The following is a 72,089-nucleotide window of genomic DNA, read 5'->3' on the forward strand; positions in this document are numbered from 1 at the left end:
CATAAAACGTAAGTTTGCTGATTCTTCTTCATCGCTTGATGAGCTTTCACTGGATGAATCACTTTCCCATGCTATGTAGGCTCTTTTAGATTTGTTATGACCTTTGCTTTGGTTCTTCTCTTTTTCCTTCTTAAGGTATGGACAATCCGGTTTGTAGTGACCGGCTTTCCCACAATTAAAGCAAGGGCCTTTGATTTTTCCTTTGTTGTTGTCATCTTGTTTGAACTTGTTTGATTGCTTCCTATAGTTGATCAAGCCATTTTCAGAATGTTTTGTTCCATTTTTCTTTAGATATTTGTTGTATCTTCGCACAAACAGTCCCATTTCCTCATCATCGGAGTCTTCGTCATCACTTGTATCATTATCCTCTAGCTCTTGTCTTGAGGTCTTGGAGCTTGAAGCCTTTAGAGCTATTGACTTCTTCTCTACCTCTTTCTCCATGTTCTTTTCTTTCTTTGCCCTTTTCTCATGCATGTCAAGGCATTTAAGGTGTTGTTCATGTTCCTCTAGTTTACCAAAGAGAGTGGTAATGTCTAAGGTGTTTAGATCATTTGCTTCCTTTATTGCTGTAACCTTGGGTTGCCATTCCCTGTTCAAACATCTTAAGATTTTGTTAGTAGCAACTGCATTGGAAACAGGTCTATCAAGAGAATTTAACCGATTTTTCAGGTGAACGAATCTCTTCTGCATGTTTTCGATGGATTCACCATCTTCCATGTGGAACAGTTCGAACTCTTGAGTTAACGTATTGATCCTAGCTAGTTTGACATCATCCGTTCCCTCGTGGGCAACTTGCAATGTGTCCCACATAGCTTTAGCGGATCTACAATGGGAAACGCGATAGTATTCATCAACTCCTAGAGCTGAGATTAGAATGTTTCTCGCTTTCCAATCGTATGCATATCTCTTTTCATCTTCAGCATCCCAAGTATTTTCTGGTTTTGGGACAACTGCACCAGCTGCATTTGTTATGGTGATCTGAAAGGGACCATTAACAATAGCTGTCCAGATGTTCCTATCAATTGCATTGATATGGACACACATACAATCCTTCCAATAGCCGTAGTTTTCACCGTTGAAAACTGGAGCTCTATTATGAGCCCCTTTAGGTCCGGAAGCCATCTTTCCAATAAGTGTTTCACGTAGCACGGAATTAACCAAGCTCTTGATGCCACTTGTTAGACGCTGGCCTGAGGATCTAGAGGGGGGGTGAATATATCTCACATAGTTTTTCGGAATTATTTCGAACTAACGCGAAAGCGGTTCTGAATCGACTTGCGTCTATTCCGGACCGTTATTGCAAGGGTCGTATATGTGACAAAACCACAATATAATTGAGATTAACGATGAAGTGATATCTTATCGAATCATTACGTTTCACAGCTGAAAATCAATTAACTTCTAAATTGACAAACTTTGGTTTGCAATGCAGTAATAATGGAATAAGCAAAAAGACAAACACTTGGTGATAATGTTCAAATTGATGATGATTCAAGATGTGGTGAATTGTGATGTTTATGCAGAACCTTAATTCACAATCTTAACACTTGAATCGTTAATCAATTTTGCAATTATGACCAAATATGAACAGAACGTAAATGAAAAGATAAAAGCGACAAGAACACGATATTTGTTCAGGCAGTTCGTCGATCGTCCTCGCTACGACTACGTCTGCCCCCAATTCCAAATTGAAATTGGGAAATCTTCCATTAATGTTGAAAGCAGTTTATACAAAGAAGAAAGAAAAGCGATAAACAATAAACCGAATTTGTCGATCCTTTGAATCTTCTTCCCCCTTAATCTTAAGTCAGATCAAGGTGATCCAAGAGCTTCACTTGATCCCTTTTCTGCAGTGTCTTGAATTGCCTTGAACCCTTGTTCTTCAATCTTCACACTCAGATGGATCCTCGATGAAACCTCTTGATAAAAACCCCCAAGAAACACCTATCTTGGAGGACAAAACCCTCGGATTTTATTCACCAAAAACCCCACAAATCTTCACCCACTAGGAATCTTCAACTCCGTTCCATGGACGTTATCGAACTCGATCACTAACCCTCAACGCAAGAATGATTATGTGTAATTGTGTTGGAGATGATGAAGAACGAAGATGAGAAGACTTTGTGTATCTTTTAGTCGTTGGTGTTTTTTGCAATAATTGAACCTTGGACAATATATATGAGAGCTTATCAGTTGGAGCAAAGAAAACCAGAAATTTTGGCATTTTTGATCAATTAGGTCGACCTCTTGTAGTGCTTAGGTCGACCTAGCAGAGGTGCATTAGTTTTGAATGATATTTGCTCCCAGTTAGGTCGACCTGTTAGGGAAGTAGGTCGACCAGAATTCTCTTCAAGTGCGTTTTGGGACATTTCTTCAATTTAGGTCGACCTAGTTGATGTGTGGGTCGACCTAGCAGAAGTGTATGGAATTTTCTCCATTTTAGGTCGACCTGGGTTGAAAGTAGGTCGACCTAGCTGCTGCTTTTCTGCATTCTTCTTGTTTTGCTTGTGTTGAGTCGACCTATACGCATAATAGGTCGACCTGCTCTGTCACAAGTGACCAATGCTTGCTTTTCTTTGAGTTCTTCTGCTTGTGCCTTGTTGCTTGTATGCTTATTGAGTTTGCCATGAATCAAAAACATCTTTGTGAGTGTGATCTTGTATTCACATAGGTAATATCTTTAATTTCGATGAGTGTTTCTCCGCTATCGTTCTAAGTTCCTGGAAATAGTTTAGAGTAGTTAATGGTTCTTCTATAGCTTGTAATTTTCATATTTGGAACACTTTTCCCATATTTTGAAGATGTTTGAAGCCCCTGAGAAATATTTTATTTTATTAGAAATTAATATTAGTAAAATTATTAGGAGTTATACTTTGTTGGTTTTTAAAATTTTGAAAATTGTTTAATTATTTTTTAATTTTTAAATTTTTAATAATATTTTCATGGATGTTTAGGATATTGTAAATTATTTATCAAATTTTAAAATTTTTCAAAGGAGAAGAATAAATATAAATTTTTTAAATTTTAAAAAATAATAATAAAATTAATAAAAATCTCGACTAAGAAATCAAATATTGAATTCTCTTTTTCAAAGAACTTTTTAAAACATTTTAAACATGTCTGTAAAATAATCATTAAAAAATACACATTAATTTAACAGTGGAACCTAAAATTAAATGTATAATAATTTTGTAGATAGCAAAACATATAATTTTATTTTATAAAGACTAAAAATTAAATTTAATATTTTATAGAGACAAAAACATATTTAACCAAAAATAAAATTAAGTTAAAGAAGCAAACACAACACATCACACCAATAATAAGGCTAGCTTCTACACCTCTCATTTTCTTTCACATATTTTCACCACCATCAATTTCTCTTCGAATAGCAACCTAACTTGCAGCAATTATTCTTCTATATGTCTATTACTACGATTACTTTTTTTTAAATATAATTAATAATTAATTTAGTTTTGTGTATATTATAATTATAAACATATAATTAAAAAGTTTGAAATTTTTATTTTTATAAGGACATCTATGTTAAAGAGTTTTTTTAATAACCAAACTTTTTATAAAAAATACAAAAAAAAAACTCATATTTCAAAATAATTATCCGCGAATTTACGTGCAAACCAAATATTAAATATTTTTACAGGTAAATTCGTAGATAATATTAAATTCACAAAATTTTAATAAAAAATATGAGTCGCCTTGTGGGATGACTCTTTCGTGTAAAATACTCTCATACATGGTCCATGGGATGTTTTTTTTTTTAAAAAAATATAATTTTTTATTTTATCTTTAAACTTTGGTTATTAATAGCGAATCTTTATGTGTTGAGTGTAGTGGGACCGGTTGTATAAACTCTTGTTAGGTGGAACATTTTCAAAACCATAATCTAGCATGGTTCTCTACACCAGAGTTGTGTAGAACGATGCATATAAATTACTCCATTCAAATCAACAATTGTAACGCCATTCAAGGTATCTTCACTATAATTGGGTGTACTTTAAAGTAGAAGAAATGGAAAAGAATTCTTTGGAATGAAAAGACAAAATGCGTTCATTGTTAAATAGAAAGACACGTGGACACATGTCATAATTTGAAACTTAAGATTTATCATAGGAAATAGATCATAAGATATGAATCCGGTTCTAGCTAGCCTCAAGGTTTTAATAATTAGTTTTTTTTAACAAAAGCCAAAATCAAATTAAACTATTGCACAAGGTGTGCTACACCATCCATATCAGTACATCAAACAAAAAAGAAAAAGTATCCTAAAACTTATGCAAAATCTTAGTACCAGAGCCATGTGTCAAAATCACGTAACCATAGTTAGGTTTTGCCTACCATACTTTTCTTTTGATAGAGGTTGTTTCATTATTGTTAAGTGATATTTCTTCTATAAATATACAAAGAGACCCTAGTTTTATTTTGCAAAATCAACCATTCAAGATTTAACAACAAGGTCCTTCCACTCTATTAAACTCTTCTTCATATTTGTGAGTTTCTTTTATATATGTCTTTTTTTAATTTTTTCTCTTGTTTATTGCTTCTTATACATTGTTTGTGGATTTGTTTTTTCTAGGGTTAAGAAGGATTTAATTTTTGTAATGTAGATTTGTTCATTTTATTTTGTCTTAATGGAGACAAATAATTTGTTTAAAATGAGACAAAATATGTTGTTGATTTGGCTTATAAAAACGAGAATTTTATTGGTTACCAGTGAATGTGATTTTGGGATTTTGAATATTTATTGTTTATCTGTTCTTCATCATGTAGTTGGATAGGTTCTATTGAAAATTAAACTGGGTTGAAGCTTTTCATTTCATGTCTAGTTTTATTAATGAGTTTGTTAATTTATATAAAAATATGATGAAAACCTATTGTTTCAATTTCCTTTTTTTTTTTTCTCTCCTTTGTTCTCTTGTACTCTAAATCCAAAACAAAAATTATAAATAAAAAAGTTGCATCATTTAAAAAAATGAATAAAGAGATTTTATATTTTTAAAAATTAAAGTAATAGTTTTATACCTAATAAGTTATAATTTAATAAGTGGATATTATGAGAAGCATTCTATGAAACATGAGTTTGGCACTAGTAATTGTTAAGAAAAGGATATTATTATAATATTATTAATATAATTATAATAATAACAATAATAATAATAATAATAATAATAATAATAATAATAATAACTTATTAGGACAAATTATTATTACAATATTATTATGGTTCTCCTAAAAAAAACTTTAAAAAACAATATTGCTATTATTATTATTATAATAATAATTACTAGTACTATTACAATCTTATTATAATAATAGTACTAGTAATAATAATATTGTACTAGTAATTTTATTAGATTGTTTTTATGGTTCTCCTAAAAAAAAACTTTAAAAAAGACTTCATTTTTAATGAAATATTTCGGTTGTTTTTTTATTAGATACTATTATAATAATAATAATAATAATAATAATAATAATAATAATAATAATAATAATAATTATAATAATAATAATAATAATAATAATAATAATAATAATAAGATTGTTAAGAAAAGGACATTATTATTATTATTATTTTTATTATTATTATTATTATTATTATTATAATAATAATAGTCTCTAATAAAAAAAATAACCGAAATATTTCATTAAAAATGAAGTCTTTTTTAAAGTTTTTTTAGGAGAACCATAAAAACAATCTAAGGTCCAAATAAAACTTTATCTAAAATTTCTCTGCGGATTCAATTTAGTGTTAAAAAAATGTGTTGAAAAAGAAATATATACACTAACTTTTTATTGTGTTAAAATTGTAGGTCAACTACTACATGGACAAGTATCTGATAACCTTTTTAATTATTTGTTTTGCTTCGGTGTTAGTTGCAGGTATTAATCTAGATCAGTAGTGGGGAGTATTTATAAGATCATAGCAAAAATTCTAGCGGCTAGGATGAGAAGTGTAGTGGATAAATTGGTCTCTTCCAACCAAACCGCTTTCGTTCCGGGAAGAAGTATGATGGATGGGGTCCTTTTGGTTAATGAAATTCTTGATTGGGCAAAGAGGAAGAAGAGGGGGTGTCTATTACTTAAAGTGGATTTCGAAAAGGCTTACGACTCAATTTCTTGGAATTATTTAAGGTGGATTTTGGTGAAAATGGGGTTTGGTAAAAGATGGATGAAATGGATGGAAGCTAGTATCTTTACCAATTACATGTCCGTGTTGGTAAATGGTAGTGCAACTAGAGAATTCAAGGTTCAAAGAGGTTTGCGACAAGGAGACCCCATGTCCCCTTTCTTGTTTGTTCTTGCAATGGAAGGATTGACCGCATTAACCAAAAACTCCGTGGAGGTAGGTGACTTCAAACCTTTCAAATACGGGGCTAACGACCATGTGGACATTCTACAATTTGCGGACGACACCATCATTCTAGGAGAGCCCACTTTCGACAATCTTTGGAGTCTAAAAGTGTTGTTGAGAGGCTTTGAATTGGTTTCCGGTTTGAAAATCAACTTCCATAAAAGCAATTTGTATGGAACGCACATTGGAGATTGGTTTTTAAACTCGGCGACTACTTTCCTAGCGTGTAAAAAAGGTTGCTTCCCGTTTAAATTTCTTGGCATTTGGGTGGGTGAAGGCGCAAATAAGAAAAAGGTGTGGCAAGAGGTGATTGAGAACTTAAAATCAAGACTCTCTAAATGGAAAGGTAGGAACATCTCCATAGGTGGGAGGGTGACTCTAATTGGTTCCGTTCTTAATGCCATTCCCATTTTTACTCTTTCGTTCCACAAAGCTCCAAGCAAAATCATTCAAGAAATAAGAAGTCTTCTTAGCAACTTTTTGTGGAGTGGGAACACTAAGTCGAGATGTATACATTGGGTGAAGTGGGAGAATGTGTGTAAGCCTAAAGAGAAAGGAGGGTTATGTATTAGAGATGTGGGAGAAATGAACAAAGCTTTACTTCTTAAATGGAAGTGGAGAATTCTAAAGGAAGATAAGGCTATTTGGAGTAGATTTTTACTCTTGAGATATCAAGATCCCAAAACTAAAGTGTTGGCTTCTAGTAAGGACCTTTTATCCGGAGACGATTCCCGTTGGTGGAGAGACATAGTCCTTAATGATATCAAAGAGGACGAATGGGGACAAGGATTTAATGAATGGGTTAAATGTGATTTCAAGCAAGGAAGCAACATTCTCTTTTGGCATAATTGTTGGGTGGATGATCAACCGCTTCGCGTCACCTTCCCGCTTTTGTTTGCTAGAACAACCAACAATCTTTGTAAGGAGATGATCTTAGGGAATTGAGGTTGATTCTCCAACGGATGGAGCCGGACATTTTGGCTTTGGATGACTATCATTGGAAGCTAACTTCAAACGGATTCTTCACGGTGTCTAGTGTCTCGCGATTGGTCTCAAACGCAAAGGAGTTAGCTTGGCCAACTTCAACTACCAAGTTGTTAGATGTCATTTGGAAGACTAAAATACCGGAAAAGATAAAGATTTTTGCGTGGAGATTCTTCATCAATAGGTTACCTCTAAAAGATCAATTAACCATTAGAGGTGTGCCTAATCTCTCTTCCATTGATTGCCTTTTTTGTTCAAACAATCCAGAAACTTTGGAACATCTTTTTTTCCATTGCCATGCTACAAAAGAGGTGTGGAGTAGAATTCATAGGTGGTTGGGGAACGATTTGAAGCTTACCTTAGAGGAGTTCAAGAATTTTGTGAGCATCCAAGAAAAGGTGAAAAACACCAACATTAAAGTTATTCTAAATTTGATTTGGATAGCCTTAATTTGGTGCATGTGGAATATGAGAAATACAATGATCTTTGACGGAGGTGCCTTTAGCTTCGACGAGGTGATATCAAATATCATGTTTTTCTCATGGAGGTGGGCTAGCAACAAGGAACTTCCTAGTAGGATAAATTTTTATGATTGGTATAAATTGCCATTACTTTGTAACGTAACTCTCTAGTTTTTTTCGTTGTAAGGGTTGCACCCCTAGTGCGATATCTTATAATCAATTGCTTATTAAAAAAAAAAATCTAGATCAGTGTCTCAATTTTGTTATTATATTATATTATTTCATATTATACAACATGTTGTAAATATTAGAAGTTATCTCCATTACATATATTATTTCTTATAACTTTTCATGTGTTTTTGCAGAACGAATAAAAATATGTTTTCCATCTACTGATTGCCCTACGACTCCAGAGCTATGTCAAAAATTTTGTAAGAATACACTTGGTGCTATTGGTGGATTTTGTAGAAAGGGAGAGGGTACATGTTGTTGTAATAAGACATGAGAGAAGTTTTATAATAATATAGGTAGTATATCTATTTGTTTGTACGTCTTTAAAATTATAATGAAAATAAATTGAACAACGACGGGTTCTTTTCATTTTTAATTTTGGGCGCGAATTAGTGAATTAACGATTTTAAAATATTATAAAATGTTTGAATATGAAGCATAATTTAATTGAAAGCACTAGTTGCCTACTTTTTTTTTTTGATAAGCAAATTGGATTATAATAACAAGCACTAGGGGTGCTTAACCCAAACAAGGTTACAATAAAGAAAAGGAAACAAGGGGGGCATCAAACCCAAAAAACCGGATGCAACCGGAAAAAACCAAAGACACCCAAACCACTCCTACAAAAACGGTCGTTTCGGTTCGATCTACACAAAAGCCTCTCTAACATTGTTAGAAACATACAAATTAAATATATATGAAAAATGACATCTTTTTATGTAATTCCTAACTAATTATTCGGTTCTTTTGGTCCTTCAAAGAAACAAAGTATTCAAATCAATGAATCGCCAAATGTCATTTTTGAAATTTTAAAACAAATACAAATTTTTCAAAACCATAATCTAGCATGGTTCTCTACACCAGAGTTGTGTAGAACGATGCATATAAATTACTCCATTCAAATCAACAATTGTAACGCCATTCAAGGTATCTTCACTATAATTGGGTGTATTTTAAAGTCGAAGAAATGGAAAAAAATTCTTTGGAGTGAAAAGACAGAATGCGTTAATTTGAAACTTAAGATTTATCATATGGTTCATAAGATTTGAATCCGGTTCTAGTTAGCCTCAAAGTTTTAATAATTAGTTTTTTTTTAACAAAAGCCAAAATCAAATTAAACTATTGCACAAGGTGTGCTACATCATATCAGTACATCAAACAAAAAAGAAAAAGCATCCTAAAATTTATGCAAAATCTTAGTACCAGAGCCATGTGTCAAAATCACGTAACCATAGTTAGGTTTTGCCTACCATACTTTTCTTTTGATAGAGGTTGTTTCATTATTGTTAGGAGGGAAAGCTGATCTCATATTATATAAGAGGGGCTAGGGGGCTGGCAAAGAAAAAGGATATATGGAGATTAATACGAAGACATAGGCCTGATATGATATGTATCCAAGAAACAAAGATGGAACAAATCGATATAAACTCTTGTTTAGAGTAGGGGTGTTCATGGTTCATGAACTGCACTGAACTGAACCATATAATTGGTTCAGTTCAGTTTTTAATAACCATATCAATAACAATTCAGTTAATTGTTAAAACAGATTCAATTCAATTATAAATTGGTTTAAACCGATTACTTGTTTAAAGTTATAAACTAGTTTTATATTAAAAATTGTTTCAAAATCTATTTATTTTAAAAATTTATTATATATATATATATATATATATATATATATATATATATATATATATATATATATATATATGCGTGAGAATGTTTGTTTCGGTAGGTGGCTTTAGGATCAACAGCTTTGGAAAATCCATTAATTCTAATTTGTGAAACCTCTTATTTATTTATTAATTATTTCCAATCCAGTGATTTTCATTTGTTCTCAAACACCATATTTACATTTGATAATCCTTATTTATTAGGAGACACTAAATTTTCTTGCAGGTGCATTATTAAACAAGATAAAAAAAATTAATAGAAAATTTACAATAATTTATTCATTAACAAATATTTATTTGATAATCTTCATTAAATATTATTAATTTAATAATCTTTATTAATAAATTATTAAGCCTCTTAAAATTGATTAATCATGATAAAAAAATATTTAAAGAAAAGCTAACACCGTATAATAAATATATAATAAATATTTAAACAATTTTAAAAAAATTAAACCAATTTATAAATTTAAATTTCGGTGATTGAATTATTTATAATATACAGTTTAATTCACTAACCACTTAAAACAAACAACCATGACTATAAAAATAATTTGTGCAAAATTAATAATATCAACGACTTAAATATTGATAGTGGTGGGATAGAAATAGTGAAAGTGGTCTTCTTCTGAAAAGAATTACGAACTTAATCAGTTAGGTACAAATAAATTTAATTACGGATATGATACACAACCTGTCCATAACAATTTGAAAATTAAATTTAAGTTTTCAAAAAATGGAATGACGATGAAAGATAGAGGATTATTTTTAGAAAAAAAAATGATTTTCAAATTTTTTTTCGGCAAATTTTTTTTTTGTGAAACTCTTTTTTTTTTTTAACTTTTAAGGAAAATATTTATTTTCTGAAAAAATAATATATTTGAAATTTTTATTTTGTTTTCAGAGAAAAATATCATTCTTTTATTTTAATTTTTTTAACCTTTTCAAAAAAATTTATTAGTTTTCAACTTATTTTTTATTCGATAAACTAATTAATATAATTAAACCAGTTTATAAAAGAAAACTGGTTCTGAACCGGTTTTAAACTGAATTTGAATTGTTTAATTTAAATGGTTCAGTTCATTAACCAGTACTTAAGTGGTTCAAGTTTTTTACAATGCAGTGCAATTCAGTTCAAGTATACAATTCAGTTAACTATATTTTTGAACACCCCTAGTTTAGAGTTATGGGGTTCAGATGAGTTCAATTTCTCTTTTAAAGCATCCGAAGGGAGGTCTGGGGGATTGCTGGCAATCTGGGACTGTAATACTTTATCTCACTTTAATACTTATCAACTACAGACAACTTTTGTACTACATACTTTATCTCACTTTAATACTAGGATTCCCCACATTATGGCAACTTTTGTATGTGATTAAAATACCTAAAATAGAAAAAGTGACGTTAAAATATTAAAAGGTTGTCCCCATATTAGTAGAAATTTGACTTTTGTGAGACTGAGAATGTAATTCAATTGCATTTTTTGTTGGACCCTAGTTGCCGACCAAGTTCTTTTGAGACGTTTCTTTTCATTGAATCAACCTTAAAAGCTAAACTCTGGAATGATGCTTATGGGTCCAGTTAACAGTTGAAATGCTCAAGGATTTATCAACTAGTCAAAACAGCATATGCATTCCATCTAATTAATAAAACAAACATAAGTGTTTTTAATTTTTACCTTTAAGTTGACAAATGTGAATTAATAGTTATGAATAATAAAATTGAAATTAATTATGAATATTTTAAATTATGTATTCAATAAAAAAAATTAAGTTATCTATCCTAAAACACGTGTACTTTTTCATGATCAATTTGTATTTGTTTAAGAAACATATATATATATATATATATATATATATATATATATATATATATATATATATATATATATATATATATATATATATATATATATATATATATATATATATATATATATATATATATATATATATATATATATATTAAAATGTTAGTTATATTATTTCTTATTCAAAACCTCCTCTTGCACTTAAGTAGTACTGTCTCATATATTTTTACTCTTAAGTCAAGTTTATAATTTTATTTGAACAGACATTTCTAACCAATAAATTAAATTTAAATATTTAAAATAAAATAAAAATAATGAGTATAATGATTTTAATCAATATAAAAATTGTATAAGAGATAAATATTTTGATTATTAAGTTTAGATCAGATGATATGATACAAAGTTAAGTTGTAAATTGAGAAGTCTTGGGTTTAGTATTTGTTTTTGATATAATAATTTCTTTAGGGTGTAATACGAAAGTTACAATGTACAGTATATGCTTTGTGAGTCATAATTTATCATCATAATTGTTCTGATGAGTCATCAGAGATTAATTGACCTAAACTTTTTATAATAAAAAATTGAGATTAGTTAATTAATTTAAGTTGAAACAAATTGTAATATTATTAAAAATTGTAAATTGTAATATTATTAGAAAATTGTACATATTTAACAAGTTTTTATAATTAAAAATTTAACAAATTGTGATATTAGTAAAAAATTGTAATATTACATCGGTTAATATTAGTCATTTTTGTTTGTGTTTATTTAATTAAAATAAAATCTCAATGTAAACTTTATATTAAATAATAGTGCTTACAACGCTTGATTAAAAAATATAAATATTTTTTATTAAAATAAATAAATCATGAACATAATCAATAATTATAAAAAATATGAGAAAAATATTTATCATTGATAAAATGAAAATTATCAAAACCACAACTGTTACTACTAATAAATATATAAAATACTAGATAAATATTTATCATTAATATATAAAAAATCCAAAAACACATATCTGTCACAAATTAATTTGAATAACACTTGACAATTTGTTTATTATTAAATAAGTATTTGATACGTACACATCAGATATCAAACACATATTTATTTGTTATTAATAAATTAAATGTAAATTTTTATTATCTTTTAATTAAAAATGAGAATAATTATAATATATTAATTTAACTTTATTAGAAAATTGTACATATTTGACAAATGTTATAACTCAAAAATTGTAAAAATTAGTTTTACAAATGTATCAAAATAAAAATGAGAACCATTATAATTTATAAATTTAATTTTGACACTTTAATTTTAATTAAGTCATTTAAAAAGTTGTCAAAGAATACAATTATACATAACTATTTTCATACGAAATATTTATTAATTATGTTAATTATTTCAACTACAATTTACGCATGAAAAACACCATTGAGATGTATCCAGTCCATAAATATAAAATACATAGTAAACATTAATTTTTTTTATCATGGTCAAACATATTTTTAACGATGAATGTTTTGATCATAGTAAAAAAACTTTATTATTGATTAATACAAAAATAAAGACAAGATAAATACGTGTCAACAATAATTATAAACAAATACAAAACAAACCAAGGAAAAATATTTATGACTAACAAGTATAAAAATTTTCAGAGAACAAATACTTATCACTGACACATAAAAAATTAAAAGAAATATTTGTATCTAATTAATATAAAAATTATTGGATAAATATTTCTCATTGATAAAAAAGTGCATAACAAAATTTTCTCACTAATAACTATATAATCAAATACAAAATGCTTATTTATTATTATATATTAAAAAAATGTGAAGAATATTTCTCTTTGCTTAAAATTTAAGTCGAATCTGTATCTATGGAAAATCACTAACAAAACGTAATTGTGAACATTACTCAAAGAGCTATTAAGGGAAACCCATCATTATAGAATTGATGCTTGTATTGTACTTTGAGTTTTCATACTTATTTCAAATTTCTTACTGACTTTTAAGATTCTTTCAAGTTTTCAACTTTGCTGCAGATTTTTCTATGAACTACAACTATATTTTAGATTTTCAAAAACTGATTAGTAATAAAACTTTGAAAAAACCTTTTCAATTTCTAATTTTCACAAACTTATTAGTAATAAAACTTTGAAAAACCCTTTTCAATTTCTAATTTTCACAAACTTATTAGTAATAAAACTTTGAAAAAACCTTTTCAATTTCTAATTTTCACAAACTTATTAGTAATAAAACTTTGAAAAAACCTTTTCAATTTCTAATTTCACAAACTGATTAGTAATAAAACAAAATAATTTATAATTTTCATTTGGATTTTAGAAATTTATATAATTTTGATGTACTACAACTATATTTTAGATTTTTGAAATTTACATAATTTTAATTCACACAACTGGTTGACTTTTAAGATTCTCGTTTGATGATTAGATTTAGGATGTGTTTGCCATGGAAATCATATATCTATATATATATATACATTCTTAACTTCAATCCATTCCAAGCAGTTTCTCTTCATTATCACTCTCTTCTCAACTTCTTTTATAACAAACACACTCTTAGTAATATTTCCAATGCCTCAGTCCATCAAGTGTGTACTATGCATGTTCTTTTTATTATATTTTTGTGCATTTATAACTTACATTTCTTTCATGACACTTTATGGGAGTGGAAATAGCTCATTCCACTGCCTGGAAAATACGTGTGCCAAAGGTACGCTTGAAAGTCTTTACTTCTCATCACCATTGCTCTTCAAATAATAAAAAAATTTGTTGACACAATTGAAATATTTATCATATGACCAAAATATTTGTCCATTGAATATACTTCTTGTTTCATAAATAGATTAATTTGGTGAAATAGGGACATTTACCAAAACTAAATTTTGTTGTTTTTTTAATGTAAAATTGTAATATATGTTGTAAATATTAGAAATGATCTCTATTATATATTATTTCTAATAAATTTTATTGTTTTTTTTGCAGAACAAACAGGAACATGTTTTCCATCAAAATATTGTCCAACTGCACCAGAGCTATGCGATGACTTTTGTAAAATTACAATTAAAGCTATTGCTGGATGTTGTGGAAATTATGGGGAGGGCGCATGCTGTTGTATTAAGACATGAGAAAAGTTTTAAAATAGTATTGGTAGCATCTCTAAAATTTTTTTTTTTTTTTGTAAGCAATGAATTTAATCAAAAAGGAGTACTAGGGGTACTCAATCCCTCTTACAAAAATCGGATGCGAACCGAAAGACACGCGATATTACATAACAATTGCCAACTACCTTAAATAATGCAAAGGATCTTTGCAAAAAACATAAAAGTTACAATTGCCATACGTAATGTCACCGTGAAAAGACCATCTCCAAATCAAAACTTTAATCCTCCAAACTATATCCGACACACTCCAACCAACATTCCCAAAAATAATATTATTCCTCATGCTCCAAATCCCCCAACAAACCGCTATCCAAACCAAACCTTCCAAACCTTTCCTCACTTTCTTCCTTCTAAAACAAACGAAAGCCGAAAGGAAATTCTCCCAAACTAAAGAAGGCAAGATTAAATCCACCTCCAACCACCCAAGAATGGAACTCCAAATTAACTTGGCTATATCACAAGTAAAAAGAAGATGAACTAAACTTTCCTCTCTATCTCTACAAAAGACACAAAGGAGATCCGGAGAAGAAGAAAACACACCTCTAACAAAAAGATTCATTTTAGTTGGAAGTCTATCTATTAACATCCTCCAAGCAAAAGCTTTAAATCTAAAAGGGATTAAAGCTTTCCAAACCAGCCCCAAAGCCTTTTCTCTATCCAAAACAAAAATAGAAGAAAGAAGATTTTCCGATAAATAAGCATAGCAAGAACTTACCGAAAAAAACCCCTCTCCGGATGGACTCCAATGCACTCCGTCCGCCAAAACGCGATTCGGAACAACAAAATTCAGCAGCTCCTTTAAAGCTTCAAAGCGAGACAAAAGCGGTGGTCCAAGACCGTCTCCAATGCCGAAATTACCCCACCTCCAAGTGTCCGCTTCCCACATACCCATACTCTCCACCACCTCATTTTTCGCATCCGAGAGAGAAAACAAATCCGGAAAAACCGTCTTAAAATTATACTCCCCCAACCAATTAAAGTGCCAAAACAAAATGGAGCTCCCCTTCCCGAGCTTGAATTTGCACCTTTCGGTAAATTCTCCCTCGGTGTGCCTTTTTTCCAAATCCAAAATGCCTTTCCACCAATAAGAAGCAAACCTGCAAGAAACACCAGTAAGACTAAGCAAAATATTATTGTGCCCATATCTAGCTCTTAACATCTTAATCCATTGCGCTTCTCCGCCTTTGAAATACCGCCATTTCCATTTAGACAACAAAGAAACATTGAACTCTTCCACCAATTTCATGCCTAGTCCTCCTTTCTCCTTAGGAAGACAAACTAAGCCCCATCTAGCCCAATGAATTTTCTTCCTCTCCTCCACCCCCTTCCACAAAAAACTATTTTGAATTCTAGTTATAGCTTTACACACTTGCACCGGAGCCCTATAAAAAGACATGAAGAAGATATGTAAACTAGACAAAACCGTCTTAAGCAAAGTTATTCTACCACCCAAGCTAAGAAATCTACCACTCCAACACTTTAACCTCCTCTCTAATTTAGAGACCACCGGCTTCCAAAACGCAATACGTCTCGGGTTACCACCTATAGGGATACCAAGAAAGGTAAAATTGCTATTCTCGACTTTACAAGCTAGAAAGTTGGCCGCGGCCCCCAAAAAATGAGGGTTGGAATTAATACCGATCAAACTACTTTTATGAAAATTAACCCCTAGCCCGGAAACAATTTCGAATCCTCTTAAGACCACCTTCAAAGCCCAAATATGATGCCAACTTCCATCCCCCACCAAAATAGTATCGTCCGCGTATTGAAGGAGATCCACTCTACACAAACCATTGATGTTCATCCCTCTAAAATTCCCACGCGTAGTGGCACTTCTAACCAGCCCCGCCAAGCCTTCCGCCACCAAAACAAATAAAAAGGGAGACAACGGGTCGCCTTGTCTTAGCCCACGGGTCACCAAAAACTCCTTAGTAGGACTACCATTCACTAAGACCGACATATGGCTATTAAACACCAACGCCTCCATCCACTTCAACCACAAATTTCCGAAGCCAAATCTTCGCATCATGTATCTCAAGAAATCCCAACTAACTTTATCGTATGCTTTCTCAAAGTCTACTTTGAAAAGAATACAATCTTTCTTCTCCTTAACCGCGTAATCCACTAACTCATTTGCCACCACCACGCCGTCAAGCATTTGCCTACCCGGGACGAAGGCCGATTGGCACTCCGAGACAATCTCTTGCAACACCACTTTCAACCTAGAAGATAAAAGTTTGGCCAGGCTTTTATATAGGCAACCGACCAAGCATATCGGCCTATAGTCGTCAAGACCCAACGGGTTGTCTTTCTTCGGAATGAGAGTCAAAAAAGAAGAGGTAATAGATTTTGACAAAGAAGAGTACCTATGGAAGTCATTGAAGAATCTCATAAAATCATGCTTCAAGAAAAACCAACATTTCCTTATGAAGTAAAAATTGAATCCGTCCGGCCCGGGGCTTTTAGAGCCTTCACAACTCCACACCGCTTCTTTAACCTCCTCCTCCGTGAAAATCGCCTCCAAACCTTTGGACTTAGCCGACTCCAACCTAGCGAAGGGGATGCCATCCAAGGTAGGTCTATGTAACTCAGTTTCTTCAAATTTTAAAGAAAAGTGCCTCCGAACCTCCTCTTTAACCTCCCCTACCTCCTTAAGAACACCCCCCTCCGAATCTAATGAGCCGATATGATTCCGTCTCCTTCTCTCCTTCATCACACTATGGAAGTATCTACTATTGTTATCCCCTTCATTGTCCCACTTCAGTCTAGATTTTTGGAAAAGTAAATTCTCTTTTATTCGCGAATTTGTCCAAAAACGACAAGTAGCCTCACTCCTCCTCTTAACAGCTTCCTCGGAAAGATCGTCGCAACAATTTTCCAAAAATTCATCTTCTTTATTAATCAAATCAACCCCCTCCTTGATCTCTAAGTCTATTTTACCATAAACTTCCAAGTTCCACTTCCTTAAATTCTCCTTTAACATCCTCAGTTTTTCCTTCAGAATGTAATCACCTCTCCCACTAACATCCAAGGAAGTCCACACTGCCTCCACGAAAGGGAGAAACTGCTTGTTATCAAACCATCCGTTGTTAAAAATAAACGGCTTCGGACCCCAATTTTCTTTATCCACTACAATCCACACAGGGCAGTGATCCGAAACGTCCCTATTTGCGATAAATTGTCCCACAATACCCCATTCCGAAACCAAGTCTTCGGACACCAGAAAACGATCGATCCTACTGCAAGCCTTACCGTTCCCACTGTACCAAGAAAACTTTTTCCCTTTGCAAGGGACATCCACAAGATTCAAGGCATCTAAGAAGTCATTGAAGCCAGCCATCTCCAAACCCCTATTGCTGACAGAAACTCCTTTCCTCTCACTAAGTTTAGCTACCGCGTTGAAATCCCCTGCTAGGATCCAATCCGCATCCGAAAACTTAATCCTCAACTTCAAAATCTCATTCCACAAAAGCCTCTTCTGGGCGAGGTTGCAAGGAGAGTAAACATTTACAATGTAAAATTCCGTGCCCCTGCCTCTCAATTTAACTCCCAAAAAGCCGTTTCCTTTGAAACTCAGAATTTCTTCAAAAGTTCCATCCTTCCACATAGTGATTAAACCACCCTTGCTGCCGCTGGCTCCGGAAAAAGACCAATTTATATCCTCCTTCTGCCACAAAGAACTAATCAGTCTGTTATCCACCTCTTCCAGCTTAGATTCTTGGATTAAGAAAATCTCCGCCTTGCCCTTTGATATAATGCTACTTATTCTTTTGCGCTTCAGTAAGCTGCCCCCTCCTCTAATATTTAAAGTCCCTATAATCATAACAGCGCATTCTTAACCGCCTTCTTGCATACCATTCTAGCCTTGTCAATTTTCTCCATCTCGTCGAACTTCTTTTGGTACTCTGAAGCATTATCCATATTAACTACTCCAAGATTGGATATAGCCAGCCAAGTTTTGGATCCAATGTTAGAATTAACATTCTCCCAGAACCTATAATTACAGTTAGCCATGTCTCCATCTGATATAGGATCACTGCACAGCACTGCCCCTGCTGAAAACTCTTCTTCAACAGCCTCTTTAGGGTCACTACTGCTGTCCTCCAGAGTCTCCAAGGCCACAGACTCGACCTCCTCTAACACATGCTTGCCTTCCGATACAGTGCCCAAGCATCTCTTTTTTACTCTTTTCTTTTTCACAGATATAGGCCCAACAAGGTCAATCAATCTCCTACATTTAGATTTCGCCACTGTGGTATCCTCCTTAGTTTTACTTCCCACCTCCCCACTCCCTTTGACATTGGCATCCTGTTTAAAAAGCGAATCCAAGGAGCAGCTAACCTTGGATCCCGGCGACACCGAATGACAAACCTCCAAACGATTCAGTGAAAATTTAAAATATTATAAGTTTGAGTTTGATTCAGTGAATTAATGATTTTAAAATATTATAAAATGTTTAAATATGAAGCATAATTTAATTGAAAGTACTAATGTTTCGGTTCGATCGATCTGCACAAAAACCTCTCCAACATTGTTAAATACATACAAATTAAATATATATAAAAAATGACATCTTTTTATGTAATTCCTAACTAATTGTTCGGTGCTTTCGATCCTGAAATAAAGAATTCAAATTAATAAATCACCAAATGTCATTTTTGAAAATTTAAAACAAATACAAAATTTTCAAAACCATAATCTAGCATACATTTGGTTCTGTACACCAGAGTTGAGTAGAACAATGCATATAAATTATGTAAATCATCAATTATAACACCATTCAAAAGTATCTTCACTAGAATTGGATGCACTGCAGGATCAAAGAAATGAAAACTTTTTCTTTAGAATGAAAACACAGAATGCATTCCTTGTTATGTTTTTAGTACCAGAACTACGTGTCAAAATCACATAACAATAGTTAGGTTTTTGCCTACAACACTTTTCTTTTCAGACCTACTAATCAAAATTTTAATCACATGACATGCCCCCACTTTTACAAGAATCCAATGCTTTTCATACTAGCAGGAGGAGTTTTGTTAAGACAGTATTGTTTCGTAGTTACTTCCTTGGGTAGTGTGTGATGTCCTTTTGTTAGTGGCTCTTTCATTATTGTTAGGAGGGCAGCATTGTTTTTATGATTTAACTGGGATGCACCCTTTTGCCTGTATTATAGTATTTGACAATACAACTTGTGCTCTATTATTCAATTTGATTTTTCTAAAAAAATATAATATGTGAGGTGTGTGAAAAGAATCTTATAAAAAGTATCAATTAAAAATTTGTTCTTAATTAATACTATACACTTAATGACTTAAATTACTTGTACTTAATCAAGACTATACCACAGTTTATTACAAATAGTAATATGGATGTAGACTTTAATCATGTTTTTGCTAACTATTTCAAGCACATTTTTTATTCATTTTTCTTTTTCAAATTGCTCTTAATATGCATTCGACAGTATATAACCGAGTACTATTTCTTCTTCTAAAAAAAAAAAAAAGAAAAAATATAATAGGTTTGGTTTTCTCATAATTAATAAGTTTGATAAAAAATCATTTTAATTAATTTTTTTTTAATAGGCTAAGAATTTCATTCAAAGAGCACAAAATGAATTGTGTAAAGTAATTTAAGTTCGGTTTTTTTATGTAAATATTATTATGATCGGTTAATATTGTTAGAAAAATGAATATTTAAACTCATTCATTTTTTAGTCAATAATTAATAATGCTCTCAATCAAATTTTTAATTTAAAATCAAGACGACTAAATCATTCAAAAGCTACTCATCAAAATTAAACGATATGTACATAACACACTAATCATACATTTTTTAATAGGATACTTTTCTCATATTTGAACTAACTCCATATTCTTTGAACTAACTCTATATTATATGTACCTAACACACTAATCATACATCTGTTAATAGGATACTTTTCTCATATTTGAATAAACTCCACATTCTTTGCATTCTGATGCGCCGTGCAAACCCCAAATCAATGGTTTATATAAGTTATATAAATAATTTATAAGATAAAAATTTAGTTTAATTTTCATATATCTCAAGATTGAATTGTATATTAATTATAAGTAATTGACATTTAACTATTAATTATACGTATATGTATATTGGCTTAATTTTTTTAATCCCCAAACATATATCATGGTTATTGTATTGTCTAATTCTCAAAAGTATTTTGAATTTTGTTTCACTTTAATTTAGTTTAAGTTAAATATTTATAATGGTATGACTATGATCATATTTTAAGAGGAGTACTAAATTTGAATTTTCAATCATTATATTTCCTTTTCCATATATTTTTTTATTTAATTATAAGTAAGTCACAATGTTAATAATAAAATTAAAAAAATTGTTTCAAAAGCATGTTGTTTTGTTTTCACTCATACAAAATGTTATTAAATTTGTCTTTGTTTTCTTGTACTCTAAATCTAGAACAAAAATTATAAATAAAAAAGTTTCAGTATTTCAAAAAAAAAAATAGAGGTTTTTATATTTTTTAAAATTAAAGCAATAATTTTATACCTAATAAGTTATAATTTAATAAGTGGATTTTATGAGAAGCATTCTATGAGACATAAGTTAGTGGATTTTATGAGAAGCATTCTATAAGACATAAGTTAGGGACTAGCTAGTACTAGTAATGGTTAAGAAAAGGACATTATTATTATTAATATTATTATTATTATTATTACAATTATTATTATTATTATTATTATTATTATTATTATTATTATTATTATTATTAATAAGAGGATAACCATAAAAACAATCTAATGTCCAAATAAAACTTTATCTAAAATTTCTTGCGCGGATTTATAAAGAAAGAGGTTTCAAAAAAAATCATCAACATAACAATATATATTGAAAATTAAAGAAATGATTTTATGCTTAGTATTTTGAAGATGTTTGAAGCCCCTGAGAAATATTTTATTTGATTAGAAATTAATATTAGTAAAATTATTATGAGTTATACTTTTTTTTTTGTTTGAAAGAGTTAAATAATTATCAAGAGGTATTTAAATTATACCTGTTAAATATTTTTTAATAATATGCATATTAAATATCTCAAACTGAGGTGTATAGAAAGTTAGAAGTTGACAAACATATTTGAATTAATACGTAGTGATTATGTTTCAATTAATTTTAAATTTTTAAAAAATTTTAATTTATTATTTTCTAAAAAAAAGTTACAACTCATTATGAAAAAAAAGTTTGAAGATTTTGAAATGATGAAAAATAAAATTGAGTGAAAGAAGGAAAGACAACACATCACACCAATAACAAGGATAGCTTCTACACCTCTCACTTTCTTTCGCATATTTTCACTACCATCAATTTTTTTTTTATATAGCAAAATAACTTGTAATTTCTCCGCCTCACATTAGGTGTTCTCTTTGTAATTTTTAAACTTTTTAAAATAATAATTAATTGTGTTGATTTTAATAATAAAATGTACATTATTTACTAAAATAACCTTATTAATAATAGTGAAATAATTATCTAAGTTAAAATAAAAAAATAAAGATAAATTAATGGAAACAAATAATAAATATCACATTGATATTTTAAAAAGACAAATAATTTTTTCAATCTTAAAAGCTTTTTTTTACTTACTTATTTTTTTATTTAATTATTTTTTGACTTCAATTGATTAATTATTTTTTTTAAAATAGAAAAACAATTACTGGAAATATATATATTTTTTTCAATACCTATTTAAGAACCTCCTGTTTAATGGTAACATCCTCAAACAAACTTAACATTTTCAACTTTAACTTAACCAAATGGGTTTGTCATTGGTGATTTTTCCAGTCTTCCTCTGCATTATAACGGCTGTTATTGGTCTTCCTTATGAACATCAGAAGGTGTGTTTTACTCGATCAATTCATTGCAATTCATAGTCACAAATTTCAATTTCAATATGCATAGAATATTGGTGATTTCTATGTTATGATGATTTTATTTTAGTTTTTTGATTATATTTCTGTTAATTTGCACAGATTACATCTTTGCCGTTCAACAAGGAACAAAGTGGAGGAATAGCTTATAAGTGGAACTATATGGTTGAAAATCAGTGCAAGCAACATCAATATGTTTCATCAGGTATTAACTTTGTTCAGAAAACTTTCTAATTTTAATTGTTCAGAAAACTTGCTGATTTTAATTTGGCTCTCACTTTCTTTCACATATTTTTTCTTTGTAGAAGGAGAAGGAGCACCAACATGCTTTGCATCGACTGATTGTCCGACCGCCCCAGAGTTGTGTGATCACTTCTGCAAAATTACACTAGCCGCTAGTGGTGGATATTGTAGAAATGGGGAGGGCACATGTTGTTGCAACAAGATATAAGTAACATCTCTATTTGTAATTGAACAATGGCGAGTTTTTTTTTTTTTTTTTTTCGTTTCGATTCAGTAAATTAACGATTTCAAAATATTATAAAATGTTTGAATATGAAGCATAATTTAATGCATATGATTTATTCTATGAACGAGATTCTTGGACCGCCTGGCACACAATCCGTTCCCTAGAAAATATAAGTCTTGCACACCATTGCAGAGTGACCTTATTTGAAAGCACTAGTTGCCCGTTGTTTCGGTTCGATCTGCATAAAAGTCTCTCCAACATTGTTAGAAACATACAAATTAAATATACATGAAAAATGACATCTTTTTATATAATTGGTAACTAAATATTCTAAATTACGTACGAACTTCACGAAATATGAAATCATAAACTTAAGTTGTTGTAGAAGCAAGCTTCTAAACATTCTTGCATATGCCACTACAAATTTTGATTTCGCTAACTGCCAAAGCTTAATGACTTGAGAGACTACAAAATATGCAATTTTCAAAACAAATTACAAAATTTTCTTAACTAATTTAAAAAAAGAAATGTAATAGAATAAATAATTAAATTTATAAATCAGTTTAAATTAACAAGTAATACTTTAGTATTATTTAAAAGTGGAACAATAATTTAATATTATTTAAAAACTTTAGTTATAGGTTATTAAACTCAAAATTAGAAAATTATAAACATGATAAAACTTTTATATCATTTAAATTATATAAAAGATTATGAAACCATATCTTTGGAATTGGGTGTACTGCAGGGTCAAAGAAATGGAATCTTTTTCTTTGGAATGAAAAGACAGAATACGTTCCTTAAATAGAAAGACATGCTTTATATTTAGAGGTGCTAGGTTTACACCTTTTTCTTACACCTATAGCACTACACCGTATGAAAGAGCAAGGAAAAATGTTTTTTTGCACAGAAATTAAAAAAAATTAAATTATTAAAAAATTAAAATTGATAAGTATTATGTATAATTATATAGTGTAGTGTTAAAATGGGGTGTATGGATATCTTTTCCCTTATATTTATCATATGGTTCATAAGAGCAGAATCCGATTCTATAGCTTTATATTTATCAAAGTTTGAATAATTAGTAATTTAATCATGTTTTTGCTAACTATTTCAACCACATGCAAAATCTTAGTATCAGAGCCACGTGTCAAAATCACATAACAATAGTTAGGTTTTGCCTACAACACTTTTCTTTTTATACTACTATTCAAAATTTTAGTCACATGACATGTCTATAGTCACTACTAGAAATACACGTATTACCTGCGGAATTTCCTGCGAAATATATTCCGCAGGTATACCTGCGGATTTTCCTGGGACTTTATTAAAATAAATAAATTTTCTATGGATTCAGGATTGGCAGCAAATTCCGCAGGAATTCCTGCGGATTTTACTGCGGATCATATATTTTAAACCAAATATTTATCAATAATATAAATTCCGCAGGTAATTTCGCAGGAAATATTAACTTTTGTTAAAACCAAATTGTAATACAAAATCCGCAGGTAATTCCGCAGGAAAGTTTCCTGCGGTTTTACCTGCGGATTTGACATATTTCAATATTTAAAAAAATTAATCATTATTTTTTCTATTTTATTAATTTCATTTATGGTGGTTTTTTATTTAGTTTAATTTAACTATTAATTAATTCGTTTTTAAAAAATAAAATTGTAAAAATTTAATTTGATGGGAATTTATATTTTAAATAATAAAATTGTAAAATTTTAATCATTATTTTTTCTATTTTATTAATTTTATTTATGGTGGTTTTTTATTTAGTTTAATTTTACTATTAATTATTTCGTTTTTAAAAAATAAAATTGTAAAAATTTAATTTGATGAGAATTTATATTTTAAAAAATAAAATTGTAAAAGTTTAATCATTATTTTTTCTATTTTATTAATTTTATTTATGGTGGTTTTTTATTTAGATTAATTTTACTATTAATTATTTCGTTTTTAAAAAATAAAATTGTAAAAATTTAATTTGATGGGAATCGAACCCACATTTTAAATCATTTAATTGGACTATGTGAACCACTAAGCCACTACACTGTGTTATTCCCCTTTTTTTAGTTATATTTATTGCTTCAACAAATTACTCACTCTCACGTTTAAACAATGTTCAAAAACCTAAGAAACCACCACCCACTCACTCTCACGTTGTAGCTACTCAACTTCAAACGCCAAAAACCAACAATATTCAATCGCTTACGCTTACGCAAATAAAATTTGCAAAACCTAAAAATCACTTCTCTTGTGTTCAACCGTGTTCTGTTGCTATCACCGCGTCTTCGCCGGTGTTCTGTTGCCGCAATCTCGCCGGAGCCTAGCATTGTGGTCTTCTTCATCTTCACACTTCAATTCAGGTATTCTCTTGACATTATATACATTTCGTTCCTCGGAGTCCCATCACCGCATCTTCACACTTTAATAAGAAATACCAGTACTATCAAGTTATGGCTTAAGCTAAAAATCAATTGAAATCATGAATTTCAGTTTCCATAGCTAGGGTTTTGTTCCTGTTTTTTTGATGTGGTGAATTTGTTCCTATTCTTGTCTGAAATTAGATGATTTTAAGTTAGGTTGAATATAAACTTATGTGATTTTTGTAAACAAGGTGTTTGTTGAAATGATTTTAGTCTTAGGCTTCAAAGTTTGCAACCTTGAAGATTCATTCTTGCTGGAAATTTAATTTATTATTGGGATCTGGTTTGGATATGTTAATAACCTTTGAATGTTCATATGTATGTCATTTTTGCCTATATGCATGCAGCATGGCCTCTAAGTTCAAACTTATTATCTACTGCAAGTAATTGTTTGGTGGAGATTGTTTGGTGGAGAGTAAAGATTCTTATCACTATATTGCTTCTTGTTCAACACTTAAAGCAAAAGTTGGACAGCAATCAAAACCACATGTTCCCTTATGTTCTAAATCTTTGCACATGAAGTTTCCCAATAATTTCGACATACTTTTTCTTGCCTAGTATTGAATATCTCTACTTTGAATCAAATTCAATTGTTTTTGGTCAGTGGGTAATTAATTGTGTGTTTGATTTTTTTTAGGTGACTTCTTCTCTAATATGATATGGTATTATTTTGTTACTTGCTAAATCTAGCGTGAGTTAGTACAATCAATCAGAAACTAGATATCGATTTACGTAGGGGTTTAATTAAACACTACTTACTAAATTTGTTTTAGTGATACGTTTTTTGGTTAATTGTGGATTGTCTGATGTTGATAGATATTACTAACAACAGGTTATATTTATATTCTTCTTCTAAGTTCTATTTTGTTTTTGTTCTTACTTTATTTTCTAATGAGATGTATTGAATGTTTGGTTGATGAAATGGTAGGGTATATTGATAAATGGACAGTTTCCAGGACCTCAGATTGAAGCTGTCACTAATGATAACTTGATTATCAGTGTTTTCAATAGCTTGGATCAACCTTTTCTGTTTTCTTGGTTAGTTTCTTTCTCTGCTAAATTTCTTGTTTAGTTTTGTGTTTCAAGTATTAGCTTCAAAAATAATATCATAGTTTTACTTTTTCATAGTTTTATAGTTACTTATTCTGATATAAGAAATATAGATACCGACATTGACACCTCGACACCGGTATTAATTTGAAAAAAATAATGTAATTACTAGTGTCGCAGTCGGTGTCATATATCAATCCTGGTGCACAACACCAATACTGGCACATCAACTTATCTTTTTTTAGAGGTCTCGGTGTACGAAGTTAGTTTTGAATAGTACAATGCTCCTATTATTTGAGTGTTAGGCTAATATTAAGAGGATGTGATGAATCTTGATTAGGAATGGAGTAGAGCAGAGAAGAAATTCATGGCAAGATGGAGTATATGGAACAAACTGTCCAATTCCACCAGGAAAGAACTTCACTTATGTTCTTCAAGTAAAAGATCAGATTGGTAGCTTCTTTTACTTTCCCTCCCTCTCAAAATTGAAAGAGTATTATTTAATTTAAAAGTGAAGAAGAATTTATCTTTAAGTTTAATGGATTTATTCGGTTTAATGGTATTTTTAGCGGTCAAATCAATAACATAGTTTTGATTTGACAGTGATGGCCCAAACCAAACTAGTGGATTCCTTGGTTGGTTTAATCTTAATCTCGCATTGTTATTAAAATTAATTTTGTATGTGGATAATACTTTTTAAAACACCATGTTTCTTATCTAATTTGATTTCGTGGATATGTATATGGATTATGAAGAGGTAGGTGTTGGTGGTATTATATATATCATGGAGAGACAGGGACCACCTGTTGTGTTAACAGTTAATGGAGAATGATGGTAGTTGGCCGTATAGACAAGAGACAGATGGGAGATATGAAACATTTGAGAGATTAATTATAACCATTTAATTAGTACTAATTACTTGCATCTTTAATTGATTTAGTTTTAATTATCAGAAAAGTTAATTGAAATTCTGTGAAACATATGGCCATCCCATGTCAGATTCCATTGCTTTGTATTGTAGCTCATGCACTTGATGTCAATGAAAGATATGTATCAAACAAGGGAACCAGTTAATATTTTTACTTCGACTTTCAAATAATTCTGTGAGAGTTGGGATAGAGAACAATGAAAGCGGGACGAGAGAATCTGCACATGTATAAATTACATTCATTGAGCTTGTTACAAGTATTGGCTACCCTGCTTACATTATTTCTAACAGGCTCCCTCAATTTAGAGTGTATATAAATCATATGCATTTAGCTTGTTACTTGTGTTAGTTATACAAGGGCGGACCTCTCAAATGTTTAGTGAAAACATTTACAAAATTATTTTAATCACACTTTTCCCAATCGCATACTACATTATAAATATACAATAGTACAAACAAATTCTACGTTCAAACATTCTATTCTAACTTGCTTGCATTCAATATTCTATAATGGTTAACACTACTCTTTTCCATTCGTTGCAATTGTGAACTAGCTAGTACTACCATGTCCATAGATAAGTCTTACTAATTTGCACTATCACTTGTATTTTTTACACTATAATTATTTTTTGTGGTGCAGAGAGAAAGTGGTGGTTCCCGTGACGAAACCGTACGTAACGTTTGAAGGTGAAGGAAGAGAAGTAACAGTGATAGAATGGCATGATAGAACGAGTGATCCTGGTCCCAATGGACAACAGCTACGGACTTATAGAACTGCTTCTGTTACCGTTTTCGCTAATTATTTCTCTGTAAGAAATATCACCTTCAAGGTAATTCATTTTTTTCAAACTATTTGGAAGAATCCTCAAATATTGAAAGCGGTAATTAATCAAATATAGATTGTTTCATTGTTATAGTAAAAAAACCGTACTCCATGTGTTCTCGCAATCTATAGCTACGTTCCAAAACTGTAAATATGTCCTTACATTCTCGTGACTTTGCACTGCATGTGTTTTTTTTTTCTTCAAGTTTTAGGATTATATTTATGGGGCAATGTATAACTTTTTTATTTGATTATCGTGTTTTTTTCATTCTACTTTTATGTATGTAGGTGTTGCAAAAGAATGATGCTAATGCATATATTTTGCGCTTTAAAATTTTAAGGTGGCGCATCTCTTCACACTGGGGTTTCTATTCCTCATCGCTTGCATTGGAAAAGAATGGTATATATATTATATGTTTTTCATTATATTTTTTAGAGTAAAAAGTTTATTAACCTGAAACAGAACTATAAAAAGCATATACTTTGATAAATAAATTTACCGAGTTCTATTTCTTTTGTAATTTGTAGAGAAAGGAAAAGGGTGCAGATCCATCATTGACCGAGTTCTATTTTCTTTTCATTTTGACTTGGTTGTAATTTGGATTGTATTATCTTTTTAACTTGGTTGACAAATGATTAGTAATAACTTGATTTTTTGAATCATTTTTAGTAATGACTATGTAAGTACTTACCAATCATGTTATATGAATTCAAGTTTAATTTAAATTGAAAATTATAATTTTATTTTATATTATAGTTATTTAAATATATATAATGGTTCAAAAGTTTATTAAAATAAAAAAATTATTTAAATTGAGAAAGAATTTTCCTGCGGATTTACCTGCGGATATAAATTTACTGCAGATTTATCTGCGGAATTAGCTGTGGATTTACCTGCGGATTTATCTGCGAATTGTTTCCTGCGGATTTAGCTGCGGAAATACCTGCGGAATTACCTGCGAAAAATATTACCCACGAAGGTTTTAGCTGGGGACATAAAACCGCAGGAAAATCCGCAGGAAACACATTTCCTGCGGAAATTTAGCAAAAATCCGCAGGTAATTCCGCAGGAAATACGTGTATTTCTAGTAGTGAGTATTGTTTGTTAGGAGGGCAGCATTGCTTTTATGATTTAAGTGGGATGCTTACCTTTTGCTTGTATTATATTTGACTACATAGCTTGTGCTCTATTATTCAATTTGAGTTTTCCAAAAAATAAAACTTGTGAGGGGTGTGAAAAGAATCTTATGAAAAACATCAGTAAGAAAATTGTACTTAATTAAGACTATACACTTAAATTACTTGTACTTAATTAAGACTATACCACAGTTTATTACAAGTAGTAATATGGATGTAAATAGTCATGATTTTGCAAACTATTTCAAGCATATCTTTTATTCATTTTTCTCTTTCAATTTCCTCTTAATATTCATTCGGGGATATATAACCGAGTACTATTTCTTCTTCTCAGAAATATGAATTAGTATAGTATGTTTGGTTTTCTCATAATTGATAAGTTTGATAAAAAATCATTTTAATTTAAAGTGAATTGTGTAAATTAATTTAAGTTCAGTTTTTTCATATAAATATTATTATGATCAGTTGGTATTAATAGGAAAATGAATATTTAAACTCAAAACAAAAATGAATTTTTTTAGTCAATAATTAATAATGCTCTCAATCAAATTTCTAATTTAAGGTCATGACGACTAAATCATTCAAAAGCTACTCTGTTAGCTATCCATCAAAATTAAACTATATATACCAAACACACTAATCATACATTATTTAATAGGATATTTTTCTCATATTTGAACTAACTCCATATAAAAATAACTAACTTTCTAAATTAATTTGAATCAAAATTAAACTAAAATTAATTAGTTTTTAAGTTTAAAATCAAAATTATTTAATGCACGTATGTCTCATTCACCTTATTTAATGCAGAGTCTCAAATTAACACTTACTTCAAATTTGAACCATAGATTCTTCTCAATCTAATGGTTAAAAGTAATAAGTAATAATTTTCTCTTTTCATATTTAATTACTTAATATTTTTGGAAAATTCTTTGGCCACCTCCCAACTCTCTAGCCCACCTCTGGTGAAAAACCCAAACTATCCCTGACTTCGGAAGTTCATATCCGAAATGCAAGAAAAAGGTGTTTTCGGAGATGCATCTCCGAAAGTGTCTTTTTTTTTGAAAAAATTGTCTTGTTTCGGAAGTTCATTTCCGAAAACAGCATTTCGGAAGTTCATTTCCGAAATACTGCGCGTTTTGCAGATTAAGCAAAACAGTCCCCTCCCCCAAACATTTTACCCTAATCCTATTCTAAACACAACCCCTCTTCAAATTTTCTGCAAAAAGCAAGTGTAAGATCAAAGAGATTGCCCAAGTCTTCTTCCAATCTCAACCAAACTCATCATCAAACACTAATTGGTAAGTTTATCATTGTTTTTTCAAGTTTTAGATCTATTTGAATAAACTCTATTAGGGTGTTTAGAAACTGAAAAAATCACATTAAGATAGGTTAGTACTGATATTAGGATGTTTAGTAGGCATAAAAATAGTTTTGGTTTAGGTTTTTGGGGTCTGCCATTGGAGGTTGCAGAGAAGCTCTGCGCAGGGGTGTTTCGGAAGTTCATTTTCGAAAACACCTCCATCCCATAATTCGGAAATGAACTTCCGAACTGTATCAGAAGTGCATTTTTTTTTGTTTTTTCATTTGTCTCGCATATTAATCGATTTCGATTGTTTACAGGAACATGTCAGGCAACCAACCAGCACGCATCAGACAGGGTAGGGAGACCCAGACTGCGTCGGCTAGATGCGAGCGGGCGGCGGCGCAGCTGGCGTCGACCCAGGGATAAGGGCACGGTCGGGGACGCCGTGTGCGAGTTCCCGTGGGCGAGGGAGAGGGTACATCTGCTTCAGGATCTAGGAGTCGGCTGGCTCGGGCATCTTCTTCCCGCCAGCGAGAGGAGGAGGAGGAGCAGGAGGAGGAGGTGGCGGCAGTGCCCTACCACGAGCCAGAGGGGGTACCGGATGTTGACCCTCCAGCCGGGGAGGATGATGAGCAGGAGGAGGGCTATCCGGGAGGGCCCTTTGACACCTCTGTGCTGATTAGCTACCACGATCACGTCACTCGGCGTATCTGGGAGGGAGAGGTATTTTTTATAATTTAACCGTTTAATTGTCACCATTTTTTATAATTTAACCGTTTATTTGTCGCTTATTTAATATATGTTGCTTATTTGTTTTTTTTGTAACAGGAGCGAGAGCCGTTGAAAATGGTGAACCACGCCCGGAAGATTTTCAGTCTGTTTAAACCAACAACTAAGTGGTTTAACGACCATGTGCGAGGTTCAGGGCTTAGCGGGCTCTGCATGACGGGGTACACCACCATCAGCACCGGCATGCAGGGGGCATTTGTGGAGCGCTGGCACAAGGAGACGTCCTCTTTCCACTTGCCGGTTGGGGAGATGACGATCACCTTGCATGACGTGCAGTGTCTTCTCCACCTGCCGATTAGGGGACCGCTGTTGACCCACTCTAAGATCCAGAGGGTCGAGGCCATTGAGTGGATGACGCTCTATTTGGGCATGGAGCACGAGGTTGCTCACTTTGAGTGCGTCACGACATCTGGGCCTCATGTCCGGTTCACCACACTGAGCACTTATTTTGAGCACCACCTGGACGCGACTGCCGAGGCTGAGGGTGAGGGTGACGAGCTATTCACACAGTATCACCGCGGCTGCGCTCTCCGGTGCTGGTACATGCATGTGGTAGGCGTTGCATGCTTTATGGACAAGAGTGCCAGGTACGTCGATGTGACCTACCTCCGCTACTTCATGGACCTGGATACCGTTCACCAGTGGAACTGGGGGGCAGCTACTCTGGCATACCTCTACCAGAAGCTGAATGAGGCCTCCAACTGGAGGACGAGGCAGTTGGTCGGATCCTGCACACTACTTACGGTACGTTTTATTTTAACACATTATCGTATTTATTTATTTATTTATGTTTCGTATTTATTTTTAATATATTATCGTGTTTGTGTTTCAGAGCTGGATCATCTCCTACTTCTCCCGCATCCACGGCTTCCGCTATGATCCTGCATATGTGGACGCCATGCCCAGGGCCGCCAGATACGCTCTCCAGAGGGGGAACGATGCGGTGGGACCATACCGTTTGTACTTGGACCGCACGATGCACGACGACGTCACCTGGAGGTCGTTCATCGACTACGCTCAGATTGTCCCCTTTGACGGCATTGCTTTATATTCTGGCTGGTTGGCATGCGGGACTACCATCATGGTTCGGTATCTCCCTGAGCGGTACATGCGTCAGTTCGGATTCGTGCAGCGGATACCCAGGTCACCCTTTGAGGCTGCTCCCGACACAGTGACCCGAGTGCAGCTCACTGCCATATGGGCGGACTGGCAGCATCATGTGGTACCGCAGGAGTACCATCTCACTCGGGTCACACAGGACTGGCACAGTGAGGAGGGGTACGCCACATGGTTCTACCGGGTGTCCCATCCTCTACTGAGACCCGACGTTCCCGGCGCTCCTAGGCCAGCACACGAGGAGATCCTGGAGAACCAGCAGGCCGAGGATGACCACGCCATTGATCTCATGCCGATCTGCCAGCGGATAGAGATGCTTGGGCGGGACGCGTTGGATCGAGGTATCGTTGATCAGGGCAGTCCAGAGGCAGTCGCCGTGATGGAGATGATCGCCACTGATGCGGGCCGTGCGGCGGGGTACAGGCGGCAGAGGAGGGCCCAGGGTGAAAGGGTTAGGCACACCCCGCAGTGGCCGGGTTTATTTATTTTTTGATTTCGGATTGTATCTTTCGCACAGTATTATTATTATTTTCGGTTTGTATATATTATTTGGATTGGATTAATCATATTAGTATTTTCAGTTTATCTGTTGCTTATTTTATTTGGCGTTTGCGTTTAATTAAAATGCGAGACTGTTAAGAAAAAACATAAAAAAAACACAGTTTCTGCATAATTCGGAAGTTCATTTCCGAAGACACCCCCCATGAGGTGTTTTCGGAAGTTCATCTCCGAAGACACCCCCCATGAGGTGTTTTCGGAGATGCACTTCCGAATTGTGGAAATTTTAAAAAAAAAAAAACGCTTCGGAAGTTCATTTCCGAAGTAGGGGTATTTTGGGATTTTCGCTGGGGGTGACCCCCATAGGGAGGTGGCTAAAGAAATTTTCATATTTTTAACCATTAGATTGAGAAGAATCAATGGTCCAGATTCCAAGTAAGTGTTAATAAGTTACTCTTGCAGTAAGAATATCCCCCCCCCCCCCCCCCCCACACACACACACACACACACACACACACACATATATATATATATATGGGGACGACTCAAGTGAGGACACTTGATTATTATGATAAATGAGAACAATGAATCACGACCATTAAATTTTGATTTGTTGATTTTAATAAACTGGATTGGTTTCTCTTTCTATGTTGATTTAAAATGAATATTAAGGATCATAGAAAGAGAAACAAATTTAACCCAATAAATCAACAAATCAAAATTTAATGGTCGTGATTCATTGTTCTCATTTCTCATAATAACCAAGTGTTCTCACTTGAATCGTCCATATATATATATATATATATATATATATATATATATATATATATATATATATATATATATATATATATATATATATATATATATATATATATATATATATATATATATATATATATATATATATATATATATATATATATATATATATATATATATATATATATATATATATATATATATATATATATATATATATATATATATATATATATATATATATATACTGAATTTATCTTTCATAAAAAGCTTCTCAAACATCAATACTCTATGCAAAGAATCATTACTTTAATTTTCATAAATATATTGTTGAGTGTTCATGAATTTTTTTTTTTGTTTAATGAAATTTTTTTTTATATAATTATGTTTTCGATTTTGAGATTATACTATCGAGATTAAATAGAAATTTAAATAAAGTTAGTATGAATGAAAATAAAACGATACATTTTTAAAATAATTTATTTTATTTTATTATAGATATAGTCACATAATTATAATTAAATATTTATTATAACGGAAAATATTATGATCCGAATTTTGAGCTTAGAACTCCGAATAAAATATATTCACGGTTATGCTATTATAATTACTAAAGTTTGACTTAACAAATTGAAAAATAGAAATGTGTTTGCTGAGTTTCAGGAAGAATCTACAAAGGAGGAGATAACACTATTACAAAACGCGTAACAACAACGTCCAAGTCACTACGGTTCTTCCAAACCCCGTGGTGACATCTCTAAACTAAGGCGCTAACAATTTTTTATTTTTTAATTAAAATTTTGTAGGATATAATAACGGTTGATGACCACACAGTTGTGATAAAATCAAGCTTTCATGGGTTTGAATTTCATCACCCTCAAATATTTTATTCCTTTAACGTAAAGGCGCGTCTTTTCTTTTTTGCCTTAAGCTTTCACTACGGTTGTTTGTTGCAACCATTGTAAATACTTTTCACTTAATAAAAACATAACAGACAATTTATTTCGTTCATAATACAAAAGGGTACTCTAGAAAATGAGACAACGACAATAGCAAAATCTGTATCCTCTTCGACTTATGGTATGTTACGATTATGTGTTTGTTATTTATTTCTTGTTCTCTCTCGCTGTGGTAATAATACAACTTTCTGAAAGTTCTTCACTAGGGTTTCTTTTTAATCATATATTCATAATAACATAGTGACATTATGACATTGTGATGTGTATTAGGTTGTTCTTATTCAGATTTTGTAACAATAACTTTATGTTGGTGATGTTTCTAAGCTTGATATGTTTGAAAAACTCAAGAAAGGGGTTTCTTTAAGGCATGAAATGCAAGTCAAATTGAAGTGGTGAATGATAATCTTGGAAATTGAAGTGCAAAAGGGTGTTGAAGTAACTATTTGGTCGATTAGCCAACTGTAATTTTCACCTTGTGTTATGTGTAATCTAAAGAGAATACATTTTCAATGACATGGAGAATGTCACTCAAAATGTTGTAACATGTTCCTGCAGTTAAAGCTTCGAAAGAGGGAAAAAGTTGAACAAGATCGATTCTCTCTCCTATGTTGTATGGTGCACCATTAGCAACGATGTTTTTTATCTCCTTCCAAAACGCATCCATTGACTAACCTGACGTTACATACAAGGCCCTGTTACATTCCAAAGTAACTTTCCTTGTGTATAAATACCCGGTTGTCCTCAACATTCTCACAATTTGTGTTTCTCATGAAAAAAAACCTCCAAAAGTATTGACATTTTGAAGTTTTAGTACTCACATTATCTAGAACTGGGTGATCTTTGTTTGTATGTGTCAGTTGTGCCTGTCAAGTTTTTTTCGTTCTTGTGTCTGTTTCGTGGTGTACTTTGTTTTTTCTTCCTTTTGTTGGAAAAAGTATCTTTTCATTTGTGTTTTTTTGTGTGTTTTGAATCAATTCTTGTTTAGGTTTATTGTTCCTTTTTTTTGTGAGTCTGTTATTGTTTCAACTCTGACTTTGTCAATTTTTTGTTAAAAAAAGAGAGAAATAGTCGTGTGTGGATCTTGTCATTGTGTTGTTAACTTTAAGGGGAGTATGACTATTTGTCATAAGAGTTTTTTGTTTCTGTTTCTTCTGCTATCAAGTTGTTGTACATAGGATGTTCTATCTAATGTTCCAACATCATGTATGTTGTGTTCCTTCTTCTATTACATGGTCTTCTAATGTGTATTGCTTTTGTCACATGGTCTTCTAACTTGAATCATTCAAGGTAGAATTCCTTTTGGTTTCTCGAGGCTACAAGGGAAGTTTTCCAAGTTCCTTGTGATAAAAATTTGTTATGGGATTTAGTGAGACTATCTTGGATAGATTTGAAACTGCAGACTATCTTCTTCCTCATGTGCAAAGTGTACATCGTTAGCATGTAGCTTGTGTTGTGGTATTCTTCCCATGTTTATTGTGTAAAATGTGTTTTATCCAAAATTTGCCAAAAGGGGAGATTATTAGCTTCATAAGATTTGAGGTTGGTCAGTATTAATTTTGCTAAAACATGCCTCTGGTGAAGATGTCAAACAGAATATCATAACATCCTAACTGATACAGTAGAATTGGACTTCAAGCAAAACTGTTTTGGTACAATAGAGTTTTGGCTTCTTTGAAACGACAGATGTCGTAACATCATGACCCAGAACATCAGTGCAAAGCTGTTTTAAATCTTGACAGATTTAGTTGGAACCTATGATATTTATTCCAGATATATCTCGGTATATTTCGCAGCTCAAGATGATTTTATCTGGAACAAGGAAATCAAATCTCCAACCAAATTAATATTTATATATTGAAGATTGAAGACTAGAAAACTTGTTGCAAGATTTAAGGAGAGTTTATTACAAGATTGGTACATCTAAAAGCATGTGGATCAAGCATTTCTGAATAAAGAATTCAAAGCCCAAAGATTTCTGAAGACTAAATATAGACAACCCTAGTCCTAGTTTTTAGTATCTTTTTTTATCTGTTATCCTTTCATAGTTTGTAAATTAGGATTTAGGGTTTAAGGGTTTTTTGATTCTCTCCTGTAACTTGTGGTGTACGTCACCCTTGTATCTTTTGATACTTTTGGTAGACATTGTTGTTCTCACTCATAATCCTTTAGGCAATGAGTTGAGTATTATTCTTAATCGAATCTTTTAAGCAATATCACGTATTTGTTCTTGGTTAAGTAGTGCCTTAACTAAGTATTTTATTCTTAGTCAAGGGGTGTCTTGATTAAGGTGTTATTTTTGTGTTTGAAGTGTGATCTTAAGTTAGGTGAAAGGTCGTCGATACAATAATTGAGACTGGGTTTGTTAGACATCGCCGCGGTGATTGGAAGTGGGATGAAATTTCTCATATCTGGGAGTTCTTAGGTAGAAGTTGCATAGGGTAATAACTAGGATGAAAAGTTGTAAGCATGGGAATTGTTTAGGCTTTTAACTAATACTAAAGTGGACTTTATTCCTGGCTTGGTAGCCCTCAGAGTAGGCGATGTTACACCGAACTAGGTAAACAATTCTGTGTGTTATTTATGTTTCTGCATATTTATTTTTCTACATAATCACACAGTTTTAAAATTTTGTTCACGATGTCATAACAGATGTCGGAACATCTGTCTCGACATTAGTTCTGTTATTAAGATATCAGTATGAACACGCATTGCCTGTACCGGAGAAATTTCAATGCCAATCACAAAACCATAGAACTAACAATCTCCCCCTTTGGCAAATTTTGGCTAAAACAACCAAAACACAGTTAAGTCCCGGAGATATGAATAAAACCACAAACCAAAATCTACATGATAGCATATAAACTTACATCGAACTGCAAACATAAGAAGATATATCAGAGATGCATAGTAGTTACACAAAGGTATTCTTCTTCAAAGCTATCCAGAAGTCAGATGTTCAGACATGTGGTTTGATATCACATTAAAACAACCTTTTGGAGCTTGTAAAATCAGACATGTCCATTACTTCTCATGTCATACACAACCAGTACTCCCTCTTAAAGGAAGAACCAATATGAACTACCCAAGTTCACACATCAGAGACATAGGCAGCAAAAGATAATAAAAGCCTCACATTGAAAAAGATGTCAAAACATTATGCACACGCTTCTCCAGTCTCCAGTAGTAGTAGGAGCAACACATCACAATCAAGCATGACATACTATCATGCTCACCCTAAATAGTTTCATTCAGCAAGTAACCATAGTATCTACTATTCCCTTAGCAGTAGCATATTCCTATCAATATGTTAATATGTCAAAACATGTGTCTTAACATCTGGACAAACATAAACACACTAACACTTTACTCCTCTTTTTTAGCCAAAAATTGACAAAAATTAGAGTAAATGTAAATAAATGGAAGCAGACAATCCTAGATGGAAACTCATAATTTTGATGGAAACACACAAACTTTATCATATTCAGTTGGTCTTCCAATTCTTGCCCCTATCAAAGATCCTTCTGAATTCCTTGTGGCTCTCTTCCAGAGACCTTCTATCCCATCTGTCATACCCCAAAATTTGCCCACCCCATTTTCTCATTGAAGCTCATATCAAAACTCGGGACTCAAAGGCACACTCTCCTAAACAAACAACCCACAACTAGGGTTTTTGTTTCTCTTCAAGAAAAATAAATTTCTGACAATTCAAGTGGACCTCATAACCTCTCATATGCCTCAAAGAATCCTCATGCTAAGTTTTAAGCCCTGATTCAAAAGATTGCTCACTCAATGGCCCAAACAATCAATAATCGACTAGTTGGCCTAAAATTCAAAGTATGGTCAAATCACTGTCAAAGTTCCTGAATTTTTGTCAACATTCTCACCTTGAAGTATCATTAATAATGTGATCAAGTTTTGATCATGATTCATCAAAGAAAGTTCAGAAACCAACAAAACGAAAAGTTACTAATTTAGGGTTTTGAACTAAAAGTCAACCCAACTTTGACTGATCATATATCTCTCATACTTTATCAGAAATTCCTCAATCAAAGCTCATTCTAAAGGAAATTTTATTCTCTACAACTTTGATGTTGGGTCCAAGATCCATAAATCCTTCCGCCTAAGAGATATGAGCCAAAACATTACAGGTCCTTCTCGAAGCTCGCAAAAAGCAGTTTTTTGTTAGGAGCTATATCACCAATATAAAATCCTCAAATGCAAAATATGTTCCAAAGTGGCTTGTAGAGGACATCTTGAGCTTTTCAAAAAGTCCTAGATCATCTCCATATGATAAATATCGAATGAGTTATGACTTGTTGAAGTTGGTAAATTCTTGATAAAACATATGAAGCAAATAGGGACCAAAATGGATTTCCTTGCAAATGGGCCCATATCTGTTTGATTCAAACTTGTTTCTAACCTAGAAAAGAGTCTCTACAGCCCATTGGCACAACATTATCACATTTATTTTATTTATTCTTGAATTAATTCAATTTAATTCAATTTTAATTAAAATAAAATGCAAAAACTAAATCAATAAGTACAAGATTTGTTTTTTTAGCATACTTGAGGTCCAAGATAGTTATTAAAAGCTGGCAAGGTCGAAAATATTTGATTGGGAATTGATTGGAATAAAAATAGGATGATTTGAATCATATATGAACTAAAATCTTTTTCAATTTTTTTCAATCAATTAACTTATTCTTTGGACCAGATTATTACCCTAATTTCATGACCTATATAATGATGACATGATTCAGTATTAAGGAGACGAAAATTGGCAGCCAAGGATAAGGGTTCAAGAGTTCAAAAAACCTCTCAAAACTAGGGCAACCGTAAGATTCTCATGCAATCACTTTCAAGGCTAAAAAATCATCCCATTCCACTCCCCAAGTAACATGTAGTAAGTATATGTGGTTTATAGCATGCAAAGATATGTAATATTCACATTTCACGTTTAAATATATCCATGGTATCTTCTTGATTTTTGTTTCTTCCAATTCATCCCGTTTTCATGTACTTCGTTGCATTGTTTGAGTTTAAGAAGCGATTTGGGGAAGAATGGAACCACCGTGCGGGATGGAGAAAGACAGAATCGAGAATGGCCATAGCTAGGGCATGATGAAGTCTCTTCATCATATTCATGGTTCCAGCGTGTTTCTAGACGTATGAAGGGCATATTCTGATTCAGGGAGAAGAATCAAGTAGATTGATAACCTTGGTTGCGATTTAAAGGATCGATTTTGCAAGTTGATGTTTTTGCAGGTTTGCTACAAAAACTGTGCATCAGAACCGTAGCTAAACTCTAGCTACATCATAGCAAAAGATAAACGCAGGTTTAATGAAGAAGAAGAAGTGTGCGTGGCAGGCTGGGTCGTTCTCATTGGCCAGTCAATCACGTGGGGACGACGTTGACTGCAATTTTTGACTTTTTCCCATTTTATTCCGCCTTTGATATTTAATGTTTTGGTCCCAATACACTAACACCAACAATACGCAGTGCAGCTGGCAGATGCTAATGTTTGGTAATCTGAAAGACCTGGGTTCGAACCCTGGCATGCTACAATATTATTGTGTATTTCTTTGTTTCTAGATCCGGTGCTCACACCCTGGGGAGCGCTTGCAATACACCTTCGTCTATCAACCATCAGAACCTCAAGCCATTGGATCCTGCGCCTTAGATGATGCTGGCCATGGTACACCCTCAAGGGCTTCACGCACCAGAATACACACGCCCAGGTTTCAGCTTTTTTGTTTCTTTTCTTTGTTTTTTTTTTGCTGTCTTATTTTATCTAATTAACTTATAGTTTTAACTAATAGTTTTATTTTACTTAATTAACTAATAATTAGACTTTTAATAATTTTAATTAAGATTAGTTAATTATATACTTAAGATAATTTAATTAGCATCATTAGGATTAACCTTTTTTAAGTTAATGTTGATTCATTTTAATTTAGTTAATTAGGATTTAAATAATTTTCGCTAATTAGGTTTATAATTAATTAGATTTATAATTAATTTTAGGTTTATAATTTAATTTAGGCTTGGTAATTAAATTTTTTAGGTCTAACCTTAACCTTTAAAAAATGACACTTTAGGTAGGCGTTGTCCGTCAACTAGGATTTTACCCTTAGGTTTTTAGCCATTAACTTTCAAGGGTTTAGGCTTACCCTTTTGTAATCAAATTGAATTTTCTTTCAAAGCGCGATTTCTCTTCTCACCTCATGCTCTATGATTGTCGCATGCCTTTTTAAATTATTTTCCTTTATTTTAATCTATTTAATTTATTTGCCTTCATTATTGTTCCTTATTATTTATAATCTTGTCTTTATTATTACTGTTGTGTGTCAGGGCGCATTACCTACTTAATTATTTCTTTTAATTTTTCAGTAAGTTTTTACCATATTATGTAACTGTTCACAGGATGTAATAGTTTAACTAGGGTTTATTTTCTGTCTTTTAATTTTTGCCCTTTTATTTTTATTTTTCTGCCCTTTTAAATTTCGCCTTTATTTTTCTACATTAACAGGTGTTTATTGTAATAGCGTAGATTTTTTTAAAACTATTTATAACGGTTGTGGTTAGTAAAATAGGGAGTGCAACCATTAATTGAACATAGAACACTAATTTACAAGATAAATGTAATCGAAGTTAACCACGTGATTGTGCCACACACACACACCTTTAGGGTAATCCCTCTGGTTGCCTTGTTGCCTTATTATTGTTGCCTTGTTGCCTTATTGATAATGCCTTAAAATAGTCAAGTCCCTCGATTCCGAGGATACCTAAAGCAAATGTTGCCTTAAAGTTATTGAAACTCCCTCGAAGCTGCCTCGGTAAAATGTGATGATTGTCCCAATTGCTAAGGTATCCTCGCATGATGCCTAAAAAATTAATGACTATTATATCCTTCCCTTAGACTACCTTCCCTCTTTATGGTAGGGTCAGTTTTGTGGCGAACGATAATCTCGATGACCCTTCAACATCCAATGAAAGGACTTCCTACCCTCTTATGGTATGGATAGCCTCATTCAAACTGAAAAGCTAAAAGAACGATTTTTCAAACTTAGGGTAGGTAACTTTTAATTGCTTACTCAATTCAAATTCAAATTCAGAATCAAAATATTTCCCCACTTCTTTTCAAAATAAAAAAGACTACGCTTATTTACAAGCTAGAGTTCTTATTCAAATTTCTATTCACACCCTACTTTTCAAACAATTCAAACATTTTGAAAACAAAGTGAGCTAAGCAATTAAGAGCCCATGGATAACCATAGATGCAAAGGGTGCTTTACACCTGCCCTTTGTATAACCTACCCCCGAACTCAAAATCTTTAAAAGGTCTTTTTCTGTTCTTTTAGCCTTTCTTATTGGATAAAATAAAAGTCGGTGGCGACTCTTGCTTACCGCGATATTTCAAAAAAGTCAGTTCACCGTATTACACCATCCCTTGTAGATAGCAATTTGAATAAGCTTCTCAAGCCACAAAGAATAGAGGAAAGATGCAGTAACAGTTGTACTCCTCCATGTTTGTACTTGCTATAACTCCTCAATAGTGCAAGATCCAACCTCACTGCTTATGTTCTTAATCTGATTTGTTTTAAACATAACAGTAAGTTGTTCCTTATTGTCCATATGCTCTAGATTAACAACACTCCTTTCAATAAAACTCTTAATTAATTGGATATCAAGGTTCTTGTTCCAGCCATGTTAAATGAGGTATCTGATAACATTCAAATCAATACAGTGTAATGTCAAGATATTATGTTTGACATTGAAATCCTTCAGCATCTATTTTATCAGTTCAGAGAAACTTCCTCTTGTCTCCCTAAATTCAGCTTCAACAGTATACCGCGAACACGTACTTGCTTCTTATTGATCCAAAAACGCAGATTGTTCCTTAAGATAAACCATCCATCAATATTAGATACTTGCTCTTTAAACTCGGTGGTGTTCCATTTGTTAGGGTGTCTTATAGTCATTTCCTCAAATTGTACTATTTGTTCTCCTTTGTTGGAATGAAAAATTACTAATTTAGTGATTGTGAATTCACAGATTTCATCTCTTACTACTTCATCAGTTTACACATAAAATGTTCCAACAATGTCTGTGACATCCATCTTCTCTTCAATAATTGATTCATCAAGCACTATACTTACGAGTTCCATCGTAACTTTATTTCTAGAGTAAAACACTCTATAAGCTCTGTTGCGTGTAGCATAACCCATAAATATTCCTTCATCTCTTATGGAGTTTTTGTCAGTTAAGATATATTATTTATGACCAAAGATAGGAAAATGTTTGACTGTAGGCTTCTTTCCTTTCCATAACTCATAGGGAGTGATTGAAGCATGATTCCAACTGATCCTTGTATTTCTCTAGTATTTTGCTCAAAAATTTTATTTTGTTGAAAAGAGAATTCATAACTGATACCTTCAGATTCACAAATTCAGAGAAATTTGCATCCTCAAACTCTTTGTCATGGTAACTTCTGAATTTGACAATCACACCATTTTTCTCCTCTTGAATATCTTGACATAAATCTTCAAATACTTCAAGGAAGTATGACTTTTCTATAAGAAATATCATCCATGTAAGACCAGAAAAATCAGCTATAACCACAGAGATATACCTCTTTCCATACAAGCTTTCTATCTGCATTGGTCCCCTTAAGTTCATGTGAATAAGTTCCAAAACATTGGAAGTAGTGTGATGTTGTAACATTGGGTGTGACATTATAGTTTACTTGTTTAATTCACACTAATCACTGTAGCGGTGAAAAACTGAGTATGAGGCCATTGGAATGACCCAACTCGTATTTTAGTGAAAGTCGCCACCGTGCTTTACTGTTTCCAAAAGGAAACGGGAAAAAGAGCGAAATAAAATCCAAAGAATTTTTTGAAATAAAAACTAATAAAATAAACAGAGATCTTAGATTCGGGGTTGGTTATGCAAGGGGAAGATGTTAGCACCCCTCACATCTGTAGTACTCTGCAAGAACCTCTTTGAAAATATATATTATTGTTTTATTGTTGTTGTTTTTGTTTTGTGAAATAGAGTGGGATGGTGTGAAAAGAATTTTATTATGCTCGGTAAGACATCGCATTTTGTGCCTACATACCCTTTGAGTTGCAATGGGAAAGTTAGAACATTTGTAGTTCCCCTTAAAAAGAAAAATAAAGAGCCAAAGTGGCAAAAATTCTTTTAGGGTGTTGAGTGTAGCAACCTGCCTGAAAATTTCAGCTTTTAGAGTCGCCACCTATTCTGAAGGGCGAATAGGAAACCCTGCGCAGTATAGAGATCAGGGTAAGATACTATATTCAGGTCGAGGGAAGGTGTTAGGCACCCTCAACCCTTTCCTAAAGGCTAACATTTCAAAGATAAAGGTTTATGGCAAGGTTTATAGCTAAGGAATTGAATAGGGGAAAAATTGAGATTTTAGGGAGGGGGGACTCGCCTTGTTGCCAAGTGCCTACGTATCTCCTTAGGGAGAATCAAAGTCAACGTAGTTCGGGGCACAGGATTGTACGCCTTAGAATTAGATTTGAATGGTTTGAAGTTGTTTTTGAAATTGTTTTGAAATGCGAAGTTCGAAGGTATTTTGAATTACCTTATCGTAGTTTGAACATCGCAGTGTTTGAAGGGATGAAAATCCGTAGTATCGTGGTTTAGTGTTCTTTGAGTGTTTGGGCGTACAACCCTGATTTAATATGGCACTATTAACCGCAACGATCAATAGATTCGATCGCCATAGTTAACAGATTAGTAAAGGATTGCTGGCAATTCTAATCGATTGATTCGATTATCACTTTTAGCAAATTGATGTATTTTAATTATTAATTTATCGTTACCCCTCATAATCGATAGATTCGATTACAAATAATAACGAATTGATAAGGGGAAATATGCTAATCATCATAACCAATAAGATGGTTACAACCATTTAGCAAAATAATGTGTATTTAGTTTATAGGATTTGATTAATTAAATTAATCGATTATTAACCATCGCGACCAATAGATTTAGTCGGAATAATAAATTGAATCCTAAAACCTTAGCCAATGGGATGGGGAAAACCCTAGTATTTTAATATATGTATATAGGGTTTTTTACGGTTTTTACAATTAAATAACATATGAGTTATATACAAATAATATAAAATAAAAAAATAAAAAAATAAAAAGAAACACCCGGTTCCTATCCTGTGTGATGAGCCTTTAGACATGCATGATGGGGACACATTTCCAGGCCTTCAGATCTGGATCTATGGAGATCCTACGGCAGAGACGCGTGGGTGCATCACGTACGCAACTTGGCTGGGCGCACTGGATCTGTGAAAATAATAACACAAAAGAACTTGCAACATTTAAATATGCAAGAGGCAGGGTTCGAACCCTTGCCCTTGCACATGAAAGCCTTAGAATGCCTAACTTCTCCACCTAACCAAACCGTGTTTGCTGTTAACCCAATAATCAATTGAAAATATAATGAAAACAAATTGTTAAAAACAAAATGCAAGCCACAGTCTCTCTTCCCCATTTTCACGTTTTCTATTCCTTATGTTCTTATCACTCTCAGCAGGCAAATCATACAGACATGTGAAATCAAAAGAAATTAGGAGCCTGACCTTCAAGCATTTGAGTTATCCATCAATCAAGTATGAGTGACAAAAAAGAGTAATCAACAGATCCACAAACAGAAAAAGAAGAAGAAAAGGTTACCGACAGAACGTGATGGGTTCGCGGCGATGTCGGAGTGGAGACGTGGTTGCATGGACGCGGCGCGGTGGTTGATCGGCGCGTGCGGCTGTGAACGGCGAGGGAGTTGCCGGCGGTCTTGCTGCGGTGAGGAGGTGTTTCAGATCCGCGGTGGAGTTTGGGTGAGATCTCGATCGGGGAGGAGGTGCTGCGGTGGTGTCGCGGACAACTGACGGTGGCTGGGCCGTCGACGTGGCCTGGAAAGAGATCGGAGTACTCGCTGAACAAGATCCGATTCAAAAATCTGAGCTTCTTTCTTGTGATTTCGGCGATGGTGATGATGACGGCATTACGTTAATGGCTTGATTTTGTAAATCTGAAACAAAACACCAACAGAACAGAAAAAATTGCAAATGATTTATGTCAATTGTAATGTGCAGTTGGTTTTACAAACTTGGTGTAAAGTGGCTTGTATTGCTTTGCTGTGAGTAATATGAAAGTGGATCCTGGGAATTGGTTAGTATTCTTCCTACATGAAGAAGAAGTCCCTTCTTGGTCAACGTCCGAAAATAATAAAGGGTTTCTTTTTTTCGTGTCTTTTTCGGCCTCCCCCCTCGTTTGTTTAGAAAAATATTTTCTTTTATATCGGTCAATTTAGGGTATTTCTATACCTAATGGGCCTATTGCCCAACTAAGTTAATGAATAATCATAATAATAATACTACTAATAAAATTAATAAAACCTAAAAATAAAACCTAATAAAAATAATAATAATATTAATAAAAGCTAATTAAAAAATCCTAATATTAACAACAATTAACAATGTTAAATTAAAATAGTAAGTTATGTTAAAATAAATAATAATCAAAATGTCAGTAAAAACCCTGAAATACCCCCAAAAATGATAAAACCCTTGTGCTAATTGTGCCCAAGCGCTTGGGTCCTAAAATACCTGTTATCCACACCTCTATTCCAATTTATAGGAGAATGCTGCTTTGAATAGTCCCTTGAACCTTGAATTATTAAGGATGAAATGCGGAGGGCAAATTTTGGGGTATGACAGCTGCCCCTGTTCAATCTTCTTAAACCTGAAGAGTCAAATAGGCACGTCTGCCTATCGTGATCTAAAGGTAGAAGATGATTGAACACTGAAAATGCCCTGAAATTTGCTTTTGTCGGGAAGAAGTTCTGTGGGAGATAGACTTACAGATGCCACCCAAGGTAAATACCTTTCCTCAGGATGTGAAGCAGATGCTTTCAGAAGGAACCACTTGCTTTGATTGTAGCACGGCCTAAAAAGGCAACCTGAATTTTATGCAATGTTATGATGCATGTGATGTCTGATGCAGTGAGCTTCTCAAAATAAATGAGAGCCATGTATGTATATGCATAATGTATGAATGAGATATGTTAATTGAATGATGCATGACTATTAGCTATGTTAGTAATTCTGAAAAGAAAGATAAAACCTTTGTTTGTTGTTGAAGTTTTCTTTGGAGAAGATCACTGCCGAGGGACTAACGTGACAAACCCAGTTGAGGAATCGTTTGAAAAAATCTTGTATGCCTGGAAAAGCTCCTAGAAAGGATGGAATACGTCCTGAAGAAGACTTCCTGGAAAGGTTCCTGAAAAGGAAAAGCGAGGACTTTCTGTTGGTTGTGTAATTGGCTTGCTATGGTCAGCAAGCCTCCGCAGTTTGTGAACCCCTACTTACTATAGTTCTAGTAAGTTTCCGTAGTTTGTGAACCCCTCACTTACTATAGTTCTAGTAAGTCTTCTCGCATTTTGTGAACCTCTCACTTACCATAGTGCTGGTAAGCTACTCGCAGTTTGTGAACTTCTCACTTACCATAGTGCTGGTAAGCTACTCGCAGTTTGTGAACTTCTCACTTACCATAGTGCTGGTAAGCTACTCGCAGTTTGTGGACTTCTCACTTACCATAGTGCTGGTAAGCTACTCGCAGTTTGTGAACTTCTCACTTACCATAGTGCTGGTAAGCTAATCGCAGTTTGGACCCCAATAGGATTGCTTGCTATAGTTCTAGCAAGTTCACCCGCACCAATAGTATTACTTGTCATAGCTCTGACAAGCTCACCTGCACCATTTGGATCATTTGTCCTAGTTTGGACAATTCACCTGCACCATTTGGATCATTTGCCCTGGTTCGGACAAATTTCCTGCACCATTTGGATCATTTGCCTTGGTTCGGACAAGCGTACCTGCATAAGAGTAATCATTTGCTATAGTTCTAGCAAACTTACCTGCGTGAAGAAGATTCACCAGTTTGGAGACTCACGACTCGGGGGTTGGAGAAAATACACCTTTCACAACACGAAGGTTGGAGACTAGGCTTTTGTAGTGTGATCTGAATTTTGATGTAACAGTCAGACGAGAACTGACTACCAGACGGGTTTGGATTGCCAATAAAAATTGGGCTTTTGTGATATGTATATGCTAATGCTAATGCTTATGCATGTATGTTGATGTTGATGTCATCCCCTAGATTTTATCTTCTTTGTTTAAACCATATTTGCACCTATACCATGGCTATGCTTATGTCGGCTTGGTAATGTTTATGTATGCGGGTAATGCTTATGCTCATGCGTATGTTTGGTTGATGTTATGAGTGGAACGAAGTAATATCTTCTATAAGACTACCTGAAAAGGTCTTTTGAATGGATGTGAATGTTTGTCTTGGAGAAGACTACCTGAAGAGGTTCCTAGAATGGATAGAAATTTGTCTTGAAGAAGACAACCTGTAAAGGCTGAGAGATGTCTTAAAAGGACTACCTAAAAAGGTTCTTAGTAGGGACAATGAATGTCTTAGAAAAGATTACCTAGAAAGGTTCGTAGAATGTCTTAAAGAAGACCACCTGAGGAAGTTGAAAGATGTCTGAAGAGACTACCTAAAAAAGTTCGTAGAATATCTTAAAGAAGACCGCCTAGAAAGGTTCGTAGAATATCTTAAAGAGGACTACCTGAAGAGGTTGAAAATGTTTTACAAAGACTACCTAAAGAGGTTTGTAGAATATTTTAAAGAAGACCGCCTAGAAAGGAGTTCCTTAAAAGGATGACAATTCGTCTTGAATAAGACTACCTAAAAGGCCCTTGGAAATAGCGATGATTGTCTTAGAGAAGACTACCTAGAAAGGCTTTTTAGAAAATAATGTCTTAAATGACTACCTAGAAAGGTTCCTGGAAAGGATGACAGTTCGTCTTGAATAAGACTGCCTGAGGAGACTCCTAGGAAGGATCGTGAGATTTGTCTTAAGGAAGACTTCCTGAAAAGGTTCTTAGAAAAAGACTGTCTTAAAGAAGACTACCTGAAGAGGAACTTAGAAACGTAATGTCTTAAAGAAGACTACCTGAAGAGGTTTCTGGAAAAAGGCCATCTTAAAGAAGATTACCTGAAAAGGTGTAATGTATCAACCCATGTATGTAATGCATGATTTATGTGTTTGCATGATGCTCCAATGATAGGTTATTAATAACCAAAGCGTATATAGTTCGATGGAGTTGCGGGTTTGTTTGATAAGATGAGGTGTGATGCTAGTGCGATTTCCCAATACCTGTTTTGTTTGAGCTTGGAAGATCGTAGTTAGAAGAAAGATTTGTTCGATGTTGTAAAGTGCGAGAACGCCTTTTTCCTTTTTGTTGTGTGTCTTGCCCCAGTTTGAATTTTTTTTTTTTAGAAACACTCCATGCCTTTAACCTTTGGAGGTTCTCCACACCTTTAACCTTTGGAGGTTCTCCACACCTTTAAACTTTGAATTATTTGTTTTATGGATTTGATATCCAATGCCCCAATGTTTAGTGGAAAAGATGCCTATGATCTCCAAGTTATGAGGGAAATGCCCCGAGGAATAACCTTGTCGTATGCTTCGACGTTTGAATTGAAGGGTGTGCCCCTGATCTCCAGGCTATGGAAGACTATCCATAGTGTTCTATCCTTTTGAATTTGAATTCTTCCCCTGTTTGACATGCCTCTGTCTGTTATTGCTTCGAGGTGTGCCCCAAGTCGATTGACCCTTAGAAAGAGTGCCCCTAGTTAATAAGATGTTTGATTGAATGCCCCTGCGATCCTTGAAATTTTTGCCCCTGTTTAGGAGAACCCCCTAGATGTGGTTTCCCCGACTCCAGGGTCTTTATTAGAAATGATCACCTTTGATTAAACCAATTTCGAGATTTCCTCGATGCTAAGTGTATACTCGTAGATGGTGTTGTACCTTTTGAGAAGTAGCTCCAATGGAATGCGTATGCAGGTTTTGAAATCGAAGTCCGTTATGAATTAGGACTGGATGGTTTTGGAAAGAATGCTTGAAGAAGCATAGTGATTAGAAGTAGTTTTAACAAACATAGGAGTCAGTATAACAAATTCCTGCTTAATATGCTTTCGTAGTTAACCTTGCCTCAATTAGGACTTTTAAATGTTGTAACTTGGCCTGGTTCATGTTTTAAGAAACAATGGATATAAGGCTCAAAATTTTATTTATCCCACCCCTTTCTCCTTGATGTTCTCCAGATTCTAAAAATTCGCCTAATCCAATGGATGTGCTTTGTTTGCAAGAGAATCGTTTCAGTTTCGATGTTGAGCAGAAGCCTTAGTAGAGATCCAAACTTTGATGACATATGTTGTAAAGATCCAAGCATTGATGTGAAGCTTTGATGGTTTAGCAGTCACAAGATTATCCTTTGTATTTCGCCTTTGTTTTTATCCCTTATTTTCGCATGAGCTAATTCTTTTGAATTTGACCCATCGGGATGCCCCAATTTTGCCTAAGTCTTTTTGTTTCCTTTTATGGAATTTTCATTTTGACTTAGCGGGCGTTTTTTACTCTTGAAAGCTCCTTTTGAGATTGATCCTTGGATATTGCATATTGTGACTGCCATGTTGATTTTGATTTGTAAGCTTTGACTTTGATACTTCCTCGATCTTGAATGATATGTTGAGGAAGAAGATGTTGTGAATGTTATCTCCATTGCTTCCTCAATCTTTGATGAATGCGAGGAAGAAAATGTGCTTGAACCTTTGCTTGAATCCTTGCTGGGATTGACTGATTCTCTTGACAACCAAAATACATCATTGAATTAATCGACATCTACCCTGCCCCTGGTTAAAATCAAGGTTTATTTGAAAAAGTAGAAACAAAACTCCAACTCCTGGCTCGAGGGGGTAACGAGGGATCAACATCCTTATATCTTCACTGTTTGGGAATGGAAACAATGCCTGTACATCCTCGGCTTGGTCTTACCTTGAAAGCATATGTTTAGCTGGACTTAGTTATTTGTATTCGTCATTCTCCCTCAAGTTTGTTAATAACCCTAAAAATAGGAGTGTGTGACTGGAAAGTCATAGTAGTGAGTAAATGAAATGAATGAATTGATTCCAAAACCTGCATGGTCATCCCATTAGAATTGCTAATCCGAAGGTACAGATTTTATCCTGAGCGACACTTAGCGATTGTAGAGTTGAAATTGTGAGCACGGTAAACACCTATTGATACTAGGGATAATCTCCTTTGTAGATCCATTGATCTTGTTTTACTCCTTAGCTCTTTAGAATTGTAGAAGTAAAAGGGTAACCTCGAATTCTTCTTTGGACATGTCAAACCTGGCGGGAATAAATCGTTAGCGGTGGGTTTTCGTCGTATCGGAACTTCATGAGTTTCCATTGACTGAACCTCTTTTGCTTTTCCTAAGGATAGTATCACCTATGACCCTTTTTTTCTTGGTGTGGGGCTGACATATGTCGAATTCCCTCCATCGTAGTTATGCCTCTTTGTTCAGGATATTGCCCCAGTTGGACTAATCCTTGCCCCCAGGTTATCGTAGAGCGTCCTCGAAAGTTTGATATGTTCTAAGATGAACCCCTTTATGACTAGATACATCTTGAGTGTATCTATGAGGGAACTCTTTGTTGAACTGGTCCTTGCTCGATGAAAACCTTTATTGTATTTATAATCCTGTTAAGCCGAGGCATGGACATGCGGCTAGCATGGTGAAAGACATCCTCTTTTCTTTAGCAAGACTAAGATCTTTTATTCTCCTTGCTCCATAGTCTACGATCCTTTGATTTTTTTTTGAAGTTTCGGGAAACCGGCTAGCATGGTAAGTGTGGATGCGGGCGAAGATGCAAATGTAAATGCATGAATGCATGAAAATGCAAATGTACGCGTACGCGAGAGACTCCTTATATTGTAACTCCGTGTATGCAATGCAGACGAGTGACATGTAATCCTAGGGATAGCCTTAGAGGCGACATTAGACCCTCTTGGAATCTTTGCAGGATAAATGTTATGACACGCCAATGGAAATCCTTTGGATTCGAGAGTATGCAGAAGATAGCGGCTAGTGACCGTTCAAGACAGTCACTAAATCTCATGGCCATCGAGAAGCCAATTGACGTGTACCAATGAATTTGTCCCTTGTGGGAAGGTTCTCTATGCGGAACACAACCTATCTAAGGACGATATGGACGAAGAGAAATGCCTACAGGCTAGGGATGTGATGTGTAAATGGAGATCCAAACCCTACAAGTTAGAGGGTGCGCGGGAATAAGCATGGAGTGACCGTTCAGGACGGTCACTAGATTTCATGGCCATCGAGAGGCCAATCAAACGCATGCTAATGAAGTTGTCCTTCGGGGAAGGACGCGTCGTCGTGAAAACACACGAGCGTGAAAGAAAATCCCTATAGGCTAGGGAGTGCGTAGGTGTAAGCACGGGGTGACCGTTCAAGACAGTCACTGAATCGCATGGCCATCGAGAGGCCAATTGACGTGTGTTAATGGAAATGTCCTTCGGGGAAGGACACGCAGTTGTAGATACAAGGATATAAAAGTAAAATCCCTACAGGTTAGGGAGTGCGTAGATGCGGGCGCGGAGTGACTGTTCATGACAGTCACTTAGTCTCATGGCTATCGAGAAGCCAATCGACGTGCGTAAGCGAAGATGTCCTTCGTGGGAAGGACACGTATTTGCAAGAATACGAGGATATAAAAATAAAATCCCTACAGGCTAAGGGATGCATAGATGGTGATGTCCTTCGTGGGAAAGACATGATCTTTAGAAATTAGAGTCCCTACAGGCTAGGGACCACGTGGGGATACCTGCAAAATCGAAACACATGGATATTCGAAGTATATAAATTGCAAACATATAGCAAGCACAAAAGCACGAAAGTCCTAAGTTCATAGGTTCGACGTAGGGGGCTCTAGGGAGCCAACCTTTTTATAGGAGGGTTCTAGAAGGTCTCATGGGGTCGTTCGTAGCCTCCGAGACTTTTTGTCTCTTTGGGTTTTAGAACAACTCATTTTATCCATGAGGTTTGAATTTTTGGGGTAGGTTCCCGGAGAGATCAGCCAAGTATACAGTCCTGCCCTCAACAAAGTCAAGCCTCGTTTTGGACATTTCCGAATACTCAACCCACTCCGAGTGGAATTATCAATGAGACTCGTAGGAGATTCATACTCCCCTATTGGTCTCAAAGTTAACTCCCACACTTAGGGTTTAACACAACAAAAAAAAACACCAGCAAATATAATAGGAATAAATATTCACTTAAATAAATATTTAATTAAATTGCAGTAATGAAATTGAAAAGGAAAATAAATAAATAAATAAGATTTAAATATTTAAAACTAACCTTGAACTCCAGCCGCTTGCGATTTAAAAAAATACAATACGCAGCAAATATTTAAATAAACATATACCTTTTTTAAAATAAACAGGTATTTATTTAATTGATGTAAAAGATGAAATTATAAATAAATAAATAAATAAAGTAAAAACTTTAAATATTTAAATATAAATAAAACCTAATTTTGGCAAATTAGCCAAACCCTGAAAGAAGTCTGCCAAAAACCTAAACCCTGCCAAAACCTATAGGAGCATAATAATTCACCATTATAGTGTCCCCAGCAGAGTCGCCAGCTGTAGCAACCTGCCTAAAAATTAAGATTTTAGAGTCGCCACCTATTCTACCAAGGCGAATAGGAAACCTTACGTAGTTCAGAGATCGGGGTAAGATACTATATTCAGGTCGAGGGAAGGTGTTAGGCACCCTTAACCCTTTCCTAAAGGCTAACATTCAAAGATAAAGGTTTATGGCAGAAAAGGGTAACAGACAATTATTAAGGTTAAAAGTTTAATTATTGAAAATGATTAAGATTTGGAGGAGGGGGACTCGCCTTGTTGCCAAGTGTCTACGTACCTCCTTAGGGAGGATCAGAGTCTACGTAGTTCGGGCACAGGGTTGTACGCCTTAGAATTTGATATGATATAGTTTTGAAGGCATTTTGAGTTACCTATCGTAGTTTTGAAAATGCAAAGTTCGCAAGGTATTTTGAATTACCTTATCGTAGATTTGAAAATCGCAGTATTGAAGAGATGAAATTTTGAGTGTTTTAAGATTGGGCGTACAACCCTGATTTGGCACAATTAACCGCAATGATCAATAGGTTTGATCACCATAGTTAAAAGATTAAGGATTTGCATTGTTACCAATTCAAATCGATTAATTCGATTATCACTAATAACAACTTATTGTATTTTATTATTTTTATGAATTTGTATTTTTATACTGTTATCTCTCATAACCGATTAATACGATTACAAATAATAACAAATTGATAAAGTATGCTAATCATCATAACCAATAAGATGGTCAAAACCATTTAGCAAAATAATGTTTATTTTAATTTATAGGATTTGATTAATTATATTAATCGATTATTAACCATCGCAACCAATAAATTTAGTCGAAACGAATAATAAATTGAATCCTAATATTTTGGCCAAATGGCCAATGGGATGTGGCGAACCCTAATATGTGGGTAACTTTTATAGGGTTTGTTGTGATTAAAATTAATGTTGGCTAAATTAATTAAACCGATTACTCAAGAAAAATAGTCGGGAGAATAATCCTAAATAAATCATAACCCTAATCCTAATTTATTCTAATCATAATTTTAATTAAATAAACTAATTAAAATAAACAGTATTAATTATCATTTTAATCTAAATAGTTTAAATAATATTAAAATGAATAAATAAACCTGGCACCAATCTTGTGTGGTGAGCTTGAGAAGGTCTATGGTATGTGCCTCCATCCTGGTGCGTTAGATCTGGATCTGGCATGATCCCGCGGTTGATGTCTAGAGGCGTATGGTAAGCCTGGGTGGCTGCAGTGCACTAAATCTGAAGATCAGGAGACTTAAAGAAAATGAAGAAAATATATGCAGGAGGTGGGATTCGAACCCCCATCCCAAGAGTTACAAGCGCCCCATGTTACCACCCAGGCTACCGTCGTTAGTTGTTCACCTTATGACCTTATGTTTTAATGTACAAAACGAGCGAATAACAACAAATAAAAACAAAGGAGCGCGCAGCCCCTTCTTCTTCCTCTCCGCCATGCTAATCCTCACCCCTGCGAATTTCACTTTTATACAGCACAGCAAATAAATATTAAAAGAAATCATATGATTCATCGCATGAATTTACAGATTCAAGGCTTCAACACCATGGCCAGGGGAGTCCGATTCTGTGCGTTTCGGGCGGAGGTGAGGATCGCGACCTTTGTTCGTTTGATTAGACGGAAACCGTCGTGGATCCGCAGAGGGTGGAGCGCGGGGGCGGTGAGAAGGGGAGCCCGATGGTGGCGTTTGCGATGGGCGTGCTTTGGTGGTTGTCGCCGGCGATGATAGATTGTTGCTGCAAGCGTCATTGTCTTAGGATTGCCATTGTGATGCTTATCTGTATGTGAAAGTATGTACAATGAGAGTGATAGGCATATCTGTTCAGCCCCAACGTGAGAATGTTCCCCTAATGAATAAAAATTCGCCTCCCCTGTGTTAGGAAACTTTTTTCTATTTATTTTAGTCAATTTAGGGTTTTTTCTTTTACACCTAATGGGCCTTATTGCCCAATTAACCCAATAATTATAAAATTAATAAACCTAAAAAATACTATTAATCCTAATATTACTAAAGAAACAAATTCTTATATTAAAATCAATAATTTGTTAACAATGGTAATTAGAATTAATAATACTTAACAATCCGATAAAAATAGGTTATGCACCAAGAATTAGCCAATTATTTAAAATGGACTTTCAAATGATCAAACCTTATGGTGGATTGGATTGGGCCAAATGTTTGGGCTCAGATACTCCCCAATCCTAACTCCTATTTTAATTCAGGATATTTCATAAGAGTGCGGGTTTGACAATAGGAATGTCAAACCCCATGACTCTTAATTTTGACTCCTGATAAATAGCATGAATTGATCGGGCAAATTTTGGGGTATGACATTGAGCTTTAACCAAACTCAACAGTGTTTTTAAAATGCTAAGCTTTAACAATACAAGGCAAGGGTGACATGCTAAACTCTAACAATAAAAAGCATGGTTGATTTTAAAAATGGTTGAGCTTTAACAATACAAAACCAATTATAAAACAGGGGGAGTGCTAAGCTTTAACAATACATAACACAAAGTAAATGGAAGGAAAAGAGGTGAGTACACTGACAATTTTAGTCAATACCATCCCATTCCTTTGAACTTTTAGCAGTAGTGAGAAATCATACATCTCAAGCAAGCATTAAGGGTAAACATCTCAAGTGGTGTGTGAGACATGGCATATGTATGAATATGATGTATGATGGATGAATATCTCATGTATACGGGATTAGTAAATAATGCATATATACAAAGATAAAACATAACCAAAGTATATGATACAAAGATGTAAATCAACAAGCATATGTACAAGTGAATAACAAAGTACATCATGGGAACAAGTTAATATTAACAAGGTATTGCATTAAAATCAAGGGAAAAGATCAAAGGTTCAAAAATTAGGATTTTAGTCATATACACTAAGTTTATCGACTTAAAAGTGACGAAACCCTAAGTAAACATAATGGGGATCATGCTATGGTCTTCAAGAGAGACTAAACTTAACCCTAATTGGTTCACCCAAATATATACAAGTAATTTGGTAAAGAAATATTTGAAAATATCCGAGAAAAAGGCTTTTTAAAAGGGCATAAAAGCATTGGTTTTGATTTAATTAAAAGGGGGTCAGAATAATAATGTTTTTGGGATTTTTAAATTTATTCATAAAATATATAAGATAAATAAGGGATGTGCAAAAAATAAAGAAAAAATAATTAAGTTTGCTAGGTTAAACAATTAATCAAAGTTGTGAAATAAAGTGAATAAAATAAGTGTAAAAAATTTATTTTGTGGCCAAAGGGTCTTGAACTCAGGCCCTTATGGTTACTGATGAAAAGATTTACCACTGGGCCATGCGCCCATGCTGATAAAATAACAAGCCCAGTTGAGTAAATATGAAAACAAGCCTGAAATGCGTAAAAGCCAAAAAATCACAAAAGTCTGGGGCGAAGCGAATTCGAACTCCAGACCTTGGGCATGAGAGACTTAAAAGTCGCGCTTTAACCACTAGGTTGGTGATACATCTATTATAAAAAAACACATCCATGTTATTATATTTAAAAACCAGTCTAGAAGTTCAAATTTGAACTTCATCTTCAACCTCAAGACACTTGATTTCTGGAAATCGTATCTCACTCATTTCTCAACCATTTTCAAAAATGTAAATATGAAAGTTGTGTAATTTTGAATACGAATTCAACCATGTATCAATCATCAATTTATTTTAACTGTAGATCAAGAATTTTCCAGAAAACCTCAAGAACCCTAATTCTTTAAATCAAAATTATATTACATATAGCAATGACAAATGACAACCAACTGAGGGTTTTTAATCCTCACATGATGTTGAACATAATAGAATCAAGTTCTATTGAAAGTGGTACACAAATGCTAAAGTTCAAAATCAGATAACTTACCTCTTGTAGTGCAGATCGAATGTTGGATTGGAGGACTTCCTGAAGTGGTTGGATGATTTGGATACCACCCTGGGACCTTCCTGAAGCTTACTGAATGCTTGAATTACTTTGAGATGGCCAGAATTCTTCTGCTCGATTCAAGTTGCAAAGCTTTGAATTGAAAATGGAGGATGATGATATCGATGTTACATGTGCAATTTGATGGATTGAACAACTTCTATATAGTGTATAGAAGGTGTTTGAAAGCTAAATTTGCACAGAACTTGCTTAGAATTCAAAATTCCAAAGTTTTTGCAAAGTGAAATTTGAAGCTTTTGAGTGAGGTACTAGGTTTGAGGATTTCTGTGTGTTTATTCAAGAGCAAAGACCTCTGTTTATAAGGGATATTTGGGGTTTGTGGAGGAAAAAATCAGATCAAAATGAGCATCCCAACTCAAGTTGACTTTGTTTGCTTCTTAGTGAAGAAAGCTTGAAAGTTATGGTTCCAATGGTTCCTAGCAAGCTTTAATCAAACATTGAGGAGGCTCTTCTGAACTTTATATGGTTGCTTGTTCGTTTTGAAATGCTTTTGTATTCAGAAGAAACATTATAGAGGCCTCAAGATTAATGTTTTGTGATTAAAGCCTCTTTTCCAAAATGGAATTCTTGCCTTTATACTTGAAATGAAATGATTCAATTGACAATGATTAAAATAGTCTGATATTAGCTCAAAAGTGTGTGTAATATTCTGATTAGAGGGATATTTAGTAGCAATTGGACCTGTAACACAAGATTATGCAGCTTTGGTTCGGTTTGCAACTTGGTTTGGACATGGAAATGACCTTAAGAACATCTTCATGGAGCCTTCTTCTTAAATTAAAAACTCCTAGCTCACACATACTATGAATGAGTTCTTGTCCTTTCTGGAAAACCATGAACATCCTTTACAACTTTGGTGTTTGATGTTTTCTCAAATTCATAAGGGGTCTTGATTTAAAATGACCTCAAAGTTAGGTACTTTTTGGGAACAATTCTGCCTTGAAAAATTCTCTAAGTGTTGGAAAAAATGACATCAACTTCATGGCTTCATAAGTTAAAATCCTTTCATTTTTTGGGAGTTCCTCCTCAAGGACAAAGTTGTAGTATGTAACTTGCTCTTCAATCTGGCCTTTCAAAGTTAAGCATTTAACCATGTAATTTCTCGTTAAATTAGAAAAATAGTCAAAACTCTAATTTTGACTTTTTGAATTCTTGATTAAACTTGATCAAATGACTTTAATAATCATATATTCATGATTTTGATACATAGAATTTCATAGTTGACCAAATTTCCCAAAAGTCAAAGTTGATTAATGCATAGTTGACTTTTCCAATTGAATTGCATTCTCTCCAATACCAATCGAATCAAGCTCTTCTAGCGAAATGAATGATATGAGTGGGCTACAATGAAGTACTTGTGATTCTTGAATCATTATTTGAGCCACAAGACCATGCTTTGACCAAAAATCAACTTCCTTAGACAATTAGGTCAAAACACTAATTGGTGTACCAGATGAACTTGAAAGTGGTTGATATTGGTTTGAAACATTCTTGAACTTGAATATTGATGAGGGAAATCCAAATAAAAATTAGCCTCACATTGAGAAATCCAAATAAAAGCTTGACCTTTCCTAGTCAATTGCGTCAATGGTAAGGATAACTTAGAAAATTCTTCAATGAACTTTCGGTAATAACCAACTAAACCAAGAAAACTTCTAATCTCAGAAAGAGATTTCGGAGCTTCCCATTGAGATAGAGCCTCAATCTTTGACAGATCAACAAAAATACCTCCACTCGAAATCACATGCCCAAGGAAACTCACTTCCTTCAACCAAAACTCACACTTAGAAAGCTTAGCATACAATTGCTTTTCTTTCAATACAGATAACACAATTCTCAATTTCTCTGAATGATCATCTTCACTCTTAGAGTAGATCAAAATTTCATCGTTAAAAATAACCACAAACTTATATACTCATGAAAAATCATGTTCATATATTCCATAAATACACCAGGTGCATTAGTCACACCAAAAGGCATTACAGAATACTCATAATGTCCATACCTCGTTATAAAAGCAGTTTTCTGAATATCCTCCGCCTTCACACGAATCTGATGATACCCATATCTCAAATATACCTTATTGAGCACTCTTGCTGTAACACCCCAAATCTACCCCACAAATTAATATGGAAATCAGAGTGCAAAATCTCAAAAATTACATATTTGAGGCGTCATATTTATCAACTTAAGCAATTCTCATGCAGTCTCGTTAATAAAGATACATAACACATGTTCACGGAAGGAATCATAATCCAATAGTCATTCAAATCAAAACAATTTCAAAACATCGCAGCGAAATTCATAAAACTCATATACTTGAAGTCATAACATCTCTGTCAACATGACAATAACTAAAAAACATGTCTCCACACAATGATATCAAAATCCAACTAAAACATAACAACATAAGGTAAAACAAGCGATAATTCCCCCCCCCCCCCCCGAGTGCTATGTATCTGAGAAATAGACACCGACTCGAGCTACTAACGGCAAACGACTACTCCTCATTGTTACCTGCACGTTAACAACAAAGGGTAACATTCAAACAGAAGGGTGAGATATCAAACAGTATAAAGGAATGTATGGTAATACTTATAGCAAAGAAAAGATCATACATTATTCACCACTTCTCATCACAAAACAACTTTCATCACAACAACAATGTTATTTAAACATTCACAATGTCATATTCAATTTCACAACTATGTCGTCAACACATCATAACATTCACTTCATAATCAAAACAATTCAGAATGCGACTCAATATGTGACTTGACATTATGCACATGCATGTGGTACCATTTGGAGTAAAACTCCTGTCTCAAACATTGACACTTGGACCATCATTGTTGCCATATTCAGGCTAATAGTCGTGGCCATTTTCAGGCTAATAGAAACTTATGCAATGGATGCGACTCAATGATGCACATCCACAAAAGACACATTCACAACATACAACAACATCGTCTCAACAACATCAACTCAATGCCAAAGTTCTATGGCAACAACAACATCATACTATTATAGTAATTCAACACTTCTCAATCACGTCGTTATGCCATCATAAGGAAAGTACATATCATCATCTCAAAAGCATCGTATCATCATAAGGAAAAAATACATCAAGTTATACCACAACATGGTTACGTCAATTCATAACAAAGAGCATACTTCATATGTTAACACTACATAGTTCATCACTTAATCCTAATATAAATAATAGGAGACTATATACTATGAATAATTTAATTAAATAATGGTATATTTCATTGTGTTATTTTTCCAACGCTTCTAACAGTGCATCAATCGGAGTCCGGAAACTCAAGTTATGGTCTTTACAAAAATTGTCAAAAATTGGATTTTGTGAGCCAACGCAAGCTTTCTTCAGGTCGAGGCATAGCTGAGTTAGTCCCCTTCGGGTTTGCTTAAGTCGACCATGAGTCGACTCATGCTGGTCTTTTGAGATTCTATGAGTCGACGCAAAATTTCCTCAAATCAACGCATAGTTATTGGAAACTGAATTTTTGCCTTTGCGGCTTAGCTCAGGTCGACCCAGGCTTCTGTATAGGCCGACTCATTGTTGAAAGAGTATTGTGGTGTACTTTTCATTTATATTGTATCTGAAGGATAGAAAGACACTTAGAAAGGGGGGGGGGGTTTGAATAAGTGTAGCTTTAAAACTTGTAAGATAAAAACTATTTGCACAATGATTTTTATCCTGGTTCGTTGTTAACTAAACTACTCCAGCCCACCCCCTTGGAGTGATTTACCTCACCTGATGATTTAATCCACTAATCACACGGGATTACAATGGTTTTCCACTTAGGCAACTGCTAAGTCTTCTAGAGTATACTGATCACTACTTGATCACTCTATGAACAATCTGCTTAGATACCTTCTAAGACTTTCTAGAGTATACTGATCAACAACCTGATCACTCTAGTTCTTACAATTTAATGTAAACAAATTCTTTTAAGAGTTAAAATGCTTATTATAAAGCTATTATCACAACTGTGATTTTCTCTTAAGTTTAAGCTTAAACCTCACTAAGATATTACAACAGCAATGTAATGAGTTTGATGATGAAGTTTGAGAGCTTTTGAATTTGACAGCGTTTCTGTATAATGCGCAAGTGTTGTATTGAGCTTCTCGTCAGAACTTCATATTTATAGGCGCTTGAGAAGATGACCATTGGGAGCATTTAATGCTTTGCGTAATCCGTACATCATTGCATTTAATGTTTCACTCTTTTGTCAACTACCTCGAGCCTTGTTTTCGCTGTGTCTACTGACGTTGCCGTTAATAGCTTCTAACGTTCCTTTTGTCAATCAGCGTAGCCTTCCAGTCTAGTACTTGCTTCTGATCTGATGTTTGTGTAAACAACGTTTGAATGTCATCAGAGTCAAACAGCTTGGTGCAGAGCATCTTCTTGTCTTCTGACCTTGAAGTGCTTCTGAGCGTGATACCATGAGAACTTCAGTGCTTCTGCTTCTGATCTCAAGTTCTTCGGATGCTTCCATAGACCCATGTTCTGATTCTGCTTGACCATCTTCTGATGTCTTGCCAGACCATGTTCTGATGTTGCATGCTGAACCTTCTGAGTCAGTGCTTCTTGCGCTGAATTTGTGCATACTCTTTATATAATTCCTGAAATGGAAATTGCATAGTATTAGAGTACCACATTATCTCATACAAAATTCATATGCTTGTTATCATCAAAACTAAGAATATTGATCCGAAAAAATCTTATTCTAACAATCTCCCCCTTTTTGATGATGACAAAAACATACATAAATGATATGAATTTGCAATCAGAATAACAGACGGCTAAAGACAATTACACAGCTATAGCATAAGCATATAGACATTGTGTGTGAATATGTCTCCCCCTGAGATTAACAATCTCCCCCTGAGATAAATAATCTCCCCCTGAAATAAATACTGGAAGAAATTTATAAATAAAGGACTTCCCTGAGTATTTTCCATTTCAGTTGAGACGTTCACATATGCTTAGATCTTCAGAACATTCATAGCTTTTGATTCTTGCTTCCATAGGACAGCTTCAGAGCTTGAATTTCTTCTTGAATCATTGGATGCTAGATTGTATCATAACATTGTTGAATGTACCAGAGCATCATCAGATCATCTCTACATCCTGAAATGTTACAGAACAAACTAAACGACAAAATTCAACATGAATGAATCAGAACATAAAATATGTATCAGAACATATAATATGTGTCAGAGCAAACAACAGTAATGTTACAGAGCATATTTTAGAACTAAAAACATGCATCAGAACATATAAGGGATAAGAATGAGTTAGAGCATATTCTGTCATCAGAATATCAGAACATTCTTCCTTCTTGCTTTTGATCTTGAAGCTTTGTAGCACTCAGCTTGCTTCAATTTCCATGAGCTTGTTTCTATACAGAATCGCTTTTCCCCATGTCTTTGCTTCTCATGTTGAGCTTTAAAGAGGATCTTCAATATCTGCAAAACACTCAAAGACACATAGAACTTTGCAAGTTCTGTTAGAAATGTGGAGCCTTTCTCCCAGCAACTGATAAAATAAATCAGATCATTTATCACATTTTTCTCCCCCTTTTTGTCATAACATCAAAAAACATAAAAGATTCAGATGAAAAACAAGACAAACAATATGAGAGAAGAAAAGATAAATTTCATTGATAGCAAGGAGAAATTATCAGAAGTACAAGAGGGATGCTAAGAAAACAGATGCAGCAAACAAAGAAAAAAACTAAGACTCAAAGACTAAGATGACCCTAGCTTGGACATGATCTTGGCCAGCATGTCATGAATCCCATTGTTGCTCTCAGTCTGCCTCTCCATGAAGGTGCGGAACTCAGCATTGATCGTTCGTTGCTCATCCATGCGAGAAGATAGCTCAGCCTGGTTCTTCTGAATAACTTCCAGAGTCTTCGCGAGACGAGAAGGTTCATCAGAAGAAGCTTCACAACTTCTGTCCAGAGGGATAGCATTCTAAACCGCAGCTTCCATTGTCAGATCATCACCTTGATTTTCCTCAACAGGAATAGTTTCAGCAAGATGATCTTCAGCATCTGCTTCTTCCATAGAAGCATCTCCATATTCTGCAGCAGGCACATCAGAATCTCCATTCTCAAGAGCCTGAAGAATGGCAGCTAGATTCCTTGGGGCAGAAGGACCTTCAACTTCTGGAGGATCAGCAACTTCTGGGATGACCAAATCAGGATCTTCTTCAGAAGGATTTTCCCTCAGAAAGTCAAAGAGTGACTTGAAGTCTCCAGTCAGAACTGGATACTTAGGTCTCCAAACCACAATCTCTCTGCAAGGGTTAGCTTCCATTGCTGCAGCAATTCTTGCTTCCTCAAGTTCATCCACAAATTTCTTCTCCTCAAAGATATATCTCCCTCCAAGACGACTGAACCAGAAGTCTTCATAACTCCTCAGAATTCCACAAGGGCGTGGAGCAGTTTCTACACAAATTTCCTGAAGTTCTTCAAAACAAGCATCTGCTTTTCTTCGGAAGATTCTCCAGAACTTTCGCATAGCAACATCATTCAGGCCAAAACTTTCAACAATTCTGAGAGTATCAAAGATTCTTCTGAGATTCCTCTTTACCATTTCAAATATTACACCAATAGGGTATTCTCGGCGGGATTTTATTTTGGTTATTGGAGAATCAGGGTTAGGGATATAATAGGGTTGAGGCTCTCTATCCAACCGATAAGAAGATTCTGCTTCATTCTCAGAGTCTAACACTACCATTTCAGCTTCAGGACAAGGCTTGGGAGTGTAATTACAGTCACGGAGCAATTGCTCATGTGATGTAGAATCTGGAAGACTAGAACCAGAGGGATTGTTTTGAGAAGTGGAAGGAATGGGTTCATAGTTTGCATGAGGAGGTGTTTGAGAAGTGGATATATTTGTGTGAGGTGGAAAGAGAGTTTGTAGGGGTGGTATATCAAGAACAGGGTTTTCAAGGACCTGGTCAGAAGCAAGGTTGGTTGCGGGTGGAGAAGAAGGAATGGGAACATCTGGGATGGGTGAGGGAGGAGGAGTAAGAGGTTTGGTTACAGGGGAGGAAGGAAGTGTGAGAACACGAATGTGTATGGGTGATTCTGATGGGGCTTTTTCTGGTTGATTTATTGGTTCAGGCGTTTGAGCAACAGTTATTGGTGCAACTTCTGAATGCAAAGCCGGAACAAATTCAGGTTCAGAGAGATGAATACCTTTGGATACCTTCTGAACAGCTTTAAACACAGCCTCAAGCTTCTTCTGCTTCTTACTCTTCTACTCTTCCCGAATCTTTGCCTTTCCAAGAGAAATTTCTCTTCTTCTGGCAGATTCCAGAGCTTCCTTCTCACTATCAACAACCTTCTGACCTTCAATTGCTTGAGTTGTTGGTCCTTGAGAGATTTTATCTTGCTGATTCACAGCTTCTGCTTGCTGATTCACAGCTTCTTGAACATCCTCGTCTTCATCTGAGGCATTAATTATTAATTTTCTATTTCTTGTCTTCTTCTTCTCACAGTTTTAGCAGTTTTCTCAGTGTTATTAGAAGGCTTTCTCTTCTTCTTCTTCTTCTTCACAGCATTCTCCTTCTTACTCTTCTCAATTTCAACTGAAGTAACCTGAACTTCTTCAGCAACAACTTCTTCTGGAACAACTTTCTCAACAGTAGTAGCAGCAGCTACACTCTGAACTACCTTCACCTGATTATCAGAAGGATGATCAAATTTTCTCTTAGTCCTTCTTTCCTTCTTTTCAGCAGCTCCAGGAACAGCTTCTGAAACACCTTATGAAGCAGCAGGCTTAGAGGTAGAAGCTTTCTTGCGACCTCCTTTAGCAGGAACAGCTTTTCCTTTTTCTTTTTCTTCTTCTTCTTCCCTGAGAACATTCAGATATCTAGTTCTGACTTCTGGCATTTCACTTCTGAAAAAGGGTTCAAAGTCAGCAAGGATAAGATCTCTTTTGCTTCTTGCTCTAGGAAGAGGTTGAGGGGTTTTGATGATAGCATCAATGACACTCATCTTTCTCAAGGTGAGAGCATTCAAGCAACTTTCAGTGTTAACAACTAGATCTTTGATGGTACCTTCAGCTTCCAAGTTCTCAATAATCTTGGAATGAACCAGAAGGTTTGTAATGATCCTTCCAAAAGGAATGATAGTACACTTCTTTACTCTGAAGGCATTTCTGGAATCCCTCACAGCATTCCACATGTGATTGAAGATTGTGTAGATAACATCAACCTTCTTCTTAGTGGCAATGCAATACAGAATGTATTTTTGCTCATTGTTGACGAAATCTGCAGCATGTGTTCCTTTCCTGTGATAGAAACACCCCAGAAGAATCTTGGTCCAGATTTTATAAAGATCCCTCATGTCCTTGACACGCTTTGTCTCCTTTACGTCTGTGTAAAGAGTAGACAACACCTCTTCCCAATCAGCCCTTTGATCAATTTCATGAGCACCCTTAGGGTTTCTTAGATCAAACATCATTCTCAGGATGTTCTCAATAATGACCACAAACTTCCCGTGGACAAAAGACAGAATATATTTAGGAGCAACAACTGCATGCACCCAAAATTCCTTTACAAGATCTGGGTAAACTGGTCCACAGAACTCAGCAAATAACGAGGTCCATCCTTGAAAGAGGATATCTTCTTTAAGACGAAAGTTATGTTCTTCGAGACTATCAAAGTCTACCATGAGTTCACAGATAACTTCCAACTCCTTTTTGGGAATAGAACAGGCGATAACTGGAGTGATTTGCTGATCTTCTTCTTGAAGATGGAGAGGGACAGATGAGCCAACATTATGAGATGATGAAGCGGCCATTGAAATAGAACTGAGATTTGAAGAACAATTTCTAGGTTTGCGCTTAGGGTTTGAGAAAAGACCGAAAAGGTTGCAAAAATGCATGCAAGAAGAAAGAGAGAATGGGAGCGAAAAAGATAAACGTTATGATTTGAATTGTATTTATAGAGACGGATTTGAAAAAGAATGCAATAAAATTTTGAGAATGAACAGTTACAGAATCAAAAGAAATCAATTGCATTAAATGATGAGTGACGTTAGGTGAGAGATCGTGGTAAATGAAATGATTTAACACAGTTACCTAGGGAGGCGTCCCATCAGATTCTTTCACGCTTTTCCTAACCGTACAGACACGTGTTCACCATCAGAGAATACTTGATGACAGCTGTGTTGTTCTGAATAGAACTCTTCATCTTCTGATTCTGATCACTGCTTCTGATTGTTATTCTTTAGAAATGATCTGGTTCTGATAGGATCATCTTTCTTTCCAAGGATCACATCTTCTGAGTGAGCGGAGGTGAGTCTAGAAGATCTTCTGACTGTTGGCTCTTCAAAAATTCTGAGATTCTCTAAAGATGGAGCAACTTGATCTTCTGATTCTTTGCTTCTGAGACTTTCAGCTTCTGGAACTTTACTTCTTGGTTCTACAACTTCTGATATGTCAATATCTATATCTGCAAAATTCTCAAACTGCTTTGCTTTTCAAGACCAAGCTTATCATCAAATCTGATATTGATTGATTCTTCTATAACCAATGTTTTAGTATTGTATACTCTGTATCCTTTAGAGCGTTCAGAATATCCAAGAAGAAAACATTTTTGTGCGTTAGAATCAAACTTACCAAGATGATCTTTAGTATTCAGAATAAAACACACACATCCAAAAGGATGAAAATATGAAATGTTGGGCTTTCTGTTCTTCCATAATTCATAAGGAGTCTTATTTAGAATAGGTCTTATAGAGATTCTATTCTGAATATAACATGCAATGTTTATTGCTTCTGCCCAGAAGTGCTTAGCCATATTTGTCTCATTGATCATGGTTCTGGCCATTTCTTGTAGAGTCCTATTCTTTCGCTCTACAACTCCATTTTGTTGTGGAGTTCTAGGGCAAGAGAAATCATGGGCAATACCATTTTCTTTGAAGAACTCCTCAAAGAATCTGTTCTCAAATTCGCCACCATGATCACTTCTGACCTTTATGATTTTGCACTCCTTCTCAGATTGGATCTGAGTGCAGAATTCAAAGAACACTGAATGAGACTCATCCTTGTGTTTTAAGAACTTTACCCATGTCCAGCGGCTATAATCATCTACGATGACTAATCCATATTTCTTCCCTCTGATAGATGCTGTTTTGACTGGTCCAAACAGATCAATATGCAGAAGTTCTAACGGCCTTGAGGAAGAGACAACATTCTTAAATTTGAATGCAGGTTTGGAGAACTTGTCCTTCTGACATGCTTCACAAAGAGCATCTGATTTATATTTCAGATTTGGGAGTCCTCTGACCAGATTTAGTTTGTTAATCTGAGAAATCTTTCTCAAACTAGCATGTCCTAATCTTCTGTGCCAGACCCATTGCTATTCAGAAATAGACATAAGACAAGTCACCTTCTGCTTCTCAAGATCAGAAAGATCAATCTTATAAATGTTGTTCTTTCTCTTGCCTGTAAATAGGATTGAGCCATCCTTCTGACTTACAGCCTTGCAAGACTTTTGATTGAAGATTATATCATAACCATTGTCACTTAATTGACTTATGGACAATAAGTTATGCGTTAATCCTTCTACAAGAAGTACATTAAATATGGAAGGAGAATTACCAATACTTATGGTTCCAGAGCCAATAATCTTTCCCTTCTGATCTCCTCCAAACATGACTTCTCCACCTGATTTAAGCACCAGGTCTTGGAACATAGACCTTCTTCCCGTCATGTGTCGCAAGCACGCAGAGTCCAGGTACGATGACATTTTGTGCTTTGGCTTCTTTGCTGCTAAGGATATCTGCAACAGAAATTATCTTCTCCTTAGGTACCCACAATTTCTTGGGTCCTTTCTTGTTAGTCTTCCTCAAGTTCTGATTGAACTTAGGTTTAGCATAATAGTTAACAGGAGGAACAGCATGATATTCTTTAGGTTTGACAGCATGATAATTTTTAGGTTGTGTCGCATGCTTCTTGGTGTGTGTAATGTTAAAACTCTGTGCATGTGAGGTAAGCCTAATATCATGTGAGTGGCCATATTTGAACTGATCATACAATGGCTTGTATGTGATTTTCAAATCATCAACAGGTTCAAATTTATGTGAGGTATCACCCTCATAGCCAAAACCAAACCTTTTGTTTCCAGAAACACCATATATCATAGAAGCAAGATGACTTCTGCCAATACTTCTTGAAAGGAACTTTCTGAAGCTCGAGTCATATTCTTTCAGAATATGATTGAGACTAGGGATGGATTTTTCTGATTCAGAAGGAGATCCAATATCTTTGGATAATTTTAAAACTTTTTCCTTCAGTTCAGAATTTTCCAATTCCAGCTTCTTAGTTTCAAATTCAAATTGCTTTTTCAGCTTTTTGTATTTGGTACTAAGATGAGCCTTGGGTTCCAGAAGTTCAGTTAAACTGGAAACTAACTCATCTCTAGATAGTTTAGAAAATACCTCTTCAGAATCTGATTCTGATGTAGATTCTGATCCATCATTCACTGTGGCCATCAGTGCAAAGTTAGCTTGCTCGCCTTCAGAGTCTGATTCTGATTCTGATTTTGAATCATCCCATGTTGCCATATGACCTTTCTTCTTATGAAACTTCATCTTGGGATTCTCCTTCTGATGTTTTGGACATTCACTCTTGAAGTGTCCAGGCTCATTGCATTCATAGCAGACGACCTTCTTCTTGTCAGATCTTCTGCCACCAGAAGATTCTCCTCGTTCAAACTTCTTTGAACTTCTGAAGCTCTTGAACTTCCTTTGCTTGCTCTTCCAGAGTTGGTTTACCCTTCTGGAGATCATGGACAATTCATCTTCTTCTTTTGATTCTGATTCTTCAGAATCTACTTCTTCAGCCTGAAAAACGTTAGTGCATTTTTTAAAATTATATTTTAATGCAATGGACTTACCTTTCTTCTGAGGCTCATTTGCATCCAGCTCTATCTCATGGCTTCTCAAGGCACTGATTAGCTCTTCCAAAGAAACCTCATTCAGATTCTTTGCAATCTTGAATGCAGTCACCATTGGACCCCATCTTCTGGGCAAGCTTCTGATGATGTTCTTTACATGATCAGCCTTGGTGTAGCCTTTGTCCAGAACTCTTAATCCAGCAGTTAGCGTTTGAAATCTTGAGAACATCTTCTCAATGTTTTCATCGTCCTCCATCTTGAAGGCTTCATATTTCTGGATTAGAGCAAGAGCTTTAGTCTCCTTGACTTGAGCATTTCCTTCATGGGTCATTTTCAATGACTCATATATATCATAGGCAGTTTCCCTGTTAGATATCTTCTCATACTCAGCATGAGAGATAGCATTAAGCAAAACAGTCCTACATTTATGATGATTCTTGAAAAGCTTCTTTTGATCATCATTCATTTCTTGTCTAGTAAGCCTTACGCCAGTAGCTTTTACTGGATGTTTGTAACCATCCATCAGAAGATCCCATAATTCACCATCTAGACCAAGGAAGTAACTTTCAAGTTTATCTTTCCAGTATTCAAAGTTTTCACCATCAAATATTGGTGGTCTAGTATAACCATTGTTACCATTTCCATTGTATTGCTCAGTAGAGCCAGATGTAGATGTGTTTATTGGATCTTCACCAACCATCTTTTACTGAAGTGTTTTTCTGTTCCTGAATCTTTTCTAAACACGGTTAAGTGCTTGCACCTTAGAACCGGCGCTCTGATGCCAATTGAAGGATAGAAAAACACTTAGAAGGGGGGGGGGTGTAAAACCCCATATTTTCTAAATTTAATTTAATTGGAAATTAAATTATTATTTGGAATTATTCAGTATTTTGTGGAATTATTTGGAAAGAAATATGAGATAGGCTATTGGGCCAAGTGTGGTGTTAGTAAAGAGGGGGTACTATGTTAGTAAAGCCTTTACTAATTAAAATGTTATGTTTCATAAAATAAGGAAAATTGGGAAATGAGGAAAAGAGTCAGAACGTGAAAAATGAGAAGTGGAAGAGAAGGGATGATGAACGTAAAGAAGAACCAAAGAGGAAGAGGACCAAAGATCAAGAACTCTTGGCTAAGGTAAGGGGGGACTCTCCGGTTATCATCTATTATCGTGTTCTTAGATAATAATATTGATTAGGGATGTTGTTGAGTCAATTGGATTATATGATAGATTTAGGGATTTAGTCGAATTGTATGATGTTTGATCCCTATGTTTGAATCCATGATACCTATGTTGTTTTGGTCCCAATTGATGCGTGATTGATGTATTATGAGGTGTTTTTTTCGTGTTGTTTGTGCATTCGATTTCCCTAGGTTCGTACTGGTATGAATTGGGTGTGTTTGGAATGCATAGAATGCTGTTTTCTGCAGGTTGGGGTTTCTGAAATCGCCGGTTCGCGCCGCGTGCACAGGGTTGGCGCCGCGAACAGGAGGGCAGAATGCCAGGAAATTGTGATACGCACAGGTCGCGCCGCGTACCTGTGTTGGCGCCGCGAAGGCGTACTTGTTTTCTCATTTCGCGCCGCGTGCATAGGTTGGCGCCGCGAACGTGTTTGTGTTGTTCAGGTCGCGCCGCGAACCTTGGTTGCGCCGCGTGCTGTAACGATAGTTATCTCTTGGGAAAGTTAAATGATGTGTAACTTTCGAACCGTAGGTCTGTTTTTAGTGCCGTTTCGGGTACGATGAATCTTATGAGATAGTCTACGTGTTTAAATGATGGAATGAGGTGTAAATCCAATTATTTTAAATATGATTTTATTTCTTGGTAAATGATGTATTGTATATATATGTGATGAGAGGTGTTAAATACATGCTACGTTGAAATATTAATCATGTGATGATTTGTTTAATTGGATGATATATTGTTGACATATATGATGACATGTGACAATATAAGATATTGTTTTGAAAAACATTATGATGTGATGATTTGTTGAGAGTTGTATGATGATGACTGAATTGCTTTGGAATGATGTAGATACATGTGTGTTCTTATTATTGATGATGATGATTGATGTGGACACATGTATGTTCCTTAATGATGATGATGATGATTGATTGTATTTGAATGATGCTAATGTATATAAACATACTTTGATGGTGATGATGATGATGATGATGAAATGAGTATTTGATGATGTTACTCATTAGACTTGACGATGGTATAAGTATGTTGTATATGTTGCATTCATTCATGTGCATTGATGATGCTGTATCCATAAGGGTGTGTTGGATCAGTGAAGGGCATGATTCCCATTGTGTGGAATCTGTGCTGGCAGGGCCGTATCTTGATGATGTTGGATCGGTCATGGGTTATTCCCATTTGATGAGGTTGGTACCACATGCATAGTGTCAGTTCATACATATGCATACTTTTATAACATGATTGGATGTATTCCAGTGTTATAAATATTGATGATGTGTTGGTTGTGTGTTTTGTTGAATTAACGTTGAGTATGATTGTCTGTTTGAAAGATGTGTTCTGTTGATGTTTGTGTAAACGATAGATGTTCCTGATAATC

The 72,089-nt window shown here is 34.3% G+C and overlaps 1 protein-coding gene and 2 long non-coding RNA genes across 4 annotated transcripts; all 3 read left to right on the plus strand.

The window, feature by feature from the left end:
- Positions 1-4,427: 4,427 nt before the first annotated feature.
- On the plus strand, positions 4,428-8,422 carry LOC131594778 (uncharacterized). The gene is made up of 3 exons (XR_009281524.1): positions 4,428-4,508; positions 5,829-5,898; positions 8,181-8,422. It is a non-coding gene; the product is annotated as an uncharacterized LOC131594778 (long non-coding RNA).
- Positions 8,423-22,483: 14,061 nt separating this feature from the next.
- Positions 22,484-23,239, plus strand: LOC131599141 (uncharacterized). 2 transcript variants are annotated; one of them, XM_058871603.1, is made up of 3 exons: positions 22,484-22,613; positions 22,749-22,851; positions 22,952-23,239. In XM_058871603.1, exons 1-3 carry the CDS (start codon positions 22,533-22,535, stop codon positions 23,095-23,097), a joined length of 330 nt encoding a protein of 109 aa, XP_058727586.1. In that variant the 5' UTR covers positions 22,484-22,532; the 3' UTR covers positions 23,098-23,239. The 2 variants fall into 2 exon arrangements, with proteins under 2 accessions (XP_058727586.1, XP_058727587.1); XM_058871604.1 differs by having other exon boundaries at positions 22,955-23,239.
- Positions 23,240-26,412: 3,173 nt separating this feature from the next.
- Positions 26,413-28,310, plus strand: LOC131599142 (uncharacterized). Its single transcript, XR_009282588.1, has 3 exons — positions 26,413-26,585; positions 26,938-27,050; positions 28,166-28,310. It is a non-coding gene; the product is annotated as an uncharacterized LOC131599142 (long non-coding RNA).
- The last annotated feature ends 43,779 nt before the right edge of the window (positions 28,311-72,089 follow it).

This window comes from Vicia villosa, linkage group LG4, assembly GCF_029867415.1.
Source record: "Vicia villosa cultivar HV-30 ecotype Madison, WI linkage group LG4, Vvil1.0, whole genome shotgun sequence".
NCBI classification, from domain to species: Eukaryota; Viridiplantae; Streptophyta; class Magnoliopsida; order Fabales; family Fabaceae; genus Vicia; species Vicia villosa.

Coding starts and splice junctions, on each gene's coding strand:
- LOC131599141 (XM_058871603.1), top strand. CDS start 22,533: ATGGGTTTGTCATTGGTGATTTTTCCAGTCTTCCTCTGCATTATAACG. Junction 22,614..22,748: donor TTCCTTATGAACATCAGAAG/GTGTGTTTTACT, acceptor TAATTTGCACAG/ATTACATCTTTGCCGTTCAA. Junction 22,852..22,951: donor ACATCAATATGTTTCATCAG/GTATTAACTTTG, acceptor TTTTCTTTGTAG/AAGGAGAAGGAGCACCAACA.